The sequence below is a fragment of the Clinocottus analis genome, unplaced genomic scaffold, assembly GCF_023055335.1.
Source record: "Clinocottus analis isolate CAN_PGR_092001 unplaced genomic scaffold, fCliAna1.0.p SCAF_30, whole genome shotgun sequence".
Classification (NCBI taxonomy): domain Eukaryota; kingdom Metazoa; phylum Chordata; class Actinopteri; order Perciformes; family Cottidae; genus Clinocottus; species Clinocottus analis.
The window spans coordinates 277,462-349,550 of NW_027176043.1; the positions used below are offsets into that span (position 1 = coordinate 277,462).

General features: G+C 40.8%; 2 long non-coding RNA genes across 2 annotated transcripts; both read right to left on the minus strand.

Moving 5' to 3' along the window:
* Positions 1 to 10,777: 10,777 nt before the first annotated feature.
* On the minus strand, positions 10,778 to 15,244 carry LOC137798627 (uncharacterized). Its single transcript, XR_011079376.1, has 3 exons — positions 14,365 to 15,244; positions 11,879 to 12,022; positions 10,778 to 11,050 (listed from the first exon to the last, which is right to left on the minus strand). It is a non-coding gene; the product is annotated as an uncharacterized lncRNA (long non-coding RNA).
* A 17,779-nt stretch (positions 15,245 to 33,023) lies between these two features.
* LOC137798584 (uncharacterized) lies at positions 33,024 to 34,249 on the minus strand. Its single transcript, XR_011079366.1, has 3 exons — positions 34,185 to 34,249; positions 34,038 to 34,108; positions 33,024 to 33,366 (listed from the first exon to the last, which is right to left on the minus strand). It is a non-coding gene; the product is annotated as an uncharacterized lncRNA (long non-coding RNA).
* Positions 34,250 to 72,089: the final 37,840 nt, after the last annotated feature.

The following is a 72,089-nucleotide window of genomic DNA, read 5'->3' on the forward strand; positions in this document are numbered from 1 at the left end:
GTGCATAAAACCTGGGAAAAGATCACCAAATCACAAACAGTTAAAAAAAATCTTGTTTTACTTGTTTATTTATTTCAATGTGAAACATGCAAACATTTCAGCTGTGAGACTGCTGAACGCTCAGTATTTGTGGATAGCTGAGGGCTAAGGTAAGGGCTACCTCTTGTTCAAACATCACCGATGTCTAATCGGCATGAGCAGTCACCTAGGTCTTAGAGGACGAGATGGGTCACACTGGTCCGGACTTGTACAGGCAGAGGTGTGTCCTGGGACCGCTCAGCTTTGTGTGTTGAGGCCATCCCTATTTCTTTACTTCCACAATGAGCTCTGCCCCTATTTATATAAACCAAGTCTTGGCCGAGGCTAGTGACACACTGGGACTGCGGTTGTCATCTAGACCATACATTATGTCAGTTTTTTATGAGCTGGATGATAGATAGTTCTTTAATTGTTTTGTTATTTTTTTCTACTTATGTGAGAAATTCCAGGTTTTAACGTGGGAATGCATTGACTCTGCTGTTGCTATGTTTGGATAGAAAAATGGGAAAATCTTATAGAACAACACATGTGATAGGATTTCTAATGTGGTGATATACGGAAAGCTGATTGTACAGTGGCGCATATCCAGTTCCTGAGACATGGCTTTAGTTAAACATGTAACATATAGCTATATTATAAATCATAAACTTGATCAGTGTGTGGAGTTGAATCTCTCAGAACAGCCAGTGGTGGTGAGGTTGTGATATTTAGAAGGTTTATTTAGAGTTCCACCTCTTTACCTTTGCGTATCAAAACATGGACAGTCTCATGTGGCAGTGCGTAATCTTTTTGGCTTGGGTCCATTTAGAATTAATTCATGTCTATCTTTGACTTGACATCAGAAACAGAATCAGCTTTATTGGCCGTGTGTCTTCACATACATGGAATTTGACTCTGGTTTCACATAGTTCTCATCGTACATGTAACAACCGTCCCCAGCTATATAACATTATCTGAAGCGGTACTATGAAGTACTATGGGCGGGGTCCTTGGTACAGTTTTAAATATGATGGCACTATTACCTGTTTTATAAATGAATATTATGGTTCCTACAACTGTTACTCTTTAATTCTGAAAACTGGTGGTGAATCCAATAGATTTTAGGTAGTAAAATAAAAAGGTCTGTGTCTCTAATGTAATATTATAAACAGTTCTGACATGTGAACAAACCCAAAAATGAATTAAAAGTTATAGCTTTTGTATAATGTAATTGGTATGGCTTCTTGGGAGCTGTTTGACAACCTTTTTTTTTATCCAATCACATTTTACTTCTCTTCATCTATGTAAGATTAGCCTGGTTGAAATACAGGAAACAGACCTTGGACGTGTGATTGGTCACTCGTGATGTGTCGTTCATGAACAATTTGTTCAAAATGAATGAATCCTTACAAGGACTCAAAAGTAATGAGTCTTCTCAAAAAAAGATTTGTTCATGTTCTCGTGACCGCACATCTGGACTTGAATATGCTCAGCCAAGGAAACAGAAATGATTCGTTGAATGCAGGTCACGTGAAAAAGGTTCCAAAGAGTCATACAAAGACCGAGTCGGGAAATGAACAAATCATTTCTGTTTCCTAGTACTGAGCCTATGCAGGTCACGTGGGAAACGGATACAAAGATCTGTATACGGCAGATGAACGAAAGCAGAGGTGAACATGAAGACACCGTCAGGAGTCCTTCGGATCAATGATTCGTTGTTCTGCCGGAGACTCATATCCGGCAGAAGAACAAATCATTGATCCGAAGAGTCGGTTGGCAGAAGAACGAAACATTCATCCAAAGACACAGTCATGATTTGTTCATCTAATGAACGAATCGGCACAGGCTCAACACTGGCAGCCAGCTAAACAGTAATGATTCGTTCATTATGACTGGGTCTTCGGTACGGATCTTTGGATCATTTTTCACGTGACCTGCATAGGCTCAGAAGAGGAAACAGAAAGTGTTTGTTTACCTGGCATTTTTTGTACTTTTTTTTTGTACTTAATAAATGACCCTTTTCAAATAATCCAAACTGTCACGATGCATTATTGTAATGCAGGAATTTTATTCCCTCCTCCCCCGAAATGAACGAATGATTCGAAAAAAGATTCGGTCATTTTAATGAACGAGACATTAACATGCACGGTAATTGGTCGGGGAAGCTAGCATCTCACCTAGAATCTCTGGACTTCCTGAATAACATTGCACAAATTACCTTTTAGTAATAATAAAAATGATATAAGTGAAGTGACTCATCACATGTCAATCTAAATTATTCCTCACCATTATTATGAGTTCCACAACAATGATGGTAGAAATGCTACATTTATTTGTTAATTTCAACGTTTGAAAGTCAGGGGCTGATATTCATATAAATATCTTCAAGCACATTTGTAGCATTTTCTTCAAAATCACACCTGCTGTATTTTTGTGAAACTTATCGAAGAAATCCTCGACAGTCATATCTTCAAATCATGACTTGTTTGTACTAAACCTTTAACTTAATCAAAAATAACATCATCAGTGTATAAGAGAATAAACAATGGATGTAGTAGAATCACATCAGACAGAGAGGTATGCTGTTCTAAAATTAGACAAACCTTGAGAAGTAATGGCGCTTTAACTAAACTCTGAGAAAGCACAAACTCCACCTTTGTGCATTTAACCGATTAGTTTCCTGCGCCACAGTCTTCTCAAATTGGTCTCAGCCTTAGCCCCCAGTAGGATTAAAAAATAGTTTGGATTTTTGGCCTTCAGAGCTTCTCCTGGGAGCCACGCTGACAGGCCTAACCTCGACTGACCCTGCCTGTGAATGCTATTTAGTTGGACGAGGCCTTGGAAACCCGATAGCCCGCTGGATGCTGTGGATTTACACCGAAAAAAAATGAGTGATTGTTTTTGTAGGCGTTGGATTTTATGTCTAACGCCTACAAAAACAATGATGATATTTCTGACTTCTGTTTCGTTTTTTAAAATAATGATACAATCCCTGATCTGAAAATGAACTCTGAAGATAAACGGCACTCTGCCTCACTTTAATTTCGATTTCTGTTCCAGCCTTAATTGGTCTGGTATGATCAGTATGTTACTTATGTTCTAAAACTGTAATTAGATATTGCTGCATAACTGAGAATGCAATACAAACGACTGTGCAACTCTTCTCTACGTGTTCAAGTGTTCACTATATGTTTAACCACTGTCCCTTGTGGCGACAATTACTTCATCTCAATTAGTGTAAATAACATTATACTACAAATGTCAACAGATACACTCAATCTGAGAATCAGCAGGGTTTAAACTTCTCTGCCAAGCTCACTTTTTTTTGTTTTTTTTACAGTGAGAAGCGACAGACAGAAACCAAGGGGGTGGAAGGTGTAGGGGGGCCGGGGTACTTACCAGGGATGTCGCAGTAAGTAGCTATTGTGGCGCTGTCTCTCATTTAATTCTTCACATAACTAATTCCATCAGCTGTTATTCCAGCTATGAAGAATTCATTGGGATCACCACATCTCAGCATGGTCATAAGGTAATGTTCTGTCATGAGATGTGATGACAGACACATATTTCTTCATTTTAGTAGAAAGGTTGACCTCTGGAAATAAAACTTTGATTTCAGACAGCGTGGGGAACAGTGCAGCGTTGAAGTTCCGTAGTTGTGTCTCAAAGAGATGAAGTGTCACACAACATGCTTTTATGCGTGAAGTTGTGGTACCTGCTCTTTGCCTTGCAGGCTCTTGTTCAGTGTAAGATCATGATAAGAGAGGCCAAGTCTGCCAACCATAGAGGGTCTCTCATTTAGATGTCGATCCTCCTCTTTCAAAAACTGGTGAATTCTGACCTCATGGAATAAAACCGCTGCAACACCGAGCTGCGCCTGAGCAGTACACCTCAGACTGTGAGAGGAGGTCTGGTATTCAGCTTCGCTTTAAGTAAGCAGACAAGTCTTCATGCTCTGTGCATGAGCAGGTTTCCCGTGTCGTGCTGTTAGTTGAGCGACCTCGTAGCTGTTAGTGTGGCATTTTCTCGTGTTTTGTTCGGACGGCAAAAATATGATTCTTTAGCTGGCAGGCTAGCTGCCATTTACTTGACTTTCTCTCCATTATAAGTTTAGAATCTGCTGCAGTCCAAGAAAAAATGGGCCATGGGCCGTAGTTTGGACACCACTGGTGTAGAGTGTTTGGATGACATTTTATCCAAAGAGTTACCAATGCAGTGGATACAATATGAAGCAGGAAGTGGTCCTTACACTATTGAATGTTTACAACAGTTTAGGTAATAATGACACTCGGCTGTCATAAAACAATGTTATAATGGCAAGATCTACAAAAAGAGGTTCTGATACAAGGGAATCATGCTGATATATATCTCATCCTATTTTGCACAAAACTTTAATTGAAAAGAAAAATTATTTTCCAGAATTAATTTAAGCCCTCCGACTTCCTTTAACTTTTCTCCGTTTAGCATCAGCCTGAGATTAAGGCAAAACAAACACCGTAACACACTTTAGAGGGATGTAATTTGCCAGCTGCACTAATCCATCATATGGCTATGTACTGTCAGCCTGGGCTACATCAGGGGCCACGGCATTTAACCAAATCTATCCAATTTCTGCTCATTGATTTGCACTTTACTACAGAGCCATTTTTGCTATATGTAACTGTGGGGGTGTGGTTTAGGCTCAGCTGCGGAGGGGGAGTGGAGGAGCAACTCAATGAACAGGTGCTGAGATTGAGTGTGATCATACGCAGCTGGGTGCAATTGTCTGTTTGTGTGTGTGTGTGTGTGTGTGTGTGTGTGTGTGTGTGTGTGTGTGTGTGTGTGTGCGCGCGCGTGTGTGTCTCCTATAAAACCGTGACTAAGCAGGAGACACGGGAGGTATCAGAGGCTGATGACGACTGAAGCAACGACTCCGACGTCTGGTATCTGGGGCAAAATAAAGCTCATTACCAACCAAAGGCTAATTGTGTTGCTGTCTTTGTGGTGCCCAATACGCCCGTGGTAACGAGACCTGTTACAGTAACTAATTTAACAGTGGACAGTTTCCTGTACAGTGTGTGCACGCTGATACACTGATGACAGAGGTTGCTATGCAACATGGTACCTGCCTATCAGGAACTAAACCAGGGGTGAGAAAACTACGGCATGCAGGTCGTTATGTGTTTTAATCCGGCCTGCCAAATATTGGTACGAAATTGTTCAAATTATAGTAAAGACCTCATTCATTTAGACTTTTTTTTCTGCAATACAACAGTGCTTCAGTTCATCCTACTCTCCAGCCCGAGCACTCATATAGCCCTTATTAAAAAAAATTACATTTTTAAAACTGTAAATTGAAGTAACAGCTAAATCCAGAGTTATTTTCCTCGGCATAATGACTGTGCATCAGACCCACAAGACTGTGCCGCCCTGTGCGCTCATGTGTCATATCAGGGTTTGCCCCCCTCGACGTGAAGAAATGCAGTAAATCGCTGGTCCTAAACGGAGAATAGTTGTAAGACTCATTTTCTGTTAATTAATCAACATATTTTTGCAGCTTATTTGTGAGGACATTTGTTATACATGTGTTATGCATAATTATATTGACCATTTACCATACATGCAATTGTCCCACACTTTTTTTAATTTTTTTTTACCACGAATGAAGACTGTGAGATGTGGCTAAAAGTCTAATCTGTCAATCTACCAAATATCGTCAAAAGTCGACAGTGCCTGTTTTGCAGACAAGCGTTCATATAGAAAAAAACAGCTTTATAAGGAGCCACTTAAGTAATCTTTGACTGATAAGTCTTATCTGATTCTATGATGGAGGTCTCCTTCAGTCTAATAGAGCTGGAACGCACCATTTGCTCACTGTTGTTTCCCGTGTTACCATGCCAGAAGTAAGCAGTTATTATCTGATTTAAGAACAAACAGAGAGTGACACAATGGGTGTGGACCCCCCACAAAATACAGTCGAGGATTTGTGGGTACATTTTTTGAAAGACAAATACAAAAGACCCTTTTTAGACTTTCCATAAAAAATTAAGGTCAAATATATCCCTACCAGGCTAATTTTGTTCATTCAAACTACTAAAACTGTCATGTTTATTTTCTTCTTATTCTCCCAATTTCATTGCATTTTTGGGGCTTTATTATATCCCAAAACCTATTTTCTTATTCTAAAACTTGTTAAATTTCAATTTTTTGAATATTGCTTAAATGAGCTGAATATAGCTAATGTATTCGAAAATGAAAGAATTGCTGAATATATATGAAAATAGCTGAATATATATTTATATAGCGGAATGAATGAATATAATTAAATAGCAAATAATTACTGAAAATATAGAAAAGGCAAAATACCTGCTAATAAAAAGGTTAGTTAAAAATCATTTAATTGAACTGTGAAAATCCTTGTTTAAATGTATAATTATATCTATATCTATATAGATATAGATATAGATAGATATATATAGATCTATATATATATATACATATATATATAGATCTATATATATACATATATATCTACATAGATATATATATATATCTATATATATATCTCGATATATATATATCTATATATATATCTCGATATATATATCTATAGATATATATATCTATAGATATATATATATATATATATATATATATATCTATAGATATATATATATATATATATATATATATATATATATCTATAGATATATATATATATAGATATATATATATATATATATCTATAGATATATATATATATAGATATATATATATATATATCTATATATATATATACATATATATATATATATATCTATATATATATATATCTATAGATATATATATATACATACATATATATAGGAGAATGGGGTTTTCGCATTTGGCCAGAGGGTGGCGCTAAAGAAAAGGTCACAAGTTCAGTCAAGTTGACAGGGGAGCATGGATGTGCTCACCAAGTCGAATGGCTGGAAGTAGCCCAGTCAATTTTGAGATATGTTGCCTCGGAGAAAAGCGCTAGAAAGACTGAGTCCATGCTTGCCAGCGGGGCAAAAAGGATTATCCATGACTTAAAGCTGAAACAATGTGACAAGTCAACTTATGAAACGGAGCGAACTGACTGAATTAGACAAGGGTCATGACACATTTTTCTGTCTCAGGTGTTCTCATAACTTTCATGCTACTGTATTGCAGGGGTCACTAATAGGTGACTATAGATAACAGTTGAAGTACGTTAGTCAAATTTATTTCACATGCTCGAAAAAGAAAAATGTAGACAGCTAAACCAGATCCATTAACTAAGAAGGCACAGACTCTCATATGTTCATTTTTCCCACGGGCAGTTGAAACGCAATACATTTCATACCTTCAGAGACCGTGGCAATTATTAAAAGTATCAACGTTCACTACTGATCTTTTGAGCAAACGTACCTAATTAAATCCAAAATAAAGGCACAGAAAACCTAAGAGCCCAATATGATCAAAATCCAGACATAACATTAAGGTTCACTGATTTCCCAAGGACATTGTCTGGGATCGGGGCCCCCAGTTTGTCTCCCGGTTCTGGAGGGAGTTCTGCCGGCTTATCGGAGCTTACGCTAGCCTGACCTCGGGTTATAACCCAGAAGCTAACGTCAAGACCGAACGCCTCAACCCGGAGGTGTCTATACCCTCCGTCCATGCCATGGTTCGCCGCTGTCACCGCATTTGGGCTGCCGCCACGCAGGTATTGATTTGCCAAGGGGACCGAGTCAAGAAAACTGCGGATCACAAGAGACAACCCGCCCCTGCCTATCAGCCAGAGCAGAGTGTGTGGCTCTCCGCCAGGGATCTACACCTTAAAGTCTCTTCCAAAAAACTGGCGCCGCGGTTCGTGGGCCCGTTCCCCCATCACCAAGCTCATGATTCCAGCAGCAGTTTGCCTTTGCCTACCCCGATCCCTCCGTTTTTTACCCGACCTTCCATGTAATCCAGGTCAAGCCCGCCAAGATGCGCTCCCTCTCGTTTCAGGTCACTTGCCCTTCCTCTTCCTCATGTGTCACTGGACTGATTGTCTCCCTGATTTCTGATTGTTTCCACCTGTTCCCCATTACCCTCATGTGCTTGTAGTCTGCATCTTCCCTTTGTCTTGTGCGAAAGTGTCTCGTCTTATGGCCATCTCACTCAAGCCTTTGCCACAGCGTTGCCCCCATGAGTTGTTTGCCTCATAAAGAGTGATTCTAGTTTTTCCTTGTAAAAGTGTGATTTTCTTTGTACTTTTTAGTTTAGTGTTTTTGACTCTTACAGAGTGATTTTTTTTTTTGTTGTTAACATAAAGGGTGATCACGGACATTCTCTACATCTGAGTCCTCTTTATAGTCCAGGCGTGACGTTACTATCCTGTATTTTTTTAATTTTTTTAATTAATACCATGGTCCAAATGTAAAGGTTAAATGCTACAATAATGATCCACTTAATATGAGAAGTTAACAAAAAAAATCCACTATTCCATAAGGATAGGTTAATAAATTAACAAAAGCATGAATAAATAACACATTTAAAACTCATCCCACTTTTTTTTTACAAAGAGGCATATTGAACTAATGTTTACAGTTCAACTCCGAGTACAGTATACAGTTACATTGTGAATAGCACCAACAGCTATTGTAATCACTACCTCCAAGGCAGTGCACATCCATACACAATTAACAGACATGACAAATAAAATGTAGTTACTACTAAATAGCTTATTTTGGAAAACTAAAAGCAAATTGCAAAACAAAACGAGTGCAGATATGTGAGCATCAGGTTCAGTAATAGTGCTGCAGTGAGTTGCGTGCCTCTACACATCTTTTTAAAACGGGGTTGTAGACTTTCTATGGCTGCTCTCAGTTCACTCTCCATGTTGAGATTAGGTCTTTGTCCGGTTTTGAGAGACGGAACAGCAGAAAAGACACCTGACAGAGACTTCACAAAGATTGGCTTTTGGCAAAACGCAAAAAATCGGCGAGTCGCGCATGTGCAGCGTAACCTGTTAACGGCATACTGTACCCATTTACCCAAAAGTACAGGCATTTCTCCATGTATTTATTACTTAGTTTTATGTCCGTGTACTTTGTAATGTGTGAAGCCAGCAGCTCACTGTTGGGTACAAGATACAAGCACTTCAATGTAATATTTTTGCTTGGGAATAGATTGACAACGCTACAACGATATTAATCAAGGCTACAACGTTAGCCAATTTATTTATTTTTTTAAATTTATTTATTTATTTTCCAACCTGGCTTTTTCAGCCCCTCCTGCCTTCTTCCTCCCGTCCAGCCTCCCTGACGCGTACCGTTGCGGTCGTCCAGCCGAGCTATTGGCAGCCTATCTGAGATAACTTTTTGGAAAAGACGGGCTATGGACTCTATTTGGGAGGGAAGAACTTCCTTGCATGGTACAACCCATGCAGAGGCTGCCGTGTCAGAGTGCGGAACGTGCGTAGCCCACTTTTAGAGAAAATGTATGGAAGCCCATTCCCGCCACGCAAAAAAAAAAAAAAAAAAAAAAGGACCAAAAAACCAATTTTTTTTTCGTTGTCTTTTTTTCCGTTCACTTGAAAAAAGGCACACAAAAAGTTTCATTCCAGGAGAGAAATGAGAACTTGACTACTGACTACAAATGGCAAAATTACAGTTACAGCCTAAATATAATTGTAGCTAATATATGTACAGACAAAGTACATTGTTGACCTTCCATTAACTATTTTTAAGAACTGAGTAAAATGCAAAGTCCACACATATATTGAATGAATTATTTACTTTAAAGTAACCCATCAATACGGGCTTACAGGTGGTTGACATTGCCAAGCAAGCACTGTTTTATATGCAAGTGCTCTTGTTATTTACTAAAAGATATTTTGAATTGAAACAAGATTGGACTTTTTTTTTTTTTACCTGTACTTGTTTTGTTGTATGAACAATACATATTTACATTTAAATTAAGGTATTGTAAAACCAAAGTGATGAAATAACGTATTGCCTAGATGTTTTCTTTATTTTTGTCAACGAAAAGAAATCTATATTTTTTTTTCCTCCCTATTTTTTATTTTTTTGGTCCTAATTTTTTTTTGTTTTTTTTTTGGTCCTAATTTTTTTTTTTGTGGTGGGAATGGGCTTCCATAAAAATGGACTAACGTGACAAATGTCAACAAATAAAATTCTCAACCGGCCCAGAAGTGAATCGGCCCACGCGGGAACTCTCCCGATTACCCACGCCGGGCCTGACTGAGCGGTACCACTCGTATTGGTGATTACAACCACTAAGAACCTCATGTTGTAAGAGCACATCTCAGTGCAGCCAATACAATACTCTTGTATTTAATGTGATTTCCATATTTTCTTCATTTAACTAGAACTTCAGTGATATTCCTATTTCTTTACATTGTGATCTTTTTATTGCTAACCTTTTTACTAGGAATAAAACTCTGCATTGTGATGCTCATACGTATCGGAAACATTTGTTTAAAAATGTATTGTGCAAACCACAATGGAACATTTTGACTGTTTAAAATTTACAGTAATTTATCAGATGTGATACACTTAATCTCAGATGCAAGGTAACCCTCTTTAAATTTGAAGTGTGTCAAAATGACGTCATTTGAGCTAAAACTGTAATGGTCTTTGTTACGCCCGGCCTAGGAGTGCCAGAGCGTAGCACAAGGTCGAGTCTCCCCACCTCCCAAATGAGGACCAATGCTGCAGAGTCATGAACGATGATGTTTATTTTGTTCAGGTGTCAACAATTCTTCAGGGTGAGCCCGGCCCAAAATAACAAACAAAACAATATACGCAAGTCAGCTGCCTTCCCTAGATCATAACGGAACCAAAAGAAAGTACAAAGCACTTAAAGAAACTCCCTATTGAAACACAAGAGAAAACAGAATAAAACAAAAAGGGTTCTCACCCCTACTGACACCCGTTGTAACCCCACCACCCACAAATCAGTGCTGTGCAGCATGGCCTAGTTGGGAGCTGGAGAGAGAGCGCCGTCCACCACAGGTTTCCTCTTATGTACTCCGTCCAATCACCTGCAAGGGAAAAAGACCAGCAAAACATCATAGCACCCCCTCAGGCAGGGAGGTGAACAACATTAAGGGGAGGATTTACTCTCATTCATAACATCCCCCCCCACCTAAGATCAAACATTTCTTCCTTTTAAAGAAAAGTTTGTTCAACACCCTATCCGGGACAACGCATCCGCCTTGACATTATCAGGCCCTTTAAATCTCGTTGTTGAAGTCCTTTAGCAGTAGTGACCAGCGCATAAGTTGTTGATTGCGGTTTCGCATACGAGACAAGCACACAAGCGGATTGTGGTCGGAATACACCCGGACCGGGGTCAAGCTCGAACCAACATATACCTCAAAGTGCTGCATTGCCAACAGCAACGCCAAAGCTTCCTTCTCAATAGTGCTGTAATTCAGTTGTTTGTTAAATTTCTTTGAAAAATAACACACAAGATGGTCAATACCATAATCATCTTCTTGCAAAAGAACAGCGCCTGCGCCATGAGCACTCAGTGCGGTTACATGGATTCGAATTACTGGCTTAGTCCGACTAAAATCGAATTATCCCGTTCATGTAAACACCTTTATTCGAATAACTGTGGTCCGACTACGATCCGATTAACACCCCTGGATAACTCGATTCGATTCGATTGATAATTCGAATAACGCTGCATGTAAACGCTGAATCGGATCGGAACTGGACAATGCGTTTGTGCGCATGCTCAAGATCCCGCCGCTCTCCTCCCTCCCTCCCTCCCAAGTCGTGACCCGGAAGTCGAAAGAGACGATAAGTTGTCACGGCCGGCAGAAACAAACAAACGTAAAGGTCGGGTTACGAGCCGATAGTACCTTCGGTGGGTGTCTCTGCTAGCTCCCTGATGTAGCCAGCTAGCGCTGCTGCTAGTTCCCCGTTTGCTCTCCGCTAGCTCCCCCACAAGAGAGGAGAGAGCGCCGGCCACCACAGGTTTCCTCTTATGTACTCCGTCCAATCACCTGCAAGGGAAAGAGACCAGCAAAACATCATAGCACCCCCCCCTCAGGCAGGGAGGTGAACAACATTAAGGGGAGGATTTACTCTCATTTATAACACTTCTTTTGGACGCATCAATATTTTGCCTATACATAAGTGAACAGTGGACATCAATGTGAATATGAATGTTGTCTTAACGCTTTCCCTCTGCAGATTGGTATGTGTACTACTTGAAATGGACAGAGGACATAAAGCTGACAAGATTAGCAACTATTAACAAAAGTGAATAGTTTTACTTAATCAGTTCTTTATGAACTCATCCAGGCCACAACTGCCCCCTAACCCACACACAGGATCTGTTCCTCTGGGAATGCTTTGGATGCAAGGAAGCTGAATAAACATGGAGGCTTTGACTTCTGTCGGTTTGAAGTGGTGGAGCATGACTTTCAGCTCCCATGAGGAAGTGACATGATGCCCCACAGAGGGACGGGGAAGGGAGGTTCGGAGAACTGTGTGTGTGTGTGTGCGCTGTGTTAACCATGGTCAAGCTACACTGTCCGCTGTCTTTGATGTACTAACGTGATCAATTGATATCGATTTCGGGCATATTCATGTAATGTGCTGTAACTCTGTTAGGTTCATTCTGTACACATGACATCTATTGCTTCTGTCCATCCGGGGAGAGGGATCCTCCTCTGTTTCTCTCCGAGAAAGTTTCTTCCTTTTTGCCCCTGTGAATTCTTTTTTCTGTTGGTCACATGTTCCGGTCCTGGGACAGGGATGTCATGTACACAGATTGTAAAGCCCTCTGAGGCCAATTTATAAATTTGTCATTTTGGGCTATACAAAATAAACTGAATTGAAACAATTCAATGAAGGCAAAGCCATGCTGTCTTTATTTTACTGCGTATTCATTATAGTGCTAGCCAATTACATTGCTTTGTGTATTAGGAAAAGAAAAATAGCTTTGAACGCACTTGGGAATGCTCGCTCGCAGCGACGGTGTTGCTTTTGCCTTCAACGTGCAAATTGTTTTGAGGGCCAAAAAAAATGGATAACGAAGACAATATTGTGAGACTAATTTATGGGAGATTGCCTTCTGATGAGACGGATTGGCTTGCTCACTTTAAAAAACACATGCATGCTTTCCAGTGGCGGGCCATCTGGGCCCTCTAAACCTTCACTGGTGGCCTCCGGCTGCGTGCTTTGGAGCACCTGTGCCCGGACCTCGCCGCTTCCCGGGGCTGTGGATTATGTGCTTGCTGTGCTTTCTCTTCCCCCTACTTCTTGCGCGACTGTCATGCAGGACGCACTGTCCTTAGTTCGCCTCAACCGCATCGAGGCGCTGCGTAATTGAGCATTGCTGTGCAGCAGAGTCAGCTCTGGTGGTTGAAGTGGCTTCGCGGATCAGTCCACGTCGGTCTAAAGGAGCGTCTCCTTTTCTTTTTTTCTTCTTGTGACCTACCTCCATGCTTGTGGTGGTGCCGTGTAGTTCTGCGGGTTGTTGCTGTCCACAAATCAGAGCTCTCAAGTGTCAGGCATTGAACGTGACTGTCACGCTCTCCCGACACACATTTCTCACACAAAAAAAAAACTAGGCTATTTAATGTGCAGCAGCCCGCAAACATGACCTGGTCGCGCTGCCCTCACCATGGAGGAATCAAGCACATCTCCCCAAGTTCTGCTGTGAGGTTCCACTCATCAGCCAATCAAAAAAAAAAAAGGGCTGCGCAAATAGCCAATCAGAAAAACAGATCTTTTGTATCTGTTGTATCTGGGTAAGATGTAATGACAGACGGGACTAGAGCTGTCCGGTGGTGCGTATTTGTGGTCGTCGTCAGCATTTGACCAGTGTAGCCCTTAATTAAGAAGTAGCTACTACCTCTAAAAAATGTTTTGGTAAAATTTTTGCTCTCGTCAAAGTGATTGAAATAGCTTTGCAGGTCGGTCCACTCACCCTGTGTGACTAAAATAAGATAAGCTAAAATAATCCTTAATTAGTCTCTTAGTGGGGAAATGACAGGATTACAGCAGCATAAAAATCAAGTGATATAAATAAACAGAACGGGTGTGACCCCACCTTAACCCTACAAAATAAAAAATTACCAGTAAGAAGAATATCAAATATGCAGATGGAATAGAAATGTGTATAAAAGTACTTAAATATACTTTAAAGTGTGTATAAAAGTACTTAACATAGTTAAACTTAATGGATGTTGCACTAGGATATGAATTAAAGTAATCACAAGTTTTCAAAGTGATTTGTGCTCACAAATGTTCAGCGTGTTCAGAGTGGTTCGTGGCCTACTCGGGGCTCAGCTTATTGTGCAGCCTGACAGCAGCAGGGAGAAAGGACTTGCGGTACCTCTCTCTCAGACACCAGGGATGAATCAGCCGGATTGCTGAAGAAGCTGTGCAGCGCGGCCAGAGTGTCCTGCATGGGGTGGGAGGCGTGTTTTATCAGGAAAGAGAGCTTAGTCATCATCCTCCTGTGCCTCACCACCTCCACAGTATCCAGAGGACGCCCCAGCATGCTGCTGGCCTTTCTCACAAGTTTGTCAAGTCTCCTCCTGTCAGCTGTCGAGATGCTGCTCTCCAGAAGACCACTGCGTAAAAGATGGCTGACATCACCACAGAGTCAAAGAAGGTCTTCAGGAGTGCTCCCTGCACCCCAAAAGACCTCTGTCTCCTCAGCAGAAAGTCTGCTTTGTCCCTTTCTATAAAGTCTGGAAGAGTCTTTAAACATTAACTGCTTTGTTGTTTGATAATTTCTCGCCACACATCAAGCATACAGATCAGCCAGCATTGTTGGCAGTGAAAGCAAATGAATATGTCAATGCAGAATTAAACTTTACCTTTCTCCGTGACTTCTTATTTATTTACCCATTAACAGTTTAGTGAGGGCGGGGCTCTGTGAATCAGGATTAGCCACCTGCAGGGAAAGATGCTTGACAACGACATGATAGGATGTGACAAACATTTGAGTTAAACAATATTAATGTTTTATTTTCAGTGACATAATATCACCTCAAACTTCAAGATAAGAGGAGTTCCCTTTGAAAGATTGTCCACCGTGCAAAAATGAAAATGCTCAAAAGGCTAAAGAACTACAGAGCTCCGGAGCCGCGGGTTGCAGATCCCTGTGTTAGCCTAAAAGGTCGATTGAGCCAAGGGGGAAATGCCAGGTATGCTGGGTGGCCAGTTCACTCTTGTGGCTCACGCACCCTCTCTCAATAGAAACCCCTTTCTTTCAGTAAATTAAGGACTAGTTAGCCGGCCAACAAGACAACACACAGTATTGTATGAAACCCAAACTACCAGGGCCAGAATCTCTGATACAGATAAAAAAAATTATATATATATATATATATATATATATATATATATATATATATATATATATATATATATAAAAAAACTTATGTACCTATTGCTTTCCACGGTTAATTATTATTTCTTAAATAAAAGTGCAATAATTTGAATAAACAATGTGCTGAAATGTATTTGTTGAGAATAATTCATGTTTTAAAAGAATATTTTTTTATTTTTGCAAATAACTAATATAGCAATAACTAGCAGAAACTATCCTCAACCATAATTCTTGAGATATGCAAAGAAAACACTGACTTTTTGAGAGAAACTGATCGTAATCTTCAACACAAGATTGATATGTAGTATTACTATTTTGGGGTCAATCTTTCCGCCCCTAATGCCTAATGCATATGACAAATAAAGGGGAGTATATTAAAATGTACATGTTAAAGTAAATGAAGTAGTTGTTTTTTATCAAAAAGAGACAGTTTCCAAAGTTAGATCCAATGACCTTAAAGTGTATATTAGTACAAATGTACATTCAATCACAAAAACTATCCAAGGAATCTCCTCTGTAAAAAGTGCAAAAGCAAATATGTTTCACTTCTTTGACAGCAAGTGCAGACACAAAACCAGTCTCCAAGTTCACCACCAGATCTTGAATCAGAGCATCACAGGCAGTAAGACCCCCCCTGGAGGTTCGACTGGAGCACATGAGCACTGTGGCCCCAGAAGATTCAGCTGTCCCACAGCTAGAAACAGCCAGACACAAAGGCTTGTGACCCGACCGGTGGAGAAACAGCTTACTGATGCAACTGAAGAAAACAAAAGCCTTCTAAATACAAATAAACATTAGTAACATCTGCAGAAAGAGAAAGGGGAGGCTTGGTGAATTGAATTACTTCTGCTAGAGCTGCTGCGACCAAGTAGGTAACATGTGACCAGAGAGTAAATAAAGCGAACGGCATGTGGCGGGAATGTAGCATGGGGTTTGGACCCCTTAGGCAGACGGTTGCTCTGGTCTCCACGGTAGAGGTCTGGCCTGTCAGAAGACTGGACATCCACAGCTGTGTTTTCACTGTGTTTGTTCCAGAGGGCCACATGGAGAAGCTTCTAATAACCAATGGCTTCCCTCGGTTGACTATGCTCCATTAAAACACACACACACACACACACACACACACACACACACACACACACACACACACGTCTATTAAAGGCTAAAAGTGCTGCTATGATCTTGGTAATATTGTAAGTCGTAATGGCAAATGTGGTATCATAAACAGCTGCTCAAGAGAGTCCACATGATTGCAGGGCCCATTAACATGATACGCATGTATTGAGTGGAAGAAAAGTTGAAAGCTACATAAAGCTAATAGATTATATAAAAACATGCGTTTTACACAGTTTTTTCTTAATGCTTAAACACTAACAGTGATTCTTGAAGCACAATTTCTGAAACCATTAACACTTTTAGCCAATGCATTTACCAAGTGTGCCAAACTGAATGCACGTTCTGCTTTACACTAAGTTTATAATTTTATATTCTAGCAAAACTGTAAACATTGGTCTCTACATTGCAACACTATTTTGCCAATTGCTTTTCCACATTGACACATGTGAAAACACTTTTAGATAATAAAGCATAACCGTCACTTACAACACAGCTAAAACACACATTCATGGAAAGTGCAAAATCCTCTTTGACCAAATTATCAAAATAAAACAAAGACATGATTTTAGAGAGAGCCATAATGCTATTCTGTATTGATCAAGCATTTCCACCAGTTTTGGGAGGCTCTATAGAGGCACACGTCTGCATTTATTTGCTGCAAAATCACTAGTTAGGTCATCATATGAGTGTCTGAGCCACTTCACCATTGATTCTGATGACTGCAAGACCACTTCGACGTCCCTGCCCCATTGTTGAACACAGGTATGTTTTAATGAGCTTTAGTTTTGAACAATGTTGCTCAGCAGAGGCAACTGTAACAGGGAGAGAGTCAAGGCGCCAGGCTCCAGTGCACAGATTACACTTAACTGTTATACGTTTCTCTTTTCACGGATACAAATAAAAAATGCTGTGATTGGAATACAGGACAGGACTGGAGCTGTCCGGTGCGCGGCGCGTATTTGTCGCGGCGCGTATTTGTTGTTGTTGTCACCTCCCCCCGCTCTCCGTCCCCGGTCCCTTCGTCAACGGATCCCGGGGATATGTCGCTCTTGCCCGTCTTCAGAACTTGAGAGCCCTGCTAACATTAGCAATAACGTCAGCTAGTTTGAGGTGTATGCATAACCATTACATTATCAGCGCACATTTACCGTATTTAACAATTAACGAAGCATGGACTCACCTGAAAGAGATGCACGAGCATCATTTCGCAGTTTCTTTCTTTTCCTTTTTTCTGACTCCCGTTGTCGCCACTGAGAAGGGCACCACGGCGAGCTTGGGAAGTTGACTGTGTATTTGTTTTTTTGGGGGGAGGGTGAGGCACCATTGTAACTTTTTTTCGTAAAACACATGCTCAAAAGGTGCCTAATATTTCTATTAAATATCTCTTGTTCTGCCTGTTGTGTGATACACACATGCCCAAAAGGTGCCTAATATTTCTATTTAAAAAATATTGGCATTATAATTATTATAACTATGAATTTTTGTTGCATATTTTTGGTGCCCACCTCCGGGCCTAGTGCACTACACACAGCGCGTATGCGAGCGGCGGCGCTGTATATTCTTGTGGGCTGATACTAGTACCTGAAAAATCCAAGTGCAACCGGGCTGTTTTCTTTTCCTAGTCCTTCGACTTTTCAGACTGCAATCATGGGTCGGGGATTTTTTTTCTTTCTTTTTTTATAACACGTCATGTCTTGAGAAATTTATGCAATATTTTAAATTTTAATACTCAGCAGTTTCAAGGCCGTTGCTGAACAAGTTAAGTTTCTCCTGACAAAGTTTGCTTCCGGGACCCTCACTCTCTCGTTCTTTTCCGTAGTTGCTCCAGTTTGAATGTACTTCACTATTTTAGTCTTCAAGCTTGAAGTGTACAGAAACTGAATATTACAAAAATGTATCTCATCCTTTGACCACTCTTGCTCCTCTCCTCTCCACCATGCTGCTTTTGTTGGTTGATTGTATCCCCTTCCCCCAGCTCACAGGTGTGTCTCATTTATTTCCTCCCTGGCCCCACCTTCTTTTTCTGTCAGGGTGGAAAGGGCTATTCTGTGCATTTCCGTGTTCTCTTTCTGCCACAAGCATTTCAAACCACTTTCCAACAGCAGAATGGGTCATAGCTACGGACATTCATATATACTTTTGACTTTTTGAAGAAAAAAAAGTTGAAATCACACCATGATTGGTCAGGTGTGTGGAGGTATGGAATTTGGAAAGGTTTTGTTTGTCTCAGCATGCTAGATTACACTGAAGTGAACCTTTGCTAGCTTGATTAGTTTCCTGCTGGAGCAGTTGAAAGAAAATTGCTCCATGCATCATTGCCTTTCCCAGTGGCGGACTCAGACTGTCGGCGCGGAAGGGGCAGGGTCAAAACAATAGAACGTTTCCTCAAATGTAGGACAACCTTCATGGCCATGCATCATGTTTTCTCTTTTTAAGGCACCCGTTAAATAATAAATGGACCTGTACTTGTTCATCTCTTTTTTTAGTCTTCCGACCACTCCAAGCACTTTAGCACTACTTGTCATCATTCCCACACTGATGGAGGAGCTAAGGTGCCACCTGCCATCAGGACTAACAAATATTCATACACATCTCATTTTCTCCACTAGAAGAGTAACCTAAAGGGCAACTTGTCATGTTTTTAATAGTAAAAGTTGACTATCATCCATTAATTTGTTCTTGTTTTTCTATCTGCTGACCTGAGTTATGTGGCTGCTATGTGTTTATTCAATGGAACTTCTTGGGGCTTAAAAATGTTCAAGATATGAAATACTAAGCCACTGAGCTCATATGTCAAAATCCAAAGAGTTCATCCTCTGAGCAGGATGATGTTAAGAATGAATCCCAAATCATTAAACCCGTAAACCAAAACAAACACGTTTTGCTCTCTCAAATTCTTGTTATCACAATACATAAGTTTACTCAGTTGGTCGAACGGTTTTGGTGCTTGAAATTGGCTTGCCAAAGGTCTTAGGTTCACAAAAGCAGTGAAATATATGAATGAAATGGTAGATACAATGGTAGAAATAATGTAAACAAACTACGTGCATACCTCCGTTACGCCAGACTCTAGCAGCGGGGACAACCACCGCAAGGACCAGCTAAATGTGCTCACTCTGCTAGCATAAATATGCTATTGCAACACAAAGTTTAGTAGCTAAATACACTTTCTGTCATGGTCCCTGCTGTGCTTCTCTCCCCCCGTTTTCCTGTTGCTCTCAGTTTGCCCTGTGTGGGTGTGTCTGCCTGGGCGTGGCCTTCCCCTGCTACTGCCAATTTACAAACACACCTGCAACCCGTCTCCCTCATCATCAACCTCACAGTATATTACCCCAGTTCTCTCTCCACTCCTCGCCACATCGTCATTTCACACACCCGGAATGACTGCCGCGGCTTCTTTGGATCTCAGCATTGTCTTGTGCTTTCTCAGCCGCTCAGCTCCCCCGAACTCCCCCCCCCCCCCCCCCCCCCACGTGTGTCCTTATATAGTTCAGGTAGAACCAGTTTCTGTTCTAAACATTCAGATTGTCAGTATATTAACTACTTTACCAATTGCTTTACTTCTTTATTAACAATTATTTTTCATCTTTTCTAGTCCTTTCATATCTTCTGTCGACAAAAAAGAAAAATCCTCTTTGATTTGACAGTGGTGGTTGTTATTTCAGGGTGCTGGAAAAGGGACTAGATTCAAAACTGATTTAGTAATGCGTTCGTTCTCCTTATTGCCATTTCCTCCCTGGGTCTATGGACGGTAGGCGTGGAACATACAAGTTAGAAAGGCCATACACTCCCTGGGTCTATGGACGGTAGGCGTGGAACATACAAGTTAGAAAGGCCATACACTCCCTGTCCCTGGACAAAAGTCTTATTACTGAATTGCAGTTTAGGAAAACTGATTTATTACTCCAATACATTGAAGATAAACTTGCAATTAATAGTAACAATATAATTCTAGTATATAGGATAAAAGAGTAGAATAGAAAATGGCAGTTCACCCTTACAGCGCTAATTCAATGAAATAACATTACTACTCAAGTTATACCCGTACAAGGCCAACCAGGCCTAACCACGATCACACTAAATATCACACACACCATATATTAAGGGTCACAATCTTGGCTTTTTATTTAGTGTGTTTGTTTTATCTTGAATTTCTCTGCCTCTTGTTTCCTGTGTTCACTTCACTTCCTTTATTTGTATGTTTTTCCGTCGACCCAGAGTTTGTGACCATAGGTGAGGTTTAGAACGTAGACCGACCAGTAAATGGAGAGCTTCGCTTTCCGGCTCAGCTGCCTCTTCACCAAGACAGACCGGTACAGTGTCTGTTTTACTGCTGCAGTCGCACCTATCTGCCTGTCGATTTCCCGCTCCACCTTACCTTCACTTGTGAACAACACCCCACCTTACCTTCACTTGTGAACAACACCCCGAGGTAACTCCTTCGATTGGGGTAGGACTAGGTCTGAAACACACGGCCCGACACTACTGCACACGTAACATAAATAGGAAACGCAGAGGACAGGTTGACCGAGGTACGAATCAGAAAAAAATGGCCCCGCCAAATCACTTCCCAGTATTAGGGCGAAACTGTGTACATGAACAAATCACAACTTTCATAGTGTCAGATACACTATGTTCACATATACTTGAAGTCTGACATGATATGTGTTCTAGGATTCTACAGTTATTTATTTCTCTGACGGGTCATAAAATAGCACCTAATTGAAAACAAATGTCAATCTAGTTCTAGGTACCTCTGGGCCAATGTTTTTTAAACAAATTATAATAAAATACCACAAATGGCAAAAGGCCATTGTTGCTAAAAGCAAAACCATTTTCACCATCAGACACAATGTTTTCTTTTGGTTAATAACAATGGAAATTGCTACTTGGCAGCCTCCATGACTGCAATCAACTTTCCTAATTGTGGGGCATTTCAGCTTGCAGTAAACGCACCGAGGTGGGGCTGGATTCTCTTCAGTAAACATGGCCTTACTGACCAATTTGTGCTGTGTAGACAGGGAGTGCCGTTCTTAGCAGGGTGAATGACACTGACTGACGCTTGTAATTTAGAATGTTGAGCAGAAACATTTGCGTCGGCTATGGGAATGTATGTTTAATGAAAAGCAGGCAACATCAATGACATCTTTTTTTTCCTTTCATTTGAGTAGTTCCCACATGTATCATAATACTATAAACTATCAAGCATTTACTTAGATCTGAGGATTTCAAGATGATCTATTGGCATAGAATAACTGGAGTGGGAACAGTATTGCGAATAACCTTATTTTAAGAACAATGAATATTTTCTTTGTTGCATTCAGGAGGTAAGACTTGCCTGGGTGGGAAATATTGCAGCAGCACAAAGACAGACTAAGAAGTACAGGCGGGTCTCATCCAGCATTCGTAGCAATGCCTATGAAAACAAATGTTCCGTTATTTTTTGTACGTTAGCCACATTATCATGAACGAGAAACTATGAAGACCGTTGAAGCACGAAAAATGATGAGTAACTTTACGTAAGATATTATAACATATATAATATACATGACAGTCACATGTGCATAGAAGAGATTTGGAAGCCATGTGTTAACAATATGACATTATTGATATTAATACAAATAAAAGTTCTTACACATAAACTTTATTAATATTATACTTATAAGGTGTATCATGTATTTTAAATTAATGTGATGAATATGACCTACGACTGCTATATGACCGCTCTCAAAATATGAATTATACTGGTAGTCAAGGTGCAGGTGTAATGTTGCCAATTCAATGTTACTGTGTGTGTGTGCGGTTGTTCGAAAGTGTCCAAAACATTGAGTGATTTGAAATATATTAAACTTAGGAAATACACTTTGGACATTAGAGAAAAAATGACTAATTTTCATGTCAGTTACTGCGATGCATATAATAGATCTAATGCTTCGTTTAACTGAAATATGGTTGCAGAGTTAGTTACATCATTTCTTTTGATACAGCCTCTGTGATTCATGATATGCTTCATCTACAGTGTGTAGGCCTATTTTTCACAACCTGTACTGATCAAGATTTTTATTTTCCATGTAATTAAAAGAGGTAATTATGGAGCTCAACAATTTTTTGCAATGCTACTGGCTCTTAGAATGGATCACTGTGTCTACAACTCATTTTGAAGAATATGCCCTTTGATTTAAGGGTGCTTATTGGACGGTAGATAATGTAATGTATATATTTGAAAAAACATCTTTTCTTTTTACTGAGCAGCAGAACTTGGGTAGTTGCTAAATGAAGAAATTGTTGAGAAAACAATCCATTGGCAAGCGTGTCCTCACATGTGCAACCAAACAGTGTTTTGGGCTAATTTCTCCATTTCGATGGTCTCTGCCAAAGCTGAGCTCAAGAATGTTGCTTTTCAAATGGTTAACATTTCTTGGCTGTAACATGTGAGAGCTGAATTAAAAGTATGTGAAATTTTTAATAAATATCCCAAATGTAGTCAATCAAAGCTGCAATGTTCCCCTGAGTCTAAATGTTTGTCTAAACCCAAAGCTTTGCAGCCCACAGTTGCCCTGGCCGGATGTCGTCATAAGACCATAAAATTCCTCCATGGGCTCCCAGTCAGCAAACACAACTGCTTCTTCAAGTCTCAAGATCAAATGAGTTTAATTTTGAACACCTGTTGAAAAACACCTATTTGTTGTTAACATTAACGTTATCTGTTTGTCTGAGCACTTTATCTTATACTTAATTTAATATCTATTGCACTTTTGTTGTCATTGATTGTTGATTGTCTCATCTAATGTTTGCACCTTCTGCCAAGAAAAATTCCTTGTTTGTGTAAACATTCCGGGTAAATAAACGGTTTCTGATTCAGATTAATTAGCAGCACAGTGAATGCATAGAAAGGATATACAAAAGAATGTGTCCGTTTAATTTCTTGAAGGTATTATAATCTTCCTGCAGGAATCTTTCCAAAGTTTATAAAAATTCAGTGCCCCATATCAGCATTTGCCACACTAATGTAACTGTCTCAACATTATTACCAGAAAAACACTAAGTGGATATGTGATTTAGCAAAGGTGTATAACTAACAAATGCTTTCCATGAGTTCTATACCGTGGTATAGAGAGCAAAAAATATTTATGAAAAATGTGTGCTGTTAAAATTGGAAACAAACTAAATTAATTCCTCACCCAGCGAGGATGGTATGACGTTTGACTTCATTTAATTAAGCATTGCGTTTGTTAATGCAGGAAAGAGTAAAAAATGCTTATGCCCCCAGCTGCAATAAGTGGAGCGCCAGCTGATCAAATCATTGTTTCTAATCAGTCACAGACCATTCTCACAACAAGGCCTGACTTCCTCCTCACTGATCTCTGCTATATCAATACTGCTACACATAGCTGCTGGCAACACTTTGCCCCCTCCAGCTCAGGCGCCACCTTTACGGATCAGAGTTCGTCATATAGCACAATGGTGAGATGGTTATAAGAGCCATAATAGACTTAATAAGAAATCTTTAGTGATTTATAAAAAATGTGTTGAAATAACTTAAAGAAGTTACATTACTGACTGTCATAGCCTATATTCCTCTGTTGAGGTTAATCAGTCTGCAGAGCAAGACAGCTTTTTAACTGTTGCGCCAAATTTAGCACTGAATGATTCGTTTAACTTCATACTTACTGTCTCTGAAGACTCATTACGCGTCAAGCTCTTGAAATGTATTAACAGGGGAGGAAAGTGATCACTTTGCTGCCTGGAGTGGGTTGAACTTTAGCATCTAAATCAACAGACAGAACACTAAATTGCACGCCGTGCTAACTTACTTAAATACCTCGTTAACTGAAACGCGTGCTATGGTACGGTACGCCGAGCCTACAGAGCTAGCTTGGCTTGTGCACAGTAGAGGTGGTGAACATTAGTGGAACTTGGACAACTATCTCTGGAAAATCAGTGAACCCAGAGAGAAACTGTTGGACATTAGCTTCTCAAGAGAAAACTGATGGTTTTGAAGCAAATGCAGACGATTTTGTGCACTGACTGAGTCTGGTGAATGGTGCTTTGCTATGGAGGATTCTGACCAAAAGAGGGCGCCAAAGCCCATTGAAAAAGCTTTGGAAGACAGAATCAGGCCTTATTGCAGCCAGAAGAGGTAAATTATCTCAACTTTCAGTCATGATGAAAACAATTAAAACTCTTAAGATTGGTGGCACGAATGTGAATGAAGTGCTTTTTCAGAAATTTTGCAAAGTGTTCAAAAAGTTTGAGGATGTTAATGCTGAAGTTATGGCTTTTTTAGATGAAGATCAAGGTTCTAGGTTTTTATTTTCCCCATTTGTATCGAGACCAACAATCCGACACATTGGACATTTTTGTGCAGAGCTCTCCGAGTCAACAGTTTTGGAAATAAAAACACACTGTAATAAGAAAGAGAAAAAAATATGAAAACACTATACATAGGAGGGTATATGTAGAAAATGTGGTTGTATGTACAAGAAAGGTATTAGTTTAAAAAAAAAAAGTGTTATAACAGTAATAAATAGGCTAGGTATATAACACAAAATATATCACCTATTGCACATGATATGTGAAGTGAGGTAATGTTTGGTTATTGTTACACCTATTTCAACAGTTTTGTTTGGCTATCAGTCTGACAGACGAAGCTGTTGAAAAAATGTGTTCTGTGGGTGATGATGCTTTACGCTCTGCTGTCTCAGGTTGTACGTGCAGCGTCTGAGCAGAGAGTGAGCTGGGTGGAGTGAGTCTCTGATGATTCCCTCGGCTCTTTTCCGACAGCGCTGCACATACATAGTCCATGGTAGAACGTTTTGTCCCACGGACCGCGCAGTCTTTATGACTCTTTGCAGAGTCTTTCTCTCTGCCTGTGTGGTGTTACTATACAGGACAGTGATGCCTGCGGTGAGGATGCTCTCTATCAGTTCTCTGTAGGCCTGGGTGAGAGGGCGATGGTTCAGACCAGCTTTCCTGAGCAGCCTGATGAAATAAAGCCTTTGCTGGGCTTTTTTCACTGTGACTGTGGTGAGTCTAGCTGAGATCAGATGTAACCTGCAAGTCCCATGAATCTGTAGCTGTCGGCCCTCTCCACCTTAGTCCCTTTTTAAAAGGTGCATTTAAGAAATTATGTAAATTTGAGAAAATGACCTCAAAAATGAAGGGTTAAGGGTTAAAGGCACTTGCATATGAAGTGTTGTCTGTCATTACTTTCATCAACATGAGAGAGACTGAGATAACATGGGATTTAGGAATGACTTCATACTACACACCAAGCTTCATGGGTTGTGTGCAAATGAAAAATGATTACAACAGTTTTTGTTTTCAAATAACATATTTACTTTGAGTCATATGTTCTATAGAAAAACAAACTATTTACAATGTTTATACAATATGAATGTTTCAGTTTTGTTTTTTCAATTGCAGTTTTCAGAACAAGAAAAACCAAGGGCGTAGGTTTGCATAGGGTCCATAGGGACTAGTCACGACCAAAGTTTGGACAAAATATTTGCATACACACTCGTCTGTAATAGTATAGAAACTTTGAAACGGATTTTTCACTCCTAGTATAATATGTTCAATCCATGTCCATGTTTTCCAATGCGCCCTCGAGACAGCAAGTGAGAAAGTGCCTGGTCAGAAACACACAAGTTACGTGAGTCATAAATACAGAATGAGAGCTGACAGTAGTCTGACACGGATGGTAAGATACTAAAATACGCCAGGAAAGAATACAGTCTCATATTAGTATTTTGTTTGGTCACAACATAGATATTGTTGACCCCTTTGTGCTTTGTAGATAAGAAAATGCCACCAAAAAAGAAAAGAGATATCTGAAGTTTTTTTCACCACGTAAGTAGCTATCAAGAAGCCAGGTTGTTGCTAGCTAACGTTAGTAGTAGGCTAACTACTCACACAGTGCAAACCCGCATTATTTTGAAATGCATTCAGGATTCTCAGAAATCCAGTGAAGATGCAGTGCAGGTTGATCCAGCAGAGCTCCAGATGAGATCCTACTGGCATTTTGTTGAGAATTATCTTGCATTGGCAATGCAATTGAAGGACATTTGGGGAATCTGACATGTCAGTGCTGCACCCTCAAAACGAACTGTCCACAAACACGTCCTTCGTCTGTTATAACTTTTATTAAAACAAGTCCCATGTTGAGCACAAGCACATGTTTTGGTCTCCAGCCTGCATACTGCACGTCTTCCTGCTCTAATTAGTGAAGAGAGAAAGCTCTCTCTTCTACAGTGTGAGGACAATACTGTCTTCCCTTCAATCAGTATGTGTACAGGTCATCACTGTTCTCATAATAACTTGTGAATTAACTTAAACTCACATTTAAAGTAAATTATTAGAAATGGACAGTCGTATTAAATCAGTAAAAAATATGAAATAACATTTCCAGGTGCTATACCAGCACTTGATTGTGAATTATGTGATGTTGAATAGAAAACAAGGCTGTGCCATAACATCTGAACCTATTACCTAAGTGTTCTAAATTGCTTTCAAAACAAATACATATACTACTCATAAGGTCTACATTGATTTATTAAGGCATTAATTTGAAATGCATTCAGGAAACTCCTGTGCAGATGTAGTGCAGGTTGAGGGAGCAGCAGCTGGACCCATCAGGGCTCCAGGTCCCACATTGATTCTGCGTTGAGGTGTATTATCATGGTTGACAGTGTAAACATTGTCTACCTGTTTTAAGTGCATTATTAATATATTTTGGATATACAATATACTGTTACTGCATATTGGCATGTTATATTTATTTAGTTAACTATTTATTATTATTTATTTGGTGCAGAATACTGTTTTGTATTTAAACAAGTGTTGATTGTAAAAAAAAAAAAATGTTATTTCTCTAAATACAACTAAGATTGTATTACTGTTATTATGTTTAAATCAGTTCCAGGTTACACAAATGCTAATATATATTAATAAAGTTGGCCTGTTCGACATAATATTAACTAAGTTTTTTTTATATGGCGGGGGTCCCTACCAATGTTGAGACCAAACCTACGCCCTTGCCTGCTAACGTCAGCAATTACGTCAGCTAGTTTGAGGTGTATGCATAACCATTACATTATCAGCGCACATTTCCCGTATTTAACAATGATTAAGCATGGACTTACCTGAAAGAGATGCACGGGCATCATCTCGCAGTTTCTTTCTTTTCCTTTTTTCTGACTCCCGTTGTCGCCACCGAGAAGGGCACCATGGCGAGGTTGGGAAGTTGAATGTGTATTTGTTTGGGGGGGGCATCGTAACTTTTTTTGATCAATTCAATATATCTTGTTCTGCCTGTTTTGTGATATATACACATGCCTAAAAGGTGCCTAATATTTCCATTAAAAAACATATTGGCATTATAATTATTATAACTACGAGGAGTTTTTGTTGCATATTTTTTGCCCCCCTCTGGGCCTGGTGCTCTACGCACAGCGCGTAGTGTTCCTTATGGCAGCAGCGGCGCTGTATCGGCATGACTTTGGCTATTGTAGATCATTCTGGTGAATGATTATGTTCGCGCTTTGTATGCACGCTACGGGACACCGTACTCGAGGAACTGCACATGCGCAGTAGGGTTCAGAGCGCTGACCTGCCGTCAAGTCAAAATGCTAACCGGTGATACTCGGTATTATTTAAGTTCATATCGCTTCTACAAGTTCACGAAATAAACAACCGGCTTGGATTTAAAGAAAAGACTCCTCACTCATTTCGACATGGCGTCAGAAGAGGGATAAATCTATCGCCTGTGATTTTTATTTTTTTTTCCTCGTGCGGAGCGGGCAACTAAGCTAGCGTCTCAACGTACGGAAAATATGGCAGATGGATTTCGCAGACCAGACCCCCTCCTTTTTGACGGGAACATCACCGAGAAATGGTGGATTTTTTAAACAAGAGTATGATATCTTCATAGTAGCGGCGCACTCAGACAAGACTGCTCGGACAAAGGCATATATCCTCCTCAATCTCGCAGGAGCGGAGGCCGTCGAACGGGAGCGTTCATTTGTTTACGTAGCAGAGGTGAGAGCGCCTGGTGATAATGGAGCCGTCATCGTTCCGGCTGAATCCAGAGAAAACCCCGAGTGCTTGAAACAGAAATTTCGGGAAGTGTGTAACCTTCAACACAACAAAACTATGGAGAGACACAAATTCCATTCAAGAAATCAAAAGCAAGGTGAGACTATTGAATCCAACATCACTGACGTAAGGATCAAAGCTAAAAGTTGTCACTTTGGAGACCTGTCAGAGGAATTGATTTGTGACAGAATAGTGTGTGGCATCAGAAATGATAGTATAAGAAAGGCTTTGCTACGTGACAGTGAATTAACCCTGAATAAAGCCATTACAATCTGCCGCGTCTATGAAATGACTGAGGAGAGTAATAATGCTCCAGCCCAGCCTCAAACAGCTACTACTGTTGACACAATTCAGCCAAACTCCAGTGGTTGATACAACAGGTCAAGACCTAGACCTCAAGCAGGCTGACGTGAGGCAAGATCCATTGCAAACTGCAATAACTGTGGAGGCAGCCATGCTGCACAGAGAGACAAATGTCCTGCCTTCGGGCAGCAATGCCATATCTGCAGCAAATTTAGTCATTACAAAAAATGCTGCAAGTCCATGTCATACGGACAAGGCTATGAAAAGAAAAGCTACGTAAAGAGAGGGGACTGCGGAAGATCAGTGCACAAGTTAGAGCTACAACAGCCCGATGACAGTGCCAGTGACGACACTTTCTATGTGGACGGTCTCATAGTGGACACTATCAATCTTCAAACAGGAGGACAAGATGAAGGATTTGTTACACTACATGTACACGACCAGCCAATCGAGATGAAGGTTGACACGGGCGCAAAGAGCAATGTGATGTCAATAGACACTTTCCGACAGCTGGAGAATGGCAAGCGACCCGTGGAACAAAGTAAAGATATCAACCTTGTGGCTTATGGAGGCAGCAAAATAGAGACTATAGGCATAGCCACACTGCTTTGTTGTTTAGATGAACAGCAACACACAATACCTTTTCTCATAGTGGACAGAGACGTAGTGCCACTATTGGGATTCCGAGCATGTGTGCAATTTGGAATTGTCGCAATGAGCCCACACGTTCATCAGGTCAGCGCTGAGAGCAATGCTGAATTCATCAAACAGGTCCAGGTACAATACAAAGACGTGTTCAGTGACGAGCTTGGATAACTCCCTATCACATACTCCATGACACTGGATCCAACTATACAACCGGTAGTTCGTGCGGCGCACCGCATCCAGGTGGCCATGCAAGCACGTGTCAAAGCTGAGCTCAACAGCATGCAGAACAAAGGTGTCATAACCACTGTTGCTGAACCTACAGACTGGGTTTCGTCTTTGGTTGCAGGACACAAAAAGGACAAACAGGAAATCAGGCTGTGCATCAATCCAAAAGACCTCAACACAGCCCTGAAGAGACCTCACTATCCAATGCGAAGCGTCGAGGAAGTTGCTACTCAGATGTCAGGTGCTACAGTGTTCTCCGTTCTAGATGCAAAGAGCTCATTCTGGCAAATACGGCTCGACCATAAGTCATCAATGCTGACCACATTCAGTACGCCTTTCGGGCGCTACAGATTCCTCCGCATGCCATTCGGCATATGCTCAGCAAGCGAGGTGTTCCAGCGCACAATGGAACAGCTGTTTGCAGGGTATCCGTGTGCCATCTTAGTCGATGACGTCATCATAGGAGGCTGTGATATCGCAGAAACGATGCCAACCTAAGAAAAGTGCTCGACCGGGCACGAGAGATAAACCTCAAGCTAAACCCTCTCAAGTGCAAGTTCCGCCTGGACCAGGTCTGTTATGTGGGTCATATTCACAAAGGAGGGCCTCAAGGCCGACCCCGCAAAAAAAGTGGCGATTACAAACATGCCAGTCCCTCAGGACGTCTAAAGGCTGAATTATACTTCTGCAACTCCAACTACGGCTGGCCACACAGTTGGATTGACAGAATCGTTTAGATTTTTAGTTCCCCTGCGTTTTCCATACTCCAGAACAGCAGTTTGCGCAACGACCGTTGAGTCAACCTGCACACCGACGTTCACCTATATCTCCCTCCAGGAATTCACCTCCATCTGCGTGTCCTTATACTCCGTCAGACGGGTTTTATAAATGCTCATATTTGTCGACCTCTTCAGCCAAATGTTCTTCAACAAGATCCATTGTTTGTGTTTCTGCTGTGGCTTTTAAAAACAGCGGTATTATACCATGAAACCGGAAATGCGAGACTCAGAAAGGATGTGGTTAGCGGACCAATCACAGCCTTCCGGGCTGCGTACGGCTCGCGTAGCTTTGTCGGATAGTCAGAAATTTGGGGTGATGCACGCAAAATGGCCGATTTGACCACGAAAGGTCGGCCATGCGTGTCTTGCGTGCTTGCGTCTCTGCGTAAAACCCGAGTGTAAATCAGCCTTTAGCCATGCAACGATTCCTTGGCATGGTGAATCACCTTGGGAAGTTTATCCCAAACCTCAGCGATATTGCCGCACCTCTGAGACAGCTAACACACAAAGACGCTGCGTGATATTGGTTTCCGCAGCATCAGCAGGTGTTCGACCGTCTCAAGTCATGCTTATCCAGTTCAGCGATTCTATCCTACTACGACGTGAGAAAACCAGTCACACTGACCTGTGATGCGTCATGTTACGGACTTGGTGCTGCATGTCTACAGGATGGGAGGCCAGTTGCCTATGCATGCCGTACGCTCACGGACACAGAAACACGATATGCACAAATCGAAAAGGAACTTTTGGCAGTGGTGTTTGCATGCACCAAATTCAAGGATTACGTGTATGGGAAGCCCACGGTCGTTGAAACTGACCACCAACCCCTAGTCACGATCCTGAAGAAGCCCATCCACACTGCTCCTGCCCGACTGCAAAGGATGTTACTACAGTTACAAGCCTATGACATCACACTGGTTTACAAGAAGGGTAAGCATATGTACCTAGCTGATACCCTATCACGAGCTCCAAACAAAACCATCTCACAAAGTCCAGCTGCAGACGACACGTTTGATGTGATGTCTATTAGCTACATCTTGACTAACATACTGGAGGAGCTCCGGACCCACACGGCACAGGATCAAGTACTACAGACTCTCAGCACAGTCATCCACCGCGGTTGGCCTGACAAAGAACGCAGCGTCCACCCTTCCATTCGTCCATTCTTCCCTTACAGAGACGAGTTGGTAGTGGAGGACGGGATAGTTATTAAGGGCCATAGAACCGTGATTACAAGTTCTCTACACAGAGAATACATTAACATTATACACAGGGGTCACCCAGGTTTAGAGTCAACCAAGCGCAGAGCCAGGAGCACAGTCTTTTGGCCGACAATGAACAATGACATTGCAGAGGAGCTGCTGTCGTGCTCCGTCTGCAATAGCATCAGACCACACCAGCAAAAGGAACCTCTACAACTCCATCCGGTTCCAGTCTTGCCATGGTCCACAGTGGCTACTGATATGTTTGAGTGGCATGGACAACAATACCAGGTGCTGGTAGACTCTTACTCAGGATGGTATGAAATTGACCTCCTCCGTGACGCAACTTCAGCAGCGGTGATCACAAAGCTGAAAAGACACTTTTCCGTTCATGGTACGCCTCACACCCTCATCACTGACAATGCAAGGCAGTACACAAGCATACATTATACATTTCAAAGATTTTGCCACTAGCAGCCCGGAATATCCACAATCGAACGGATTGGCAGAAAGGGCGGTTCGCAGTGCCAAACAATTGATGGAGAAATATCACAGAGACGGGACCAACGTCTTCCTCAATCTGCTGAACATCAGAAATATTCCCCACGACCAAGCATTGGGCTCACCCGCGGAACGTCTGAAGTCACGACAGACACGCTCAGCTCTTCCTGTCAGCACCAGACTGTTAGAGCCAGCTCCAAAAATCACAAAGCAGGTTACTGCCTAACTCCAGAATAAAAGGCTCACCCAAAAGCGATACTCCACGATGCGTCAAGCCGCCCACTACAGCCACTCGCAGAGGGACAAGTTGTCAGGATGTGGACTACCAAGGGACACGACCGCCTGGGCACTGTGAGAGAAAGGTGCAAGGAACCACGCTCCTACATCATCGAGTCCGATGGAGGGGCCTACAGGAGAAATCGTCGTCATATCCTTCCTGTCGCTGAGCCACCACCAGGACAAGTCGACCCTGCAGACCTCGATCGTCAATATCCCGACCCAGCTGCACCGGACAGTCTCCCCTCCACGCCGCAAACATCTCAACTGATTCCGGCAACACTTCAGCAATCCACCGGTAAACAGCGGAGGCCTGCAGCCCGCTCTCCTAAAGAGGTCGCACTGGTTAACTCACTATATGTGACGCGCTCAGGTCGCATTTGCAGGCCAAACCCAAAGTTTGTATAATGAACATTGGGTTATCAAAATGTAGCCCTTTTTACCTAAATGGAAGAAGTAAAGCACATTCACCCTAGGTTCAGAAAGTTGGACTCTGACTGGAAATTGAACAGTGATCATTTATTGCTTCCTAAACAATTATTATTTTGCAGTGCACAGACATAGGAAAAAAAACAAACAAAATAGAGCTCTTTAATAAAAATAAAAATAGAATAAATTCAAATAAGTGTCCTTTCTTCTATATCACAAGAGGTAGTGAAATCCTGTATTGGATATTTATGTGTGTCAGTTCGGTCTACTACCCGGGTAGGTTTTGTGGTGAACGTTCTTATCTGTGTCAGTGTGAAGTGAGTAGATGTCTGTATTCTTCGGAGTGGATCCCAATCTCCGTTCTCAGAATCGGTTCAGAATCGTGCTGATCAATGCCTGATCCAGCTTGAAGAAAAACCAATCTACACGCATGGTGCAGAAACACATTCCCATTAATATTCATATTCATCACAACTTTCTACTACACCTACTCTGATTCTCTGCATATTCATAACGAAAGGCAGTATATACACAGTTTAAATCATTGTAAATGATGGTGTACACACTTACAGTAGTGTTATTTTAACACAATTATTCATTATGAACTTGTATTTTAACATATTTATATTTTTAACCGTAAATTAATTTTACCAATTCACTTTTTAACCCATCATGAGTATTTAACAACAACAATAGAATAAATCACATGTAAATGTACACAAAACAGTACATCACAACAATATTCTTACAACGTAACATCATATTCCACCTCTGTCTCCATCATTAAATATGGTAGTGGTACAATAGCTTGGTCGGCTACACCATTAGCACCGATATTTTAATATGACAGCAGGCTACCTGAGCTAGCTTAGCGAGCTACCCGCGATTAGCGTTAGCGCGGCAGTTAGCGATCTTTCTAAAGTCATTTGTCCACATAACACAATGATACAACAGTACCACGGTGGGTTTAAACATTAATTAACAACTCCGACTGGTTTTATGAAAGTGTCTCAGTAAGCAGCATTTCCACATTAACTAACATCAACAAGCTAATACCAAGGCCTAGCCTCTTAGCATGTAGCACTGCTCTTACCGGAGTTCAACAGAGGGCTTACACGGTCGAAGCGGCTCCTCTCTCTCTCTCTCAACTCGCAAGACTCTCTCCTAATAACGGAATAGTTATCAACATACTATGCGGGGATGAATTGTAAATTTATGAAGTTTACAACACGTTTCATACCCAGGTTCGTTAGCTCACTCGTGTTGCTCTCTGCTCTGTGTCTCAGCGTGAGTGAACGCACTCACTGACAATGACAATGAATACATAGCTGATGCGCCACCATGGGGTGGGGCATGGTAACTACATTTAAATCACATACATGGGTTTAGTGACCATGAGGGTTACAAAAAGCTGAGGACTTTAAAAAAAAAAAAAAAAAAAGGGGAAAAGCTGAAGCCGCACTGGACTCTATGGGACTTACTTAGTATGTCTAGTTAAAGTGCGATGAATGTTCGAATGTCTTGTAATATAAATGCATAAGTTGGCTAATTACCGTTCAAGTATATTTAAAGATGGTTGTTTGAAACTGTTACTAATTTCTATTCTATATAACAATGTTGCAAAGTTAAAAACAACAGCTTTGTTATCTTGTTGGTTAATTCCCAGCCTTCCATTTGTTCTCTATGGAAGGCACAAACTTAAGAAAGGGGATGTAGATCATTCTGGTATATGATTATGTTCACGCTTTGTATGCACGCTTCGGGACACCGTACTCGAGGAAGTGCACATGCGCAGTAGACTTCAGAGCGCACACTTGCTGTCAAGTTAAAATGTTAACCGGTGATACTCGGTTGTATTTAAGTTCATATCACTTCCACAAGTTCACAAAATAAACAACCGGCTTGGATTTAAAGTAAGGACTCCTCACTCATTTCGACAGTTATCCCAACTTTCCTCTAGCACAAGGTTAAAATTTATGCTTTTGAATGAAATATCTAAAGAAACTATTGGATGGATTGTCAACAAATTTAGTTCAGACATTCATGTTTCCTTCAGATTTTAATGGCTTTCTAAGGCCCTGAACCCCTAATGCTCTAGTGCAGGCCTGGCCAACCCGCGGCTTCCGAGCCTTTGTCTGGTTTTATGCGGTTCTTTTGTTCATATAGAACTTTGTGTTTGTGTTTTTTTTTTCTTTTAAAATTTTGTTATTGATTTTGCAAATACTTTAGTCAGAGAGGTAGGACAGGGTTACCCCTCAAAAAATTGGGATATAAAGAATAGTATATTCAGTTGTAAGTCTCTTGGAGGTAGTGTTTATGTTTTTTTTTAATGTGCGTGTTCGCATGGTCAACATGGACAGAATTGGACAGACTGAACCTGAACCTGCAGGTTAAGTTAAAAATGCTGCTTGACCTGGAGCAAAGTGTGTTCGTGTTTGTCAGCAAACTGAAACTGTTCAAGGTGCATATTCAAAAGGGAGATTTAATGCATTTACCCACTTTGCTAAAAGCCAGCAGGCAAGTCACCAGTGCAGCCCTAAATAAGCAAAGAGACAGATATGCAACACTGATTGAAAACCTGCACAAAGGTTTTGTGACCCGGTTCCACGATCCACAACTGAAAAGGCCACAGATTACGTTCTTCGTCGACCCATTTAAGGCAGAGACGGACTGTTTGAAAGCCCCGCTAGTCACAGATGAGGCCGCGGCTGAGTTGGAAATGATCGATCTTTGTGAGGAGAACCAACTGAAACCTGCTTTAAGGGAAGGGACCATTGAGTTCTGGAAACGTGTGCCAATGGAAAAATACTCCAATGTCAAATGGGCTGCGCTTAAGATACTGTCAATGTTTGGGTCAACATATGTCTGTGAGTCTGTGTTTTCTACCCTGAAACACGTGAAATCAAAGCATCAATCTGCTCTGACTGACACCCATATGAAAGAATTGCTTCGAGTGGCATTAATGGAATACAAGCCAAATTTGAAGAGGATTGTTCCAGGAAAGGAATGCCAGAAGTCCCACTAAGCAACATGCATAGTAAAAGAAAAACGCTATTGTAAATTATTATATTTATGTTTGTGGACTTGGTTGATCCGAGAGTTTGTGTGCGTGAGACACAATTTTCATTGTTAAGAATGACTGGCCTGTAGTCTTAGTACTGTAGGAGTCAATTTGTGTCATTACCATGTTGGTGTGTAACATTTACAATAAATCTGGCTGAGCAGAGGTCCGTGTGTGTGTGTGTGTGTGTGTGTGTGTGTGAGGAAGGGATAGGGTGATGTTCATGTGTGCCCATGTGTATGATGTGACTCTTTGCGGTAACACAGTAAAACATGTGGCTCTTAATCTCTGACTGGTTGGCCACCCCTGCTCTAGTGGTCAACTTATCAAACTAAGGTTGTTGAAGGACTGTGGTTTTGGATCTTGCTAGAAATAAAATTTCTAGCAAGACTCAAAACACATATTTAGTCCAATACTGGAGTCTATGACCCAAAAACTAATCTAATCCTTTACTCAGTCCTTTACTCAGAGGATTAGCAATTTGATTCCTAGCCCTACTAGTTTTCCATTGAATGGAATATATTTATTATAGGCCAAGCCAAAATCACAAATTTGCCTTAGAGGGCTAAGTCACGTCAATGTGTCCTTTGCCAAGACTGTTACCATATTACGCCCATAGGCTTTGCCTTTGGTTTATGAGGGTTTATGGGTATGAACGTTAGTTAGTCCTGATGGGCAGGTGGCACCTTGCATGGTAGTTCCTCTCATCACTGTATTAATGGGTAAATGATGACAAGTAGTATTAAAGCACTATGAGTGGTCAGAAGACTGGGAAGGCAAGTATGCAAGCACAAGTCCACTTGTCATTTACTGTCTGGTCACTTTTCTTAGTATACCAGGCAAAAAAGCTAAAAACATACATTCATGGATATTTCGAAAATACTGGCTGTGGCCTTGAACTTTTCAGGCATGAAAATCCCTCACCTTTTGGCAAAATTCGTCGTTTTGGAACCAAAATAGGTGACCTACGTGAATCGTGTACATTCGATGAGTTGTTTTTTTTGAGGGGTGGGGGGGTATATATTCAGTGAACTGCGAACAGATGCGCGTGCCACAAGGTAGCGCGAGTGCATGGTAATATAATATTTGATGGGATCTCTAAGTTAAGTTACCCAGCAGCTCTGTTGACATAGACTTAGCTAACGTTAGCTACAGCTTGATGCATGAAGTCATTGAACACAGCAGGAGAGAAAGCGACGTTAGCCAGCTAGCTAATGCTCCGGTGGAAAGTTATTAGTTAACGATTCCGTTAATTAGGAGGTAGATTCTGAGGTGAGGGGACTGAGGGGCCGATCACACAGGACGCAACTTTTTAAAGCGCAGCTGCTTAAAAAACTCCTTTTACAAAAACTTTACAAAAATTTTGAAGAGAGTATGGTGTGTCTGGATGACGAGAGCTTTCAGTTGTACTTTGGGCTGAGCAGGAGTCGTTGGAGCATCTTCTGATCAGCAGAGTTGTGTTTCCATCTAGAATTGTAAAGCTCTTTTACATGTGTCACTTTCACACGTTCATGCATCCCGTGCATTTTACTTATCCTTATTTTTATTCTTTTATTTTTTGCTTTTTATTCCTTGTAGAATCGACTGTAAATATTCAATATCCACGCTCCCTCCTTATTGCACTCTGTTTCATATTTAGCATCAAATGGTTGTTGTGAAATGTTTTACTGTCACTGCTATCCAATTTAACACCTCAGCACCTACTGCACAGAGGTCATCATCATTGGTCATTGTGATGTACTTTTCCACAGCTTATGTGATAAGGCATCCTGTTGACTGCCACGTGTAGCTTTACATCAAAGATGCATTGTTGTCCCGTTTCAAAGAAGAACATATTTGTTCACCGTGAATGAAAAGTGTATGTTTGATATGTAAACAAGACAGAATTTATTATGTTTGATTAGGAAAGTTCGAGAGTCCCAGAGCATTTTTCACATGTTAATCATTAATGAGATCAACTGATGAGAGCAAGTGATGTCAAAAGTGAGCTTTTGAAATGGCACAACCTGGATGAAATGTTTTTTTTTTTTTACCAGGTAAACACTTGAGTCTTTTTTTCTGTTGTTGACCAGTTCTGATAAATATGTTAAGGTCGTGGTTCTTTCTTCATGAGGTCACATAGGTTTATACTTTTTTTTTAAAATATAATTTTGCTCCTACTGTCCTCCTGAATATGCCTGTATCTCCCCTCAATCTGAAATGCTCAATTTGAGTGTGTGTCTTATTAAAACAGGGTTTGGTTCCCCTCTAAAATGGACTGATCCAGGCTTCCCTCTCACCCGCAACATTTTCCAGCTCATTCTGGGGGACCCTAAGGCGTTTCCAGGCCAGAGGTGACCGTCTTTTCTCCCCTGGATTCAAAGTGGAAGCTTATTCCACAGAAGAGGAGCTTGATAACTGAAGGCTCTAGCCCCCAACCTAGTTTTTAAGACTCTGGGAACCACAAGTAACCCTGCATTCAATGAACGTAACTCTTTAGTGGGGTAGTATGGCACTTTAAGCTCCTTAAGATATAATGGTGCATTACCAGATAAGGGTTTATAGGTAAGGAGAATAATTTTAAATATAATTATAACTCTTACAGGAAGCTAGTGGAGAGCAGCTAATACAGGAGTAATATGATCTCTCGTTCTAGTCCTTGTTAGTACACGAGCGGCAGCATTTTGTATCAACTGGAGAGACCCAAGGGCCTTACAAGAGCAGCCTGAAGAAGCCTGCAGGTGGAACTAAACATAATGCAAGCTTTAATATCAAAAGGTGATACCAAAAATCAAGAACTGAAGGGGCAGGTAGTGGCAGATGATAATACAAACAAAAAAATAACCAAACTGAAGACTAACCACTGAGACGGGCAGGAAATCCATCAATGAACATGAGGCATGACACAAACAAAAAGGTAGACTATGACAATGACATAGGGAGACACACAGGGTACATCCCAAGCCTCTAAATTGCACCCCCGTTTCCCTCACTTACATACTCTCCTTGCGTCTTAGTCCCTCCCACCAGGGATTCATGGAGAGACTCAAGGAAACCATGTGAGGAGAGAGGACACAAGGAAATATGTTTTAACAGACATGAGACATCCTTTCCTCTGAAGCGTCACATAAAGCAACGTTGTTTTATTTCCATAGCTCAACAACACATAGTGACAATTTGTATCATTTATTATTTGTATCATTTTGTATATGCTTATGTCTCGCAGCGGGGTGGTGTTATGCTGTATTCACAGCAAACGCGTTATGAATATTAGCAACAGTTTACTGTGAACGCAGAATTAGATTTTGCCACGAGTATATGGACCTAACTTCCTCAAATGCATTCATGATTATCTCTTGCTCCTCAGCGGAGAAAAGAGAAGGCTCTTCCTTTAAGTTTATTTGTCATGTTGTAGCGTTAGAACATCATGGTTCATCATGGAACATTAAGAGGAACGGGCACGCACAATTATACTGAGGACTGACATCTGGTGAAAATGAACGAGATCCATTGATGGCGGTTCCGCCTTTGAGAAACCGACTTAGCTTGACGTCAATCATCTCGGTAGGTTAAACTGGATAATAGGACATTTCATCGACTTTGTCGAACCAGGTAAAAAGAATTGGGGCTCTGGACTTCTCATGGTGCTGCAGATGGCCAGTTCAGTATGTGTAGCCATATGTTATGGTCATTGTGTATATTTACAGACTGCTTAAGCAGGTATATAACGTGGCATTAGTTTGTTTTAACCATGGACATGTATCTAATTAACTGTACTAGTCTTTGTGTTCTTTCATAACATATGCTTCTGTGAATGAGGTCCGGCTACCATATACACTGTCTGTTTAATTGATGAAGTATTTCTAGTATTTATTTATGATGTTGTTGTGTCTGCAGTAATGAGCTCACAGACCCTCGGGGAGAGAATCCAAGGACAATGAAGTGAGCAGGTGTGTTGGGAATAATTCAAGAGAGACTTCTTAAGTATACTTCTGACTTTCTGCTTTACCACTCCAAAGGAGACCACAGTGTACACACACAAACACAGAGTAGGGATCACTGAAGTACATTTAACACCATACTCAGTTCATAGATGAATTCACTATTACTGTATGTGATTAACAGGTATGAGTAATGATTCATTTGTTAATGTAACCATACATAAACTATTCTACCATGCAATTTGTTCTGAAACAGATATTTGCTTCGGATGTACATTCAAGTATCTTTTATGTCATCTGTAGCATATACACCAAAAACACTAATTTCTGGTCACATAAAAAAATGATGCTGTTCCAGAAACATCATTTTGTCTTAACTATCCACCAAAACTACTTTTTGAATAAAGTTGAGAAGAGAAAAAGACCAGTAAGTTGTTAAATCATGCTGTATTCTATATGTGTTGACACCTAAATGAGTTCCCCAAACAACATTTGGCTGATTATGATATTATAAGCTTTTTCATCAGAGAACTATAAAGTGGTATCCAATCTCTGAATTCCCACTGTATCAAAACAAATTAACAATCACATCATCCATGTTGAAGAAGTGGTCCAAAGTTGAGCCCCTCCGGCTAAAAGCATGTCGCACACATGTTTTTCACGCTAAAATCATTCAATAAATCTTTGCAGCAATCATAGACATCTGGAAAGTCTGGCATGCTCTCTGTGCATTAATAGCTGTGCTCCAACTTTAACTGCCCACAATACAACACAGGTGGTCTTTAAAGTTCATTCCGTCTTTTTTTTCCTTGTTGGAATTCACACTTTTTCATCTGTTTCATGGACCTCTTCAGCCAAACCCTGATGTGATAGCAGATGGGTAATTGGTGAAGATTCAAATTCTGTGACATGTCGGTCGTTTGAGTAAAGCAGAGCCAAGCAAATATATTGATCAAGAACAGAGGATTATGTGAAAGCATATAATCTGGTGGAACAAAACAACAAAACACTGACCCTGCACAGTGCAGACACCACTTTGCAGCACAGCTCCGCCGGCGACAACCTTGAAGCGGGGAGAGGCTATGGGTAGAAGCACCAGCACCCCTAGGTGCATATAATTATTTTTCCCTTTTAGCTTATTTTTTCATTGCACAGCGCCAGTCTTCCTCTGTTGCTTTTCTTCAGCCGTGCCCAACTGATCGAGACTGACTCGCATTGAAGCAAAAAAGAAAGGCCTGCCACTGGTATGTACACGCAAGGTCGTGTGTCGTGTTGAGCAGAGTAAAACTGAACAGCTGTGAGCAGAGCAGAGGTGTCATCTCGCTGTGTTCTCTTACAGTACACTACAAGAAAACACTGTTTTTTTAGTTGGGTAGTGTGCTGTCTATCTTAGTGAAACGCAGCGTCTTTTTGCAGCATAGATGGGTCGGTAGGTCCTTTGGGATTCCCTGAGTGTTCATTGGGTTGTTTCACACAAAATGTCAATGGACACCTGAATTGACAAATCACAGTGAGAGGTGGAGCCCGACACAGACTCCAGCTGTGATCTCCTGTTCGAAGAACACAGGAACATACAGAGAAGGGGGGTGGAACCTCCAGAATCTGGCTCATCTAGGAACAGCATCTAATTTCTGCTCTGTTTTTTTGCATGGAGCTATTAATAGAAACATCCCTTAAACAGAGGGCTAAGGAGCTTATAATATCATATTACCACACTAGAGAGCTCATAGAACATATTACCCCACTAGAGTGCTCATAGTACCATAATACCTCACTAGAGAGCTTATTGTACCATATTACCCACACTACAAAAATTCAAAGAGTCTTAAAAAATAGAATGGGAGCTAGAGCTTTCAGTCATCAAGCTTCTCTTGGAACCAGCTTTCACTTTCAGTCCAGGAGCAGACAGTCACCTCATTTAAGAGTAGATGTAAGACTTTTCTCTTTGATAGTGCTTATAGTTAGGGCTGGCTCAGGTTAGCCCTGAATGTGCTCCAACTACTGCAGCATAATCTATTAATGTTTTTTAGACAGGGTTCTTATGGTCAGGGAAAATCTGGAAAAGTCATGAAATTTTAAAATTATTATTATATAATTGTAGGAATGGAAAAGTCCCTAAAAATAAAATCCCAAAAATGTTGGAAAAGTCATGGAAATGTGTTAATATGCTTTAAAAAAGAAAGATGCTCAAAACATAAGCAGGCATACGCTCTATCTATAAATGTTTATTCTTTTAATCAAACTATTGTCTCTCATTCATTTGTGCCATTTAAAACAGTGGTCCCCAGCCTTTTTTGCGCCACGGACCAGTTTAGTGCAATATTTTCAGGGACCGGCATTCAAGATGTGGGCAATAAGTATGACGTAATAAATATGATGTAATAAAATGATACGTCCGTCATAAAGACAATAATAAAGTGCTTGAATATACAACTCACCATTACGCCATATTAGTGGGAGCCCTGAGCTTGTTTCTCTGCAAGGAGCCAGGTCAGAGTGATGGGAGACACAAGACGTGTGTACTTTACATCCGGTTTACGCCGTAACTTAGACCTTTATGTCCAGTCTACTGCTTAACTTAAACCTTTATGTCCAGTCTACTGCTTGGATCCCGCTTCACAAAGACAGGATTTTCTAAATGGAAGCAGAGTTTTCAGAGCTTTTTTATGTATTTTATGTTTAAAGTCATGGAAAAATCAAGGAAATCCATTGGTCAAAATGTGTATCAACCCTGTTTAAAGAAGCAGCGTTGAATTGTCACTGTTACAACTGTGTCACTTACTAAATATTGATTTTAAATTGTGGCTTTTGAACTCAGATCAAAGCAGTCATTTAGTCTCTGTACTGGTTAGTCAACTCTATTCAGACATGTTGACTCTGCCACTGAAACTCAAACATGAAGCGAGTGGTGCAAGTGTGGCTTGCCCGCCCGCACCTAGCTGACGCCTTCCCCTTATGACTGCCAGTGACGCAACTGGGAATAAGGCTCTCAAAGAGTGACACTGAAAGGGATTTCTTCCGCAGGGTTTAACAGGTCAATACATCAAGGAGCCAGGGTGTGTGCCGGGCTCTTCATGGACCATACATCACTGAAATTGACAGTGGATAGTATAGGGTGTAAGATGCACTGGAAGCCATTCACTCTGTCAGTTCTTGAAGTTGCAGTGCACCTTTGTCCCCTCTTTGCCTGCTCCTCCACAACAACCACAAGCAACCACAAGCAACCACAAGCACAAATACGGTTAAGGAACGTACTCAGAGATGCAAGTGGTGGCTAACGTGTGTGCTAACCTACGTAATCTAACTAACGTTACTTGACGTTGGCTAATGTACGTTAGCACGTACTCTAGCTAACGTTACTTGACGGTGCATATCAGACCAGCCGAGGAGTACGGCGGACAGTATTCCACTAGCTTGTTCGACTGAGAAAAATGCGGTCAACGAACGTCCACTCGCTAATGTAACTTAACGGTGAATCCCGGACTTCAAACCACGGTCTTATTTTCAGTCAAACAAGCTAATTAAATAAAATACTGTCCTCCCGTGCTTCTCGGTTGACCGAGCAGTAGCGCCCGGTGTTTCTGCATCAAACTTGCCATCACTTGCATCTATGGCATTTCTTTTGTTTTTATGCACGTCATTCTGTTGATTCATTTTGGTGTAAATCTGGACTTTCTGCACAGTTGCAGATAAAGATTAGGCTACACTTTTGTTCTGTGCTAACGCCACCAAACTTCAGACAGGTTTTGTCAAGCTAAGTAAGTTATTCAAGACATGTAGTTATACCGTGGCAAATAAAAAAGCACATTATTGTTGGACACTGCATAGTAAATATTAAATGGTGTTATTGAGACTTGCATGTAAGCTGTATGAATCAAATCTCTCTTTCTCTCTCTCTCTCACAATGTTTTAGTGTGGTAACCCTAAATCATACACATCAGCTTGCCTGTTTGATAAAAATATAACGTTTTGCTCTATTCAAGTCAACAATTCATGAATGTGTTCTGTTCATGAATACAATCTTCCTAATTGATGTTTAACCTTTAGCACGGCACAGATCATATTTTACTTAACTTTGTATTTGCTTGCAAAAAAGAAAGATGATTGGTCTAAAAATCAGTCCAAGGTTTGTCTAAAAACATGTTAACTAATAAGTATTTAATTATTTTCCATCTATAAAAGTTATATAAAACAAATTGAAAACATGTCATTTTATAGCAGTGTTAGCTGCAGTTCATGATTATGTTTTGGTAAGCTACAAGTAACTAATTTGTTGTTGGGTTAGGGTTAGGTATGAGCAATTCTGTTTAAAAAGTTTTAGATGGTGGTCTTAACTTTGTCATTTTTTTCTTTGCCTTTTAGGTCGATGGTTCCAAAATGATCTGGAAGTGTAAGTTGTGCGCAGGTTCTTTCACCTCCAGAATACAGTTATTTAGACACTATAGGCCGTGTTCTTCAAGGGCGACGGCGAGGGCCTGTACATTTGCACATGTCAAGTGTGTCAAATAATGACCATCGTTATTTGTGTATTGTGTAATTTCTTTGTGCGTTTTCACAACAGGTCACGTGAACTCGTCACTTAAGCATGTTGTATTGTTTCTCTCATGTTCTCCAACGGAATTCTTTTTTTGAATGTGGACGTGGATTACTCCAGCAAGTGATAGGAGATGTATAGGCTTTCTGTCGGGAAAAGAGGTCAAATGTTAGAATCATCTAAAGTTGCTTAAGTATATTTTAAAATTATTTTTGGTCTCTTTATTTTAATTTATGAATGTTTATTTATTTATCTCTTTAATTTTGATATTGCAGTGTGCTAAAAGGGAGCGGGCAAGAAAATGCGGTTCAATAGAGATGTTCATGACTTTAACATACATTGAGTTTGTTAAACTCAAGGTATGTCTTGTGATGTCTTGTGTGTGCAATGTTTCGTTGGATTGTTTTGTTATAACTAAAGGCTGATTTATACTCGGGTTTTACGCTGAGACGCAAGCACGCAAGACACGCATGGCCGACCTTGCGTGGTCAAATCGGCCATTTTGCGTGCTTGCGTGCGTCACCCCAAATTTCTGACTATCCGTCAAAGCAACGCAAGCCGTACGCAGACCGGAAGGCTGGGATTGGTCCGCTAACCACATCCTTTCTGTCTCTCATTTCCGGTTTCATATCATAGTACCGCTGTTTTTAAAAGCCATAGCAGAAACACGAACAATGGATCTTGTTGAAGAACGTTTGGCTGAAGAGGTCCACAAATATGAGCATTTATAAAACCCGTCTGGCGGAGTATAAGGACACGCAGATGGAGGTGAATTCCTGGAGGAAGATATCGGTGAACGTCGATGTGGAGGTCGATCAAAACGAGTCCGTCAATCCGACTGCGTAGCCAGCCGGAGTTGGAGTTGCAGAAGTATAATTCAGCCTTTAATGTGACTGCTTGTTGATTTAGACAAGTGCTGCGTAATTGCACATTGCTCCATGGAGTGTCTGCTGTTGACCTTATGTGTCCCAAGCCGTCAACGCCTCATTTTCGGACAAAGTAATAAAACGCATAATTATCACCGCAACCACATGGTTGTTTAACTTCATTTAATTTTTTACAATAAAGTAACCCTTGTGAGACAAGACCTAAGGTTTGAAGAAAATTAAAGTAAAGGTTAATAAAGTGCCTTTTTTCTCTGTGGTTAAAATAGCGCCACAGGTCAGTCCACATGCCGCGTGTGACCTATGTCCGTAATAGTGGGAAAAAAACGTCTGTATAGCTGAGTGAGTCAGAGGTGATACTCTCAAGCAGAGATTCTTAACTTGGAAAGCAGAGATTCTTATCCGTGGGGCCGTAGCCCCCGATTGGGCTGCGGCCAGAGGGCGATCAAAAACAGTCAATTAAGGGCACCAGAGATATTACTATTATCCACGAGACGTTCCGTTACAATATAGCTTCCCTCCACTTGATGGCAATAATGCAGCGTCAATCAGTTATTGAACAATGCTCCAATATGCAGAAAAACACACTCAGCCAGTCTCTAGCCTGTAGTGAAAGTATAGAGAAGTATTTCAAAAGAAAAAATGAAGACGAAAGTGGCGAACCCTCCCAAATGTCTAAATGTTTGTGCAAGTATAATCCTGACTTCACCAAGTAGGGCTTTGTGAAGCCCTGAGCCCGTGTGGAGTGTGGGCTAACGCTAGCCTCGCTAGCTAACACAACACTGAGGGCTTTAAAGCTAAAGCGGTATTTAGAGACCAAACTTACAACGCTCGTGGGAAACCCAGTGGGATTTTTCAAGAGAAAGGACAATGGGCTTTAGATGCAGAAAAGCTCTGTTGTGTCACGAACTGGCAACTCAAAATGTGCTTGAAAGCCAACTGTCACAGGCATGAAGAGAAGCTTCTGGTTCTGGAAGCATATCATGTCATTCACATATTTACATTTTGTTTAATTTGAGGTGTATTATGTTGAATTACATTTTTTGCACAATTATTAGGCAAGTGAGTATTTTGACCATATCATAATTTGTATGCATATTTTCCAACTCCAAACTGCATGAATGTCAATTGGATTTAAACATATCAGGTGATGTGTATTTGTTTAATGCCCCTCATTGTGGCGTAAGCAGATCAAAACCCGATATTGAGGTGTGCATAATTATTAGGCAGGTGTTTCTCAGGCAGATTGGGAGATCAAAGAAATTTAACTGACTGAAAAGTCAAAAATTGTAAAGAGTCTTTCTGAGGAATGCAGTCCTCTTGAAATTGCAAAGCTATTGGGTGGTGATGACAGAACCATCAAACCTTTTGTCGCCTGGAGAGCCCAGAAGTACATTTTCAGTACTCAGAGACATGGCCACGGTAAGGAAGGCTGAAACCTGACCTTCTGCACACTAACAGTTGTGCAGACACATATATTCTTATATAAAAAAGTACAAACCTCACTTTCACTGTCTTAAATATTCAGGTTTGAGGTTTATTACGATTTTTGGATTAACTGAGAGCACTATAGTTGTAATTAAAACATTTTCCCCTTGGGGATTTATAAGTATATCTATTTATCTATCTATTTGATGTGGCCCGCTATGGCTTGAAAGACCCATATCACTCAAAAGACCCATTTTCAGTGGATCACGGTTGCCTTTGCCTGTGCCAAAATGAATGTTAAGAAATAAATCCTGTTGGGTTTTTTTTTAAGGAGATTTTTTTAGGCAGTAGTGTACCATCTATTTACTCTCGTCAATGCTGCGTTCACACCAAAATATTTGGGATGCTTTACTCACGTGACTGTGTGATAATTTTCTTAATTTGCGCTAGATGCATAGGAGAGGAGGAGTGGCTTATCACCATAATCATTCCCGCTGTCCACAATGGAAGAAATAACCACTATTTCTGCTTTATGTTATAAAGTTCAAGGCGCCAGGCGTAAATGTGCGCTTCTCGCATCTATATGTGTCTGTGCACTGACTTTTATGTAAAAAAAACATCACCAGTTCTGCCATTATGAATTCCTCCAGACTCAGGTCTATGTCAGTGTTTACACCTCAGAGTAAGTGCTGCTTCATGTTTTTCAGTATTTATCTTGTGATAAGTTCATCAGAAGAAAAGAACATTTTGTATACTTAAATATTTTTTTAATAGCACATTTAATTTATTTTGAGTTTATGGATTAAAGCTGCTCTTCGAGACACTGAATGTTTACCATAGTGCAGCGTTGGTTGTCATAGATTCATGAGTGAGTATTGTCAGCTAAAGTTACATTATTTGAGTCTTTTTTAAACTATTTCTGTTAGACTTTAGTTGGACTTTTTTATTTTGTGTTTATGCATGAAGCTGTAAATTGAGTGTAATAGCGAATAATTCGAGAAGTTGAACATTGTCTTTGATTTGGGTCTCGGCTTGTCATTCAGGGTGATGGTGTATCAGCAGCCAAGACCAGTTGAGAACCAGTGCCCAAGACAACATGCATGTTCTTATTAGCTCACAATTGTTTGTTGGACGAGGGTTATGCCTTTTTCAACTCTGACAAAAAAGCTATGAACAAAGATTAATATAATAACGTGTGTTTGGGTCACGTGATGCAGCGACGCTCGGTAGACGCAGACCCACAGGCTCTTCAAACCAGTCCATTTTGAATTATTTTAAAATACCCAAACTGACCTGGTCGGACAGCTTTATTATGGTCTGAAGAACCAGACACAGGCAACTGAACTCAGCTGGTGAGCAAAAGTCGACATGACTTAAAACAACTCTCGAGAATAGCGACGAAGAGGTTCATGTAATGGCGGTTGCGGCACAAGATCCCCGAGACGGTGTAAAAGACTCCCTCAGAAAACCACACAGCAGAGGACCAGCTGGTGGGCCTAGATTCTTGAGTCTAAAAACTGAGCAAAGAAAATGATTTTATTGGAGAAAATAGACCAACTGGAAAACTACAGCCAGCACAACAATATAAGTGTCATTAACTTGAGGGAAAATTGTGAGGGAAACATCCTTGTGAACTTTCTTTCTAATTGGATCCCAGCCACTCTAGGACAGGAGCATTTCACTGAGCCGCTGATCAAAGAGCAAGCACACCAAGCTCTTAGGCACCGTCCACCTGCAGACCAGAGACGAAGAAAAATTCCTGCACTTTGCCGCACAGAGGTCCCGGAAGAACAACGTTCTCGTCATGTATGAGGACAAGCCTGTATTGTTCTTTTCTGACCTGAGTGCCAGCTTCATAAAATGCAGAAAGGAGTTCGACCAAGTTAGGAGGGAACTTCCATCCAATAACATCCCGTTTGCCCTGCTTCATCCTGCAACATTGAGAGTCACGCTTCACGATGGAGGAAGAAAATTCTTCAAAACACCAAAAGAAGCATTCCTGCGCGACTCCCCGGAGTGAACATGATGGACAGATCCAACAGGTGGATGAAACCCAGACATGCAGCAGCGGGAGCAGCTCAGGAGCTGTCTATCAGTAACACGGCCGTCACTCTTGTCATGCTAAAGATGTTGAGATACAGTGGCGACCGGCTCATAGAGGGCAATGGGGCTTGGCCCCACCCACCTTAAGCCACGAAAAAAAGAAGAAATGATTATAATATTATTAATTATAAAAAACAATTATATTAATACATTATACAAATTGTCACTATTTATGTTGTTGAGCTATGGAATATACCCAGTAATATTTGTAAAATAGGATATCTGCGCCAAATATCTGCTTTTCCTGCTTCTCTCTTCTGCTAGTGCATCTCTCAGCTGCTAACATGCACGTCTCTGCTGCTATTGCACATCGTGGAGCTAAATCGATTATGCCCAAAAAAGACGGGTCTTATACGCAGTTTAGCCAATCACCGATTGAAGAAATAAATGAGTGACGTACAATTCATCTAATCAGTGCCGTAAAAAAGACTTCAACAGGGGCTATTCTCATCTTGCCCCAGAGCGCGTTCTGTGTCTCTGTTCTCGTCAGGGCTCGTGTCTCGTTTACATCTCATGTGATCTCGCTGGCTTCTCTTCTGTTGCAGCAGCATTTTAACGAGATGAAAATAGAGCGCTACTCTTGCAAGAAGACTCAACCCAAATGAGATAAAATCTCTCCTCCAAGACCTGTTTGAGGGAAGAACTTGGGCAGAGAGACTCCAGGTGAAACCACTGGTCCCAGATCAGCCGACTGAACTCAGCATAAAACAACAGACCGGGACATGTATGAGAAATGGACAGCTGCTGCTTGTGCTACATCGATGAGAGACGGCATTAAAAAACATCATGTTTTACCTGCATTAAGCGAAACTATCTGGTTTCCTGTAATATGAGATGCTTTTATTTTGAAGGCGGCTCGCAATGTGCACCGTTTGTATGTTAAAAGCTACAGAAAATATGTTTTTGTATACACATAAACAGTAATGGTATTAGCACTCTGCGGAAGAGGTACAATGTTAGTTAAAGTTGGCAGACATGATACCCCACCTGTGAGCTTCAGCATGCCCTAGCTCTTTGTGTGCACGTCTTTCTCTGCGTGCAGCACGTGCGCGCGCTACCAATGCAAACTAGTAGTAACCAAACATAATTATTGTTTTAGTGCCTTTGTAATAAGACATCCTTATTATGTCAAAGTGTTGGAATAAATGTTAAATATTTAACTGCAAAGTAGTAATGCGTGATACCTTTTTTGCATTGCATCATACCTGGATCTTTGCTGAAATTAATTGGCCAACCCCACCCAAAAAAAAAATTCACCAGCCGCCCCTGTTAAGATACAAAGTAAGGGATGGCAGCAATTCAAGTTTAGGTTTACTTCTGATTTATTGGTTTCATGTTAACTCACCCTGTTTGCATTCTAATAAATTCAGAAAAGGGTGTTTTCAGCATTTTCTTTCATAATTTCTTGTTACACCTAAAAATGGATACTATACAAATTGTAAAAATATTTCTCAGACAGAGCCCTGGGCTGGTTTATTTGTTTCTGAACTATGCCAGACATTTCATACTTGACAAGTGCAAAGTGTACAACCCAGTTTGATAGGGAAGATAGTGTCAAATGTTCAGGATTCAACACTTGGGGGAAGAGAGGTGGGTGAAGGGGTTTGTTTTGTTGTTTAATGTCGGTGCTTTGGTATATCTTTTTTCTTTCATCACAGGAGATAAGCTGGTTCTTGCACAGTGCATTTACAAGGAGGATATATGACACTTTGATGTACACAGTTACACACAGAATGGGTGGGATACGTGTTATCATCCTCATTTAACTCTAAAGCCAGAGGGGTTGCTATTTTAATAAATAAAAACATTCCAGTTACAAATGGAGAAACTATAATTGCTGCTATGTTCTAGTTGATTGCCAAATTTACTCGGAACCCTGGACACTGTTAAACTTATACACACCCAACTGTGATGATGAATCCTTTATTCAAGATATTTTTTTATGAAAGGATCAGGGGGACAACAAAACATACTTGTAGGAGATGACTTAAATTTTTGCTTAGATCCTAAATTAGATAATTCAGCTACAACATCCAAAACAAAAGCAACCAAGACTACCTTATCATTTATGAAAGATCTAAACCTGACTGATGTGTGGCGACAGATACACCCTACAAACTAGAGAAGTGAAGTAAAGTAAAAGGAATACCTTTTACTTCTGCCCACACAACTCTCACACCAGGATCAACTTTTTTTTTTTGTCAACAGTTAATTCATAGAACAGTAGAATTTGACTGTTTGTCTGGATGCTGTCTGATCACCTTTAACCCTATCTATTTTGATGCAAAAAAAAACAGCAAACCAATATAGATGGCGTCTGAACACCACTCTCCTTCTCTTTTGCTAGTTTATTAGGGACCAGATAAAATTGTTTTGTGAGACAAACTGCCCCTTCCTTACTCATTATCAATTGTCCTGCTGATTGTGGATCATTTTATACTCATTGTGCTGTGAGCTCAGAATAACCCGAAACAGCTTGCTTAGGGCAACGGAGACAAATTGGCCCTTTTTCTGTGGATTTATGAAGTGTGATATACTGTACAAGTAAGAACACCACATCATGTATTTTTCTATCCGCAGCCTACAAAAATATATATTTTTTGTTGGTACAAACAACATGTTCTACTTGTTTTGTTGTATTGCCTTCTTGTGGAAATGGTGGCAGCATTCTCTGTTGGACAAAATGGTCTCCTGCTGAAGTACATCTCTCCCCTTTGTGTCTTTTATCAGACTCTGCTCACTGGCATATACATATTTTCTTAAATTTATTTACAAGGCACTGTAGCCGTGATCAGCATGTGTACTCTGCAAACACAAGGGGATTATTGTTAGTGTTACCATCACACAATCATTTCAATATCTATATCACTTGCATGGTCAGTGCGTAGTAACCATCTGACAACTGCAAGATACCGCCGGGGCCTTTTTTCAGCAGCAGAGGGGCAGGCGCTCGGACTCACTGTGTGTAGAGTCCCACCTTTCAAACAGTGGCTCACAAAAAGAATTTCTTGTCAAAACAAAAGGATTTTGGACAAGGAATCTGCCGGAAGTTCCACAAGTGTCTTCCCCTTCCAGGAGCTGTGTGTCAGATCTAAAACAGGCCTCTCTTCCTTCTAGCAACAAAGTTTACGTGAACAGAGGAATAATCTTTTATATACTCTGCTTCCACACTGTTTCTGTTTCATATTATTTTTTTGCTTTACTTCTTGTATTAACACACTTTGGATTGGAGTGTGGCCATTCTGATGTTGCCCAGGAAAACCATATTGCTCAGATTTGCGCAGAGTTGATCTGTTTATTTAATCACATTGCAGACACTTAACTTTGCTGCAACTTCACAGTCTTCACATTCTGTAGCATGTGTACATTGATACCACGGTCATGGAGCATGGATCATACCCAACACAACATTCTCAACACCCCTCTCAGTGGACATGCAGAGTGACAGCTGCTGGTTTGTTGGCAGTGGTCTCTATTGATCAGAACTGTTGAGTAATGTTCTGAGTGGATCTCTGTATGTGTTTCCTGAGTGGAATATAAACACAATGCTTCTCCACACAGTGAGCGCTAACAAACACCATATTCCACAAGTCAAGCCAGATCTCGGTTACATGAGAAAACAGGTTGAGAACAGAACCTCAGCACATGTAAACAGAGCCAGTGAAGCCGGCTGTCACCAGATCAGGATTCTCAGGTTGGATGTTAGCAGCTCCTCCTGCTCATTGCAGAGCTGTTGCACCAAGACGAGTTGGCTGGCTGCCCGCCAAACTTATCCACTACAAAGGACTACTGATTCAAACTTCTTTTCCTGTTTAGACAAGGGCCTGAGGTATGCAACAGGGCTCCCAGGACCAAATGCGTCACGGGGAGAGTGCAGCCCTGGCGGGAATCAAATGAATATACTGTACAGTGTATAGTTTACAGTGTGTGAGTGGGATGGATTGCATTGTCAAAAATACCAATCTCTCTCAATTTCTCTCTTTTTTTGTGTATAGAAAACCGTTCTTCCAGTAGTAGTGGAAATGTGTCTGTTAAAAGGTTCATTCATGGCCAGGAGCCGGTGTGCATTGGGATAAATGTGAGTCACATGAGGGCAGTCGTTGGACAGGAATGGAACTTTTCATTAAAATGTATTTTACACCTGTTGAGGGGCTCGTGATGGAGGGATGAAGAACCTGAACGTGGCTGGGGTATGGTCTTGTGAATGCTCCCTGCATGGCAGCTATGCAGAGCATCTCCATGCCGCTGAGTGTGCTTAGCGCAGCAGCAGCATGAGAGAAAAAGCAATTTCACAATTAATCATCAAATAAAACCTCTTACATTTCTGAGCACCACAATATTCAAACATGAGTTACGGTCCAGCCTCTTGAAATTTGTGGACATGAACCAGGAAATGAAGAAATAATTCAACTTAGGTCAAGAAACGACATAGAAGCAATTTATCTCGCTTGGTGACATTTCCAAGAGTTGGTGGTATATATGCATAAATAACACATAATCAGAATCAGCTTTTTTGACCATGCGCGTTTACACACACATGAAATTTGACTCTGGTTACACTTTACTCTTCATACTAATGTACGTACACAATAAACAGGATACATATAACAATATATATCAAAGACAACAGCAATCAAAAGTAGTGCAGATGTAGGTGTCTGATTAATTGTTCATCAGAGTGACGGCCAGTGGAAAGAAGCTATTCCTGTGTCTGGTGGTTTTGGCGTATAGTGCTCTGTAGCGTCTACTAGACTGGAAAAGTTGGAACAGCTTGTGCCCAGGGTGCGAGAGGTCTGCAGTGATCTTTCGAGGCTGCTTCCTGACTCAAGCGGTGTACAAGTTCAGGATGGAGGGCAGGCTGAAACCAATAGTTCTCTGGACAGACCTGACTATTCGCTGTAGTCTGTCTTTGTCTTGTTTGGTGGCCAATCCAAACCACACAGTGATGGAAGAGCAAAGGACAGACTGGATGATGGTGGAGTAGAACAGGATACTACTACTACTACTACTACTACTACTACTACTACTACTACTACTACTACTAATAATAATAATAATAATAGCAGATGAGAAGGCCCTGTCACCCCGGGTTCAGCGCTTGGTACTGATGCTGATGATCTTCAGAGTGTTTGTACCTCAGACAACGGGTTGGGCTGTAGAGGGGGAGGAGGTCTGAAAGGTAGTGAGGGGCCAAGTTGTTTAGGGCTTTGTAGCGGCCAAGTTGTTTAGGGCTTTGTAGGTGGTAAGTAATAATTGGAAGTCTATCCCATATTTAACCAGGAGCCAGTGGAGGTTGTGTAGGACCGGGGTGATATGTTCGTATCGACATGTGGAGGTCAGCAGTCGGGTGTCAGAGTTTTGGACTTATTGAAGTTTATTGAGGATTTTGTTGGGTGAGCTGTAGAGGATGCTCTTGCAATAGTCAAGTCTGGATGTTATTAGAGCGTGGATAAGAATTTCGGTGATGGCAGAGGACAGGGAGGGACGGAGGCGTGCAATGTTCCTGAGGTGAAAGAAGGCAGGTGATGTGGTTGGCGTGGGGCAGGAAAGAGAGGGTGGCGCAGGAAGAGAGGATGGGGTCGAGGTTGATGCCGAGGTTGCGGACCTGGGTGGTGGGGATGTCAGGAAGTTTGTGATCCACTGACAGGTGGAGGCTGTCACGGTGAGCTGGAAGAGTTTGGGTGATGATGGTGTTACATGTCGAGCTGAAGTCTACAAATAGAACCCTTGCATATGTCCATGGGGAGTTTTAAAGGGACTTGCATATGATAGTGGTGGGCTGTCAAGGCCCTTCTCTGAAGGCCTATACAGAATCACAAAGTTATTGCTATTTTATAATTATTATTATTATTATTATTATTATTATTTTTGAAATAAATGTAGTTTTTTTATAATTAAAAGTTGTAACTATTTTATAATCTAATTGTTTTTCATAAATACACTACATGTTTTGAATATGTTTTGTCTTATTCTCTCATTGCACAGCTGCCTTCATCTGTTCCTCTGCTCATACACAGCCCTTTTGGTGCTGTGTTGCTGCTGCTGGTCAGACTGGGGCTGAGCCTCTGCCCTTCGAGGTACAGCAACTATTGGCGATGTCTTGTGTGTGTGTGCAGTGTTTTAATTTTGTGGGATAGTTGTATTATGTCGAAATGTGACTGGTTGTTTGGTGGTTAGTCAGTTAGCCAGGATGCACAACATCGCAAGGCGAGCGCTGCGTGGGCGCGGTGGGATTACAGTTAGGGCGCGGGGGGAGATTTTTTTTCAAAATCCTTAGTAATTAAGGACCTTTGTGCTGCTGTGAAGCACTGGGGCTTCAGTGTCTTGCTTAAGGACACTTCAACATGAAAGTATGGGGAGAAAACAGGGACCCAATCGGCTTTCTTGGTAATCTTTTTGCCAAATATTAGGGTTTTTTTGCACATGTTATTAGTTTTTGTCTGATGGAGCAATCTGGTTTACTTGGGATTTAAATTTTCTTTTATTAATTAAAAAAGCACTAATGGAGGAGTCTCAAAAAGTTGGACTATTTTGTTCCAATGTTGTTGGGGTTCTGAGGCTTAAACATTTTGTTTCCTCCAAAGTGGGGCGTGACAGAAAAAGTTTGAGAACCACTGCTCTACGGAGTGGCCGCTCCTTTTTCTCTTGTCAAAGTGGTCTGACTTATTTTATAGCTGATTTAAGACATGGGTCAAAACCGACCCGTGAAGCAAAGAGATGGTAACAGAAAGCTAACACGAGGAAAGATATATTAACACAATTTCATCTTTCCCTAAAACATTTGGGCAAACACACATTTGGGCAAATTCACAATGTACTAATAATATTTGGTCATCTTTTAATAAATGATGAATTTAAAAATGTAAGAAAACCTGAAATAAAATAAAAGTAGGAATGTATTTTTACTCTTGAAGCAGGAAGGGAGAGAAGATGGGATGACTGAGTGGGAGGATAATGTTGTTTTGTTTTTTCATGAAGCGTTGCCCTTTTTTTTAAATGAAAGGATGAAATATACACATTGTTGTACTAATTATATGCACGTTGTGGTTTTGGAAGAATCATGAGGGACATAAGGCATTCTCGATACTTTTATTTTCTTTATTTTTCTTAATATGAGCTGTTTCATACACACAGTTAAATATTTTTTATTTTTAATTTCCGTTAACTGTATATATGACAGGATCAATATTCATCTTCATCACAGCTAGGAGAAGAGACAAGATCAAATGCCAGCGTTCACCTTGATCAGCTGGATCAGTGAGCAGCAGGCATGCAGCACTAACGCTCACCAGGACTAGTGAGGGGAAGTGACAGCAAGTGTCTGGACAATCACTTCAGTGTGAACACAGTGAAGACACAGAGCTGGAACAGTCAATGGGACTTCATTTCACACCACAATATATTGTGTAGTACAACTACTTGTACTGCTACTACTGCTGCTATTACTGCTACATGTCCACTATAGATGTTTGCTTGAGTGGCACAAGTCGTGTAAGTACGGTCATGCTAATGTCTTGAAATCCTACTGGATATGTTGGGGTATATATTTGTCAACCAAACTCCATTCCATTCTAAATCTGTTCTGACTTCGATTGTTGCTACACTACTCTCCTCTCTCTGTTCATAGTATGTATGTAATGAACTGCAGAACATCACATGAATATGTGATTTTCTCAACAAGATTCCTTCTGTCTTTTCCTTACATCCGTAAGAACAATTCTATTGCCATAAATAAATCATAAATCTTCATCTCAGAGCATCCAAATATATTAGCAGCCGTCATAATGACACCAATGATACAATCTGCAATGAAAACAGTTGTGTGTGTGTGTGTTGGCTTCTTTTCAACAGAACATTCCTTAACACCGAAACAGCTTAACCACAATACAACTTCTGTTCTTCCAAATGAAACAAAGGAGTTTTGTGTGTCTGTCTGATTCACCCTGCAGGCAAATACTTCACACGGCTGACGCACTGTTATTGTTTATACAAGCATGTACAAAATAGCTGCAGATACCAAAACTGTCTCAAAGGTTGGGGGTGTAGCATAATTTCAAAATACATTTATTAATTAATGACTGAGCAAAGGTAAATATTAAGACAAACCAACATTTGCATTTATTTTGCAAGCATTTTGTTCTCTAAATTAGCCCGTTCAAGCCCTGTTTCAAAAGATTTCTACCAGTTCACAGTGGTCCGAGGTAACTGCCAAGACTTGAATTTCATTTGATGGGCGTGTCGGTCGATGCAGACCTGAATGCACTTGCTTGTGATGCTGAGACATCCTAATGACGCTAACAGGAGGAGGGAGATGCATCTTACCTGGTTATTTTCCTGATTAAAGCTGTAGAATATGTGCACATTTTGCACCACAACATTACACACATTCACACTGGAGCTGCGCAAGGTCTTCTTCCTTATTGTTGGCAACAAGTATTGACTGAACGCCAAAAAACATCATCAAAAAAAAGACATTTCTGCAAAAAGACATTTATCAGCAAACTTCAAATATTAGTGCTGGTGTTTGACTCTAGAATGTTAGTCTACCTGACACACATTGCAACAAAAAGGAGAAATTCATAAAGATAAAGTTCTGAAAATCCCCTAATTATGAGCCTGCCAAAATTGATCTGGATCAAGACAGATCTAGTTCCATTTGACAGCAATCTGGGATCATTCTAACCAGCAAAACTAAGGGTTATGAATGACAAACTCAACACTTAAAAGTTAATTTATTTACAATACAAGTGACATAAATACTGTCTATCTCTGATTGTATCTCTTTCAAATATTGTTTTCATGAGGGCAATGATAGCCATTTTGAATTTCCTTGAAGAATTTACCCTCCAATTTTTCTATAACACTTGCATCTCAAAAGGGATAAGTTTTGGGGTATGATTCAGGCAAAATTATTTTTGTTGCAATTGCATGAGGTCAAATTACAAATTACTAGATATTATCCAGATTACATATGGAATCATATTAGTGTTTTCCTGACGTGCCATTGCTGTGGTTAATGACACTCTGTGCTATTTGTCAAACACCTTGTTGTTTTGGGGGCTCGGTGGAGACTGGGGGCCCGGTGGAGACTGGGTCTTTGCTGCGGTGATTCAGGTCCGACCCGGTGCCCTCTGGTCCATATCATTTTACTATTAGGTACTACAGGACAACATTAGAAGATAAACCCTCTTGCTTCTGACAGGAAGAACAACTTCTATAATGTATGTCATGAATGTAATCTAAGTATTGATTGAGAAAACAAAGTGAAGCACAGTTTCAGATTTTTTTAGCCCTTAGCATACATTCCCAAGGTTTCAACTCGCATTTAGATTAACACTTATGTACATCACCACCACAAAATACAGTTTAAAATACAAAAGCCTCCCTTTCAATAATATCTGCAAAAGTTATTTATGGTTTGAAATATCTAAAATATTGTGGTTCCGGTTAGTAAATTGGCCACCAGACGTTTGCCAACGAGCAGAAGTGGGCTTGCCTTGTATAGGTTTAATACTAAACCTATAAATTATTAATAATTATTTTTAATGTAACTACCCAGCAGCAAATACAGTAATGAGAATGATCTCCACCTTTACCAGCTGCAACATTAAAGTGATCACCACATTATTACATCAATAAATATAATATACTAATATAATGAGAACCTTTACTTTTTAAATTTAATTTGAAAGTATTTGTATTGCCCAATATCAGAAATCACAAATTTGCCTCAGAGCGCTTTACAGTCTAAAAAATGGGCATGTTCCAAGTTAGTAACATACATTCATGGGATATGAATAAAACAGCACAATGTTGGTACTTGACGCATATTTTTAAATTAATCCTTTTGTACTTTTCCTTGAGTTATATCTTGAATGCAGGACCGTTTGTAAGAGTATTTCACACAGTAGTATTACTTAATTTACTAAGTGACTATGATGCCTTTTTTTTCTAAAAGGTTTATATGTGGACAAATTATAGAATCTTCAATATGGAATATTTTAACTCTGGACCTCAATTTTAAAATCAAAGTTGTGCTGTGCAGTCTCAGAAAACAGGCTGATCAGATTTACATTATATTTAGCTGATGCTTTTATTCAAGCGACTGGGCTCTGCATTCAAACCATCCTCAGCATTCTTGGAGCAGAGGGCTGCTAGAAAGTATCTGGGGAGCAGAAGGACACTTCCACATGAGTATGGGGGGGGACCAGGGATCAAACCCGCTACCTGACAGTCACAGGATGACCACAGAGTCATAAGCCTGACTCGATGTCGCTCAGTAAATCACTTGAAAGTGGTGAGCTGTCATGGGCTTCTAAGTCTTCTTTGGTGGCCTAAACAAAATCACAAAGTTATAGCTTTTTTATAATGTAATTGTTTTTCACAAATACACAACATGTATTATAATTATTTTTCCCTATTAGCTAATTTTCTCATTGCACTGTGCAACTGTGACTTCATCTGTTCCTTTGCTCCTTCAGGCCTCTGGTATGGCTTCTTGGGACCTGTTTAACAGCATTTTTTTTTTCATCCAATCACATTTCACTTCTCTTTATCTATGTAGCCTGATTAAAATACATGAAACAGCCTCCTCGAGACCCTGGACGTGTGATTGGTCACAGGGCCCACATGCCCATTAACATGCGCTGTGATTGGTTAGTGAACCTAGCGTCTTACCTAAAATCTCAGGTCTCACTGATGACCCCTTTCCCACAGAGGTTTATGTGCGTCTGGTGAGTGAAATGCTGATTACTGTTTTTTTTTACATTTGCAGTCGTATTTAATCCTAAAAAAGCCAGAGCGCTGTAGTTGCTGCTGCCCCTGGGGGGGTTGCGAGTAGAGAGGTGTGCACCTTGGCGCGGGAGAGGTTATCACTGGCACAGCTGGCTTTGTGGGTCGGTCCATGTTGGTCAACAGGAGCGTCTCTTTTTCTTTTTTTCTTCTCGTGACCTCCCTTCATGCTAGTGGTGGTGCCGTGGGCCTCATTGGAGGCCTAGGTCTGAAACCCACCACTATATATATATATATATTAGAGCTGTGAAAAATAATGCGTTAACTCGCTATGATTAAATTACAGGATTAATGCGTTAATTTTTTTAACGCATGCACAGAATGAGCTTCTAATATACCTATTAAGCTATTTCCGCTCTAATGCAGCTAGACGTAGATGTCAGATGTTCACTCAGCACCACCAGCCTTAACATCTCAACGCGCAGCATGCGTCGGTTGGCGAGGGGCGTTCAAGAGGAATGCGTCAAACCAGCCTTACTGAACAACGTAGACCCGTCACTAAGTCTGCCTGTGACAAGCTGAGTAGCACAGTAGAATTAATATTGTTGAGGATGAGGGGTTCACCAAAGTGTTGCGAGTGGCAACATGGGACCCGAGCGTCAAAGCACCGCAAAGATGCACAATCGTGACAAAAATCCACGCGCTGTATAAAGCTGCAAAGAACAAAACGGAAAATGACTTGGCTGCTATCATGTGGATCATGTGGCGCTGACAGGGATCACTGGACTTCTGTGAGAAATGAGAATTACCTGGTGACCAGATGTCCTCTTTTTCCCCGACATGTCCTCTTTTCAAGACATAAAGACTGCGTCCGGGAGGGATTCTAAAACGTCCGGGATTTTGCCTCGTTGGATATTTATGTTTCTCTAAATCTTTCACAAACTAGTTATTACGCTCTTACACGTTTTGTAAACGATATCTTACGTTCATCTCTGACTGTAGAACTGTCATTGGTTGACCGATCTCATGGTTGCCAGATACAGGATAATTATCCTCCAAATACAACCATTTTTAGCCTTTGGTACGATACTACGCCCTCACCAATCTGGCAACACTGAGCACCTTGTCACCTCCACTTGCAACGAATATCCTGTAACGCTCTGAAGAAACTAGTTCTGTATAAAACATTGCTGCATCAATAATCGACTGGAATTTCAGCGACAAACTTTTTTTTTGGTAGTTTAGCACGACTTTTTTATGAGCTATAGATCGCGTAGATGCTCGACTGTGGAGCGGGATGAAATGATAATGGGGTCACCTCACGGCTTATAGTTGCATTGTTTACAACAGCAGCCCAATGTATAAATGACAATGTATATATCAGTCTTTTATCATAAATCTTTATGTTTTTACAAAAATATACCGAGAATATCGATAATACGTGATTAATCATGATTAATCCACAGAAACCTGTGATTAATCTGATTAAAAATTGTAATCATTTTACAGCCCTAATATATATATATATATATATATATATATATATATATATATACATATATATATATATATATATATATATATATATATATATATATATATACATATATATATATATATATATATATATATATATATATATATATATATATATATTTATTTATTATGAGCGAGGAAGGAATTTGGGGAGTTGGTCGATGGTAAGTCTTACAATAATATCTGTATGTGTTCATGACAGAGCGCTGCAGTGTTAAGAACCTGTTTTTCCTCCAGCTTCTTACTCTGACAGAGAAAAGCAGGACTGAACTTGTTGGTCCTCCCTCGTACAACGTGGGTGCTTGCTGCTCACCTGCCTGGCCTGGATGTCATCTCTGGAAACACTCTCAGCATGGATGAACATAGAAAGTACACTTCAACTTCAATGTCTTCTGAAATGTCCAAACTTATTAGGCACCCAGCCAAATGTTTAAAAAGATAGGCAAGTATCGAAATTGTGTTTACAAAATTGTAAAACAATAAGCACTGATGCTATGCCCAAACCACGCCTAACGGTTTAGCCCCATGCTAACTTGAATGGGGATTAAATAATGAAATCATCTAATTTTCTTCTTCTTGACTTTCCAAATGAAATTGGTCAAATGTTGATCGTGAATAAACTCATTGTGGGTGTTGTAAAGCTGAAAACTATTTATCCATTGTTAACCAGCTGGTAAACAGCAGTAGCCGTAATTGTATAGTTTACAAAACTTTCATGTTGACGAAAGTTTTTGATGAAAGCACAACCATGAATCTCACACTCCTTAAAAGTATTTTCTTTTTAATATATACTATTTGTAACACTTCAAAGTGTGAAGCCTGGATGTTATTACATAGTACAAGATGGAGAGAGCGGTGCTATTTTCCTGGTACGGACAGGAAGCAGCTAGCTAGTTTCCTTATCTACTGTTTTACTGTAACATAAATGACTTCCTCATTACTTTCAGATTATTTTTCAGAACACACTGGCTGAATTCTATCGAGCACATGACTGTCTCATTGTTTCAAACAAAATGAAGATTAATTATGAGCTGGACATCCAGCGGGCTCGACCATGCCAAATTACAACTTACATCATTAATTGGTATTAAATCGTCACGTCTTTGTTATACTCTAGTAAATAATTACTACCCACATGGTTCACTTACTAAAGCACTTTATATTTGCTGTCTGCCTGCCTGTCTGCCTGCCTGTCTGTCTTATCTCTTGTCTTTATCTGGGAGATGAAGAAACAGAGAAAGACAGACAAAAGCCATATTGTCCAACTCAGGCAACTGAAAGTGATCCCAAAATACGCGAAAAGAATGAGGTGTTTTCCAAAAGCATCTCTTTGACAAGAACACATTGTTATAAAATTGGCAGCTGGAAGCTTCTGCCATGCATAACATTCCTTCTTACTGTCACAAACACCTAACACCTGACTGCAGCTCCAGTCCTTATGAAACCAATAAATTGTTGATGGCATGACACCTGCTCTGCAATAGAGAAACATAAAAACATGTCTTTGTTGTGTAAATGATAATCAACACCTGTAAAGGAACTGCAGCTGCTGTTTCTGTTAAGAAAAACACCAATGGCTTCCATTTCAATTTCATAATCCTTCCCTTTAGGTTTGTAAGAACATGCTCTAGAGCAGTAGTTCTTAACCTTATTAGAGGTACTGAACCCCGCAAGCTTCATTAGTGCATTCACCGAACCCTTCGTAATGGGGAAAGTTTGCGAAGTTATCGTTCACTGTTCGTCGTTTACATAAAGGTATTTTTTTAAACGCCTTCAGGTGTTCTTCCGCTTCGATGATGTTGACTCCACCACCCTCCATCTGTTGATTGAGAGCATCAAAAATATCGACCATATACACCAAATTGAGAATAAATTTTCGAAGCGATCTGCACGACAATAATGGCACTGTCGCAAAAACAGGGCTAATTCCACACCCATGGCAAAAACTCGATTCAGCACCTTTCACCGGAATAACCACCAAACAATAGAATGGTACAGAAGTACATTGAATTTAGAGCCCATTTCCTTACACAAATCTTTGAAGATGTGCTTTATAGCACTGTTTCACAAGTAGTGTGCAGAACACAGTGCGTAACAATGATATATGGTGCATCAGATTTCCCCAGCACTCCAAAACCAGAGTGTCGTCCCAGCATGGCTGGAGCTCCATCCGAACAAATTGCAGAAACCATATTCCACGAAAGATCGTTGTCTCTGAAGAAGCCATCCACGATTTTCTTCACATCAACTGCTTACAAAATTGACCCCTGCTGGACCCCTGAGAGTGACTCACCGAACCCCTGGGGTTTGATCGAACCCAGGTTAAGAACCACTGCTCTAGAGGAAGAATCTTAAATATTTGCGTTTTTAGGATTAAAATAGGTAACAAAGTGCCAAAACTTAAGTATGAAATAAGGTGAAGAATAAATCAACTTCTTCTCTACCGGGAAAAGTTTATGCCAGGGTGCTAGAAAGGAGGCTCCGACCGCTTGTCGAACCTCGGATTCTGGAAGAGCAGTGAGGCTTCACTCCTTTGGACGTGACAGCATGCCCCATGTACCTGACTGTGTCCACTTTGTATTGAATCTTCTCCTTATTAAACTTCACGTTGGATCTTCCTGCAGTATCCATAACTTTTTGAAGGATGGCGTCATGTTCTTCCTCAGACGCAACGGCGATTATCATATCGTCTGCAATTATGTGCACGCCATCAATTTCACGCCAAATGGAAGCCTCTTTAAGCGAAACCTGCCCAGAGTGTGCCACCACATTTTCTACATGGATTTGCATTAAATGTTTGTGCTCTGTCTGGTGGCCTTTGCTTTGTCTTTTTGCTAAGTTTATATTTCTCTGAGCCAACTGCCACCTTACTTAGTGCCTGCACTGATGCTTTTGTTTGCATTGTTCCCACGACACACATTTGAGACTCAGCAGCGTCTGCAGCTCTGCAAATATCAACAGCTTTATCTAGAGTCAAGCTTGTTTCTCTTAGTAGTCTCTCTTTCATGCAAGCATTTGGCACACTAAACACAAGTTTGTCTCTTATCATATCTTCTTCACACACACCAAACTCACAGTTCTTGCATTTCTGAAGAAGTCCAGTCACAAACTTGTCAACAGCCAGTCCTGCCGGCATAGACTGAAACCAAAACTGGTGGCGTTCAAAGACAAAATTTTACTTCGACGTGCAGTACGACCTGAATGCATCCATAATCTCGTCCAGCGTCGGTTTATCATCGCCGGCTGTTTCAACGTTGAGGGTGTTGTACACCTGAAGTGCATCCTCTCCGACGATGTTCAACATGATAGCAGTTTTCACCTGTTCATTCATTCATTGTTTCTCGTCCGCACCTGTATCCTTCTCCTAGTGATTGTTAATCCACAGTTTGATTGGTGCTGTGATATGTGTGATAGTGAAAAGGTCCTGTCCATTAAGGGCCTTAGCTCTGATGGGCCTAGCTAAGAGTTCTGTGTTAAGAGCCAGCTGTTCTACTAATTCCCAGTTCATCAAGCTTTCATCAGCCCGTGAGTCTATGAGCGCCTTGAGTTCAGTGATGGTGGTGTAGTGCGTTACCTTGACTGTCGTGAGAGTACGTGAGGTGATGCCTAAGCCCTTATATTAACTCACCACCATGGTCCTCTTGGCAGTGCAGGTGGCGACGAGATGACCAGGTCCCCGCAGTAAAAACAGTAACCCTCCCTGTCGGCGTCTCTGTCGCTCTTCGAGGGTTAGTCGGGCTCATCCTCGCTGCCTTGGCTCTCCCTCTCCTTCTGGAGGGATATAACAACGCTGCTTCGGCGGTGATCGACGGGTGGTCGACCATCCTGGTGCTTGAGTGCGTAGAGGGCTCTCCATCGTGGTGGGTCTTGTGAGGTGTTGCTGCCCGAGTTGATGGGTTCGGTTGTCCGTCCGGACTGCAAGTGCAATGAGTGCGTCGAGATCTGTGGATAGGTCAAGGGGACCAGAAGGTGTTGGCTAGGGGCTGCCAGCCCCTTCAGAAACACGTCGTGTCCCACCCACTCTCCGCTGACAAGGTGCGGAAGCGGATGGCGTAGTCACATACAGACTTGCTGCCCTGGTTCAGCCCGCTCAGCTCCCGAGCCTTCTCCCGGTTGGGTCGAAAGTCTTCTGCAGCGCTGTCTCAAATTCTGCGAGGGATCTGCAAACTGGTGAATCTGAGACCCACTCCGTCGAGGCCCATGCTTTGGCTCTTCCGGTAAGGTGGGAAATCAAAAATGCAATCTTGGATCGGTCCGTGGGAAAAGCATGGGAGTTAATTCGTAGTGTATGGAGCAGTCTATATGGAATGTTTTGCATAACCCTGATTCTCCAGAGAACCGCGCTGGTGGGGCTCACTTACACGCTGCTCCGACCACCGGCACAGTTGGAGCGGACATCATGGGTGGAAGGTTCACTACTCCCAGAGGCTCGGGTGGTGGGGCCGTCCGCACTAGGTGATCGTACAGACCCTGGGATTGAGTCGAGAGAAGCCCCATCTGGGTTGCCATGACGATCTGGAATTCCTCCTGACGGGAGAGTCGGGCTTCTTGGGCTCGCAGGACTGCCGTGAGTGTTGCTTTCTCTGCTGAGTCCAATCTGGTGAAAGTATAATGTCCCGCCTGGACAAGAATGAGGACTCAGATGCAGAGAAATGTCTGTGATCACACTTTGGTTGTGTAAAAGAAAAACATTCATGTGGCAAAAATGACTAGACTAAAAAGTACAACCAAAAATCACTCAGTACGAGACAAAAACAACTAGACTATAAAGTACAAAGAAAAACACTCTTTATGAGGCAAAATGACTAGACTAAAAAGTACAACCAAGAATCACTCTTTGCGAGGCAAAACAACTAGACTATAAAGTACAAAGGAAAACACTTTCGAGGCAAAACTACTCACAGAGGCAACACTGTGGCTATGACAAAGGCTTGGGTGAGATGCACATGGACGGGACACTTTCGCACAAGACAAAGGGAAGACGCAGACTAAAAGCACATGAGAGTAATGGGGAATCAGAATCAGCTTTAATGGCCATGTACATGGATGATTCTGATTCTAATTCTGATAAGCTGGCGACTCCCACTGGACAAAAAAGCCGGCACAGACCGAAACCATTCAATACATGACGTGTTCATACAGTTCACCCATACAGTGTGTGAACACACTCCACAGCAGACACCCGACTTATGGATACGACCTGCTCCCCGCTGAAGTCCGCGCGGACTCCCCACGGACACCCCGGCACAGCACACCGCCCCGTCTCCAGCCCCCACAGACACTCTGTGGTGCAGTGCCTTGTGATGATGTGCTTCCTGGCTGACCGACATGACCAGCCCAACCCCGTCGGGTTATCAACAACAATGCATATAATAATGCATTGTCCATATCAACAACCAACCTGTCACAGTTAGTTATAACAAAACCGCGGCATTGAAACCCTGCACAGTGCACAGACAAGACATTGCAGCACAGCAGCGCTGGCGAAAGCAGTGCACATTGGTGCAGGGAAAGGCTGCGGGTAGAGGCTGCAGCTAGAGTCACCAGCAGCCCCAGGTGCAGCAGGAACAACAGCACTGTGGCTTGTTTATGATTAAATATGACTTTACATGTATAAAACAGTAACATAATCAGCATTTAACTCACCAGACACACTGTGGGAAAGGGGTTATCAGTAAATCCTGATATTCTAGCTTCAAGGTGTGAGATGGTAGCTACACTGACCAACCACAGTGCATGTTATTGGACACAAGGGCCCTGTGACCAATCACACCAACACTACCTTTGTGATTGACCTATTGGGCACCCCTGCCCTGATGTGTTAAGTGTATATAGCAAAATGATAATTTCCAACACCGGTTCACAGGAGGCTTTTTTTTAATAAAATAAAATATAGAATAAAAAAGAGAATACATCCACAGATAGATACACAGTATAAGTAACATGATGATGACTGCCATTATAAGTACAGTGATGACAACTGTCTATTAGTAAAAGTACAATTATGATAACTGTGTCTTTATTATTATTATCATTACTACAGTGATTATGACTGTCTTTATCAGCACAAGTACAGTGGTGATAACTTTGTTTCTATTAGTATGAGTACAGAGATGATAACTTTGTCTTTATTGGTACAAGTATAATAACTGTCTTTATTAGTATGAGTACAGAGATGATAACTTTGTCTTTATTGGTAAAAGTATAAAAACTGTCTTTATTAGTAAGAGCACAGTGATGATAACTGTTTCTTTATTAGTATTGGTACACTGTTAATAACTGTCTTTATTTGTATAAGTACACTGATAATAATAGTATCATTACACTGATCAAAAGTCTCTCCAGCGGACTGACAGCTGCTCAAGATGTGATCAGTTGATCCAGATGTGATCAGCTGTGATCAGCAGCCGCAGTCATCAGAAACAGACGTTGCTTCATGTTACGCTTCAGAGGAAAGGACGTCTCATTCCTCTTAAAACATATTTCCTTGTTTCTGCTCTCCTTGGATGGTTTCTTTGGTCTCTCCATGCAGCGCTGGTGGAAGACACAAGTGAGGAAAACAGGGATGCAATTAAGAGACTTGAGAAGCACCCATTGTGTTTTTTTTCTTCTTTTTTTGTGAACAGAAGGATGGATAGATAGATAGATAGATAGATAGATAATTACTTTATTGATCCCCGAACGGAAATTCAGAGTCCAAGTAGCTCAAGACATCACACAACATAATATTTACATACACACACTATTAAAAAGGATTGTCCAAAAAAAAAAAAAAAAAAAAATTTGGGTGAGAAGAAGTCCACGCTGAGGTGGAGGGAGGGGGGCTTATTGTGCAGAAGGCTAACATAGCCAGTAGATAGTGAACTTAGTGTAAACAGTGAGTGAGTTGAGGGCTGTGCATAATTGAGTAGGAGGAGACTATGCAGAGTCTAACACAGTACCTTTGATAGACTTTGACAGATTGAACAGTTGTATGGCTCTAGGGATGAATGATTTACACAGCCTATCGGTTTTGCATGACAGCGAGCGCAGTCTGCAGCTGATCACACTCTCCTGTTGAGTGATGGTGCCGTAGAGTGGATGGTTTTTATTGTCCATCAAGGTGAGCAGTTTAGTGTGGGTCCTTTTGTTGGCGACTGAAGTGATGCACTCCAGTTTAGCACCAACCACAGAGCCAGCTTTCTTCACCAGCCTGTGCAGTCGCCCTGCATCCTTCTTCTTCGTGCTTCCTCCCCAGCACACCATCTCATAGAAGAGGAGTTTATTATCCAGAAATACCCTAAGGTACTTGTATGTGCATCCAGAATTACCCTAAGGTACTTGTATATGATAGTTCACACACACAAAAGGAAATATATATATATATATATATATATATATATATATATATATATATATATATATATATATATATATATATACATATATACATATATATACATATATATATATATATATACATATATATATATACATATATATATGTGTGTGTATATATGTGTATATATATGTGTGTATATATATATATAAATAGCTTGACTATATATATATATATATATATGTATATATGTATATATATATATATATATATATATATATATATATATATATATATATATATATATATATATATATATATATAAATAAATGAGAAACTGTACTCTAAATCCACCAAATAGTTGAATTATGTGTCTGATGTGGGCTGGCTCTGAAAAAGTGAAGGAACCTTGGTCTGATAGGGTTCCTGTTAGACATTCCTACATTATGACGCTCCATTTAGCAGGGGCTCTTGTTATATGGTATTTGGCAAGTCCTTGTTTTCATGAGCAACTAATTATTTCTCTCACTGTCTCCAAAGTCTGCTTTCAATATTTTTTAGATCATGCACACAGGTGGCACACACTCAAGCTAAATACAGATTGAGGCTTATCCAAGGCCACTCAAATGCACCTCATCTTATTAGTTCCCAAAACTAGGAAGAATGCTCCGCCAACATGCTCCAAAAATCTTATCAGCAGTGTTCACTGAACACATCTTTACAGATTCCCCTTGTTTCTACTACTGAGAAAGAGGTTTGGCTGAAACATGGCTTCTCGCAAGAAATAACATGATGCTCTGTCCAATAAGGAAAAATTGATAAATATGTTAAAAATGACAGTTCGGTGAGGACCTAAAGCCCAAACTGGATAAATATTGAAACATAAACCCTACTAATGACTGGTGAAATTCAATTTTAAAACCTACACTTTTCTAGTCCTCCAACCAATCAAAGTGCTTTTCACTACTTGTCATCATTCACACACTTATTCCACATGCCCATCAGGACCAACTAACATTTATGCACGTGAGGGGTAAAGTGTCTTGCCCAAGGACAAATTCAACAAGGGTTAATATTTTTAGATTAAATTCTTCCCATGGCACTATGCTATATCTTGCGTCAGTGTGTTACTCCTGAAAAAAAAACTTTTTATGGCCAACTGAAAATATAAGATGTATCCTCTGTGGATCTTAAACACCCACAGTCAATTTCAGATATATACTGTAAACTGCTTCATATATTTTTCAATGAATCACAAACACACTTACAAATTCTCTCTGGTCATCTCAGGAAGCCTCTGTGGGATTTCAAGGCATTCTCCAGTTTTCATTACAGATGGAATCAGCCCTTTATCCAAGCAAACCACAATATCAGCAGATCCAGCAGCACCTGGGTAAGGAATATAGTCACTGCTGTCATTCAGAAACAATCACCATTCATGTAATTGCAGTGCTTGTTAAGGGTAACTTCGGTTCGGTGGATACAAATGTTTTATCCACTCGAAACTAGTCAACTTTTCCCGAACATATGTGTTTTTTTCGCGATCCAGTGAGATGATGAAATCCAATCAAGGAAGTCCCATCAGAGTAATTTATTAATGAGTTTGAAGGCTAATCAGATGCCCGAACTCAACACAGCGGTTTATAATATTATGAGTGTTTATTTGGATGAATTCAATTGGACACACAGTGTGTTCCCAGATGATGTGACATTGCATTGTGGAAAGAAAGTGCAAGTAGACATCATTATTACTATTAAGGCTCCTGCTGCTGCTTAGAGTTCCATGATGGTGTCACTATTTGTGTTTTCTCTATGTTTGAGGCCTCCTTTTGCTTTAAGCCCCAAGTTAAGGCATTCATCGGGTCACTAATTGCTGTCTTCTGACAGACAGCTGACAGAGTGGTTTAAAGGATGCTCTATATTCTGCTTGTGTTGATTCAACCATGACTCCTCTGTCGTTGTATCTCGGGTGGTTCGTTGTAGGCAACACCGTATTTCTTCTCTAGGTCTGCCACAGTTTCAAGACTAATCTTGGAATGTGAATAGAAATGAAATATGTGAAACGAACACAACCTCATTACAACGTATTATGTGCTGATGGCATGATATTTGTAAAAATGATGTATCCAGAGAAATGTAACATTTAGTTTAGTCAACAACACCCCTTACGTTTAGGAAAAACGCCACAAACTTAACACTTTGAAACAGGCAATGTCAATCACCGGTCTCGTGGTTAAACACATTGTGTTTGGTCTGCATTTGAATGCATTTGATTTGTGTGTCCTTCACAAAAAAGTATTTACTTGAGGTCATGGACCCTTTGCCTATTATTGTAAGAACAGCTTGGAATTAAATACAGTACTTCTGTGGACTGTTTGGCACTGTCCATATTTCCATATGTCTTCATCCAGCAGAGGTGGAAGTATACTGACTTTTAGTCAATTGTATGGGTCAACACCCTAAACCTCCTAGTTCACTGGATAAGTTGGCCACTCCCATCGGACGAAAACGCCAGCTCCCTTCCTCTTTGAAGAAGGAGCGATATTAGTTATATTAGTTTTATAGGGAGAGAGTTCTTCTAGATCGCCAAGATCCGTCCTCACATCATGATGACTTCCTTTACGAGCGCTATCGTTTGTGCCGACAAAGACTCATTTAGTAACTTGACTTTCTGGAGCCGTACATTGAACACCATACGGCGCAACCGAGCGTTGGCCATCTCACATACTGTACGCAGAGTGGATCAGAGCTCTGCCCTTTTTTGCGAGTGGTAGATGTTTGTGTCGGCAATGCTGAGAACATCATGAAAGCCAATGCATGCTGTGCTGTTTATAGCGTTTATTTAGTGCTTAAGAAACGTATGAATGTGTTTAAAGCACTCTGTCATATGACAGTACACCATCATGGTGGAAAATGATGAAGGTGGACTCATGATAAGAAGAATATAGAGAATCACACACAATTTATTTTCACTGCTTCAATTGATTGAATTTCTGATTATAAATAATATATCCATACTGATCCGCCTATATACATATTCAAACTCCTAGTTATATGGTAATCTACACATATATGAATATAGAGTACATGATACGCGCATACAGTACATCTATCCTCATGAGTATATATTAATTTGTATACTACTGCCAGCAGGCGCATTTAAATAAATATATTCTCATTGATTTGGGTAATGATGCACTTAAAATTAGCCGGTAAGTTTTCCCAACACTAACGTATTTCACTTGTCTGATATTTTGCGACACTTATGTCTTGCAGTGTGGCCGGTGTCATGCTGCACTCATAGCAAATGCGTTGTGAATATTCTCAGCAGTTTACTGTGAACGCAGAATTAGACTTTGCCATTAGTATATGGCCTTAACTTCCTCAAACGCGTTGATGATCATCTCCTGCTCCTCATTTGTCATGTTGTAGCGTTAGAACATCATGGTTTCAGCGCTCCACTATTCCCCCCTTCTGAAGATGAGCGGGCACGTGCAATTATACCGAGGACTGACGTCTGGTTAAGCTGGATAATAGGACAGTTGATCGACTTTGTTGAACCAGGAACCAAGAATAGGGCCCAGATCACAGACAGTGCTGAAGTTTGTGTTCACACAGCGGAATGGTAGT